At 33.8% G+C, this 61010-nt stretch overlaps 1 protein-coding gene and 1 long non-coding RNA gene across 2 annotated transcripts in view; one reads left to right on the top strand and one right to left on the bottom strand.

Annotated features, from left to right (window-relative positions):
• Positions 1–13834, top strand: part of LOC309622192 — a 15110-nt gene extending 1276 nt beyond the window's left edge. Inside the window, exons 1-3 of the long non-coding RNA XR_014240592.1 lie at positions 1–2864; positions 8688–8786; positions 12544–13834. The exon at positions 1–2864 is cut by the window's left edge and continues 1276 nt beyond it. This is a non-coding gene — a long non-coding RNA (uncharacterized lncRNA). The remainder of the gene's footprint in view (positions 2865–8687; positions 8787–12543) is intronic.
• A 13286-nt stretch (positions 13835–27120) lies between these two features.
• On the bottom strand, positions 27121–58328 carry LOC309622191 (cadherin-12-like; the record flags this gene model as incomplete). Its single annotated transcript, XM_082409318.1, has 6 exons — positions 27121–28431; positions 31336–31587; positions 35463–35580; positions 39180–39301; positions 54331–54513; positions 58269–58328. Coding segments are annotated over 6 exons (1235 nt in total), but the record flags the coding sequence as incomplete, so codon positions are not given.
• Between the last annotated feature and the right edge of the window lie 2682 nt (positions 58329–61010).

Consider the following 61010-nt stretch of genomic DNA (forward strand, 5'->3'; position numbering starts at 1 on the left):
TATGTTCTTTTTATGCTATAAAGATAATACTTATTTATATCACATTTTTTCCTGAAATGAAAAATGATGGTGATATTCAAAACAGACAAAATAATTATCTAAGTTATGATTAAATACAGAACAAGAGGCATCTTATACAAGAGTGAAACTGGGAAATTTAACTCTTGTTCTGTTACCTTCTCATAATATATTCCAATTATTATTAAATTAATTTCAAATGATGAACATGTCACTTTGGTACATTGTCTCTGAAAATTTCGCCTCAGTTAATCAATGTAAAAATTTTAGAGATTCAGAGTACTGCTATGAATAAAAAGAAATGGTTATGTTCAGAAATCACTTTATACTTTTCACTATTTTATATCATATTCAGGAAAAATATCTAGAAAGGTAATGTGTCTCTTCAGCCTACTAAGTACATTCAGGGAAATCATTTGAATATTATGGAGGAAAGTAACATTCTGCATGAGACACTGAGTGGTAGCGAGGTGAGACTGGTGAAATATAGATTCTATATTTGTACCTCTGTATAAAAATTGTAGTGTGCATGCTATTGAAAATTGTATTTGTGTATATTTTATGTGATGGATGTTTTTTAAGAACGTTGGGAATGCTGGGAATATCCAGAGATGAAATAAATTTGGGAGGATTTAACCCTAGGAATGCAAGGTTGATTTATGTTCTAAAATTAATGAATTTAATACCACATATTAAAAAATAAAATAAAATGTAATTCATGATGAAAAATCTCAACAGGTACTTTCAAAATCCCAAATAAGTTATTGTCATGACATTTTATAAGGAAAGATTTTAAAGAGTACTAATTATAAAGAAACTATTTGGAAAGATTTGCTATTAATGATGAAACATTATGTCACAATTTGTTCAAGAACAACCTCTGAAAGAATAGTTGACCTTCCCTAAAAAGTTGAAGAACCTGGTAACCATTATAAAATACGGGGAGTTCATAGTCACTAAGTGAGGTTAATGCCAAGGAACAAGGAAATATGTGTTTGTGATATTGTTCCCAATTTACACGAAATGAGAGTGAACTATTTATTACATCTGTATTTAAAATACATGATTTCTTTTGCAAATCTAATTGAGGTTAACAAATAGTTATCTTTTTTTAAAAAAAGAGTTATATAAATATATAATAGCTGAACCCAATAAAGGGGGGGTGATGATGGCAACATCCAAGGATGAATCATTCATCTGAGAAGTAAAGTTTTAAAGAAATGAGAGAAATGGAAATAACAAAGTGTACAAATGGTAAACAGACATCAAGGAGCCCATGCAGGAAAACGTTCATCTTCTTATCAAGTCAATTCTAACTGCTGCCACTATCTTCAGTTCCTTCTACTGATCTCTAATTACTCACTAAGAAACCATAACTCTTATGTGCTCTAGCCTCTTTAAATTGTGGATTCTAGTATTGGTATTGCAATGCTATGTGGCAAAGCTAGTATGAAAATTTTGCATAAAATGGCTACATTGAATCTTGAATAAAAGGAACAATTCTTATTCTATACTCATGGGACTCTTCCCCCAGTTGAGCATTACATTTTGTTGCATCCAAGATTCAAACAAAAATCCTCACAAAGACAGATATAATTTTATCATAAATATTTACACGTTTCAAATTGATGGACATTAGCCACTCCATTTATCTTGCAGTTTCCTTGTAAATGAAGTCCATCCAGTGTCTACATCTTATTGAGAAAAATCTGTGAAGCTAATGCAGAAAGAAGAATCCAAATAGACCAAAATAAATGTTCCCATCCTGAGCCAAGAAAAAAAAAAAAAAAGAAAGAAAGAAACCATAACTTCCTTTCTCAGCTGGATTCTAAGCTTCTTATGTGCCTTTTTCATGGTAGGTCCTCTGGATTGTAAAACAACAGTTTGTAAATAAAAACAAAACAAAACAAAGACCTCCACAAGAGTATCAAATTTTCTATTCATATTCAGTTTTAATTTTCAGAAAAGAAAGAATTATGTTTTACTAATATTTAGTATTTAACTTTAATTCAAGTTTATAATTTATAAATGAATGCATGCTATTCATTTATTTAAAATTTAATGTGTGCATCGTATACATAGCCTTTGAATACTTTCCAATTTGTATAATTATTTTGTCTATGTTACAGTACTAAAATTATTTTGAAGAATAACTTTCTGAATGTTTTTACAATATAATTTACTAATGACAAATTCTTCACCATGATATTCAATTGTGAACAATGAACAGAAAAATTTAACAGGAATCAGACTTAATATTCTTAGTGCTTAACTGAACTTTGGAGTACTATGTGCTAATTTTCTTATGTCGTAACTCCTGAAAGCCTGTTTGACACTGCTAATGTCAAATGCACATTATGTCTACTATCAAAATAATATCAATTCATTCATATTTCTCTTTAATTTAAACGTTTGGTTCTGGCATGTACGTAAGCAAATACCAAATTATCTTCGTGCAGAGTTTATAAAGGGAACAGAAATAAATTGACAAAATAGACTGACAAAAAATCAGTCATTAATTCACATATTGTAGTAAGTATCTTTCTTTTTTTAAAATTATTTATTTATGTATTTATTTTTTGGGCTTCTTTGGGTCTTCATTACTGTGCACGGGCTTTCTCTAGTTGCACCGAGCAGGGGCTACTCTTCCCTGCGGTATGCGGATTTCTTATTGTGGTGGCTCCTTTTGTTGCAGAGCACGGGCTCTAGGCACACCGGCTTCAGTAGTTGTGGTGCACGGGCTTAGCTGCTCCATGGCATATGGGATCTTCCCGGATCAAGGATCGAACCCGTGTCCCCTGCATTGGCAGGCAGATTCTTAACCACTGTGCCACCAGGGAAGTCCAGTAAGTATCTTTCATAGTCCTTCAATGTAAGTAATTTTCATACTCCTTTAATGTCTGAATGTCAACTATTTTCAGCTAAATGATATTCTACCTGTAAATGAACTAACAAATAACACTGATGTAAGGTAGAACCAGTTAACATTTTTAGTATATGAAACTTGAATCAAATATTTGAAACTTTTGACAAAATTGGAAACTAGGCAAAAATGGATCTGTTAGTATCAATGCTTCCATTATTAAAAGTATTTGTTTCCATTGTAAGTAAAAATGAGTGTTGTTGAGAGGATTACTAGCAGTACACCCAAGGTTGAGGCTTGTGCTTATTTATCTCAGATTCCCCAGGCCAACACTGCCAAGTTCATGCTTATTTGTGAACTTGGATGTATAGAATTATTAACAAAGTTTATTTCCTAAACTTCTTTGGAATTATTGCTGAAAAACCTTCAGAATGCACCTCACAACACTGATAGTATTTAATAGCATGATAACTTATCTCCATTTCTCCTGAAACTGTCTTTCAAATGATTATGAGTTCTACTGAATAAAAACTGTCTTATTTATTTACCTCATCAAATACAGCCACATAAGTGATCTCAACTTCATATTATACCATGCAATCTCAATATTTTTCTTATAGTTCCTCACTTGTATACCTGTCTTTCCCAGCTGGAATCTAAGCTTTGTATGTACTTTTCCATGGTAGGTCCTCTGGATTCTAGAGCAATGGTCTATGAATAAAAAACTTGAGTTCTTCTATTCATATGTCATTTTACTTGTAAGGAAAGAAAGAATTAAGTTTTACTAATATTTACTAATATTTCATATATAAATTAACTGCAAGTTTATAATTCATAAATTGATGTATACTATTTATTTTTATTTATAAAACAGAAAAATAAAATTTTACTATGTAATTCATGATTTTAAAACTTTGGAAAATACTGTTCTGGAACACAAGACACTTGAAAATATGTTGTATTTATCTTGAAACATGGATGTTTAGTTAAGTGTTTGACATAGTAGGTCTATAATAAATATCTGTTGAATAAATTCAATTTATTGTGATGTTACTTCAAAAATATAAAGATAGCTGTTCTCAAATAAATTACTTGCTTTCCTCTTTTATTTTGATTACTTTTATTATAAAATAAATATAGAAAACATTAAATGAAATTTTAAAACAAGAAATAAAATCATCCAAACAAAGCCAATCCTTTCATTTTTGTTTTTGCTGCAGTCCTAGTGTATGTACTTTAAACACAGTTGTAATCAAATTGTACATATAATTTAGTGTTCTGCTTAATATCCATTTTCTATACCACAGCAGGTCTCTTTTGTTGTTGTTATTTCCCTACAGTTTATATCAATATAATATAATATAATGCCACAATCTCCCCCTGTGAATTTTTCTGTTCACATCACTTATTGTCAAATATGTCTAATTTTCTAAACTGTACACAGCTTTGCACCAGTGCCATTTATTTCCATCACATAATTAGACCACTGCAGCCACAATGTATACTATTAAACACAGTTTTAATGTTGAAAGTTGATCAAACTCTAGCTCTTGGACTACAGTTTTGCAACCAAGTGCCTGACTCTTGTATTCATGAAGAACACTATTCATATTCATCAATGCATTTCTGAGAGATCACAAGTCCAAATGTCCCAGGGTCTGGGGAATAAAATAAATTAGTGAAATATTCAAGCTCGACAAAGACCACTATTCACACCCTATTAATAATCAGCATGTTCAAAAAATATGAGTCTGTGTAAACTGTGGCTCAGAGCGGGCCCTAACTAAATGGTGTATCTGCTCTGCAGCTTCAGTGACTCTTTCCCATATGGTCAGGCTGGCCAGTGCGGCCAGATCTTCCGCGTTTTTATATATTATTATTTGTTTTGTTATGCAGTACAGAATTCCAAATTCTATGTGAATTCTCCAAGTTGTTAAATGTTGGCAAAGACTTATTAAAGCCCTATATCATAGACCAAATAAAGTATGTTCAGTTTTTGAGAGCTCTGATATAGGCTAATAATTTGTTGCAAAGGTACACGTGTTGTTAAATAAGTTTAAAAAATAAAAATAATAAAATTACACATGTTAATAACATACTGGTTTTAATGCTAAACTTAGTAAAAGTGAAAATTCTATTATAGGTAATCTGATCAGTCTCTTTTTTTTTTAATAGACTTTTACTTTAAGTATTTATTTATTTATTTATGGCTGCGTTGGGTCTTCGTTTCTGTGCGAGGGTTTCTCTAGTTGTGGCGAGCGGGGGCCACTCTTCATCGCGGTGCGCGGGCCTCTTACTATCGCGGCCTCTCTTGTTGCGGAGCACAGGCTCCAGACGCGCAGGCTCAGTAATTGTGGCTCACGGGCCTAGCTGCTCCGCGGCACGTGGGATCTTCCCAGACCAGGGCTCGAACCCGTGTCCCCTGCATTGGCAGGCAGACTCTCAACCACTGCACCACCAGGGAAGCCCCTGATCAGTCTCTTTTATTTTACATATATACATGGAAATCCAAAAATTTTAGCTGATTTACCTCAAGGTGACAGGACTAGGTAACAACAACTATCATCAGTACCAAGAACACTTTCTCTCTCTCTCTCTTTCTCTAATTTGGTTAAAACGTTGAACAAGTTCAAAGGATTAAAAAAAATTTCACTTTGTATTATATTAGTAACTATAGTAGAATGAAATTTAGATTCCATGTAACTTTATTCCAAATCACATGAAATTTCAAATTAACCAATTAACAAGAGAAAATGAAACAAATAATACTAGATTTCACAAAACAACTTTATGACTGTATCAGTAGTTTACTGTAGAGTTGACAGAATCCCTTTCAACACTCACATATATATGCGTCTATTAATGCAGCTAAAACAAATATAATCATGAACTGAGAAAGCTCTAAAGAGGCACAGGAAGTTGGATTTAACCTCTGTATCTCCCTGTTTGACCAAGGACAAATCATTTACCTTGGCTAATCTAAAATTTCTTCATGCATAGGAAAGTCCTAAAAACCCAATTTATACTCTTTTTAGAGAAATCAGAAATTCATAGGCTCTTAAGAAAATAAATAATCCAAAGCTATTACTGGCTTCTGATAAATCTGGAAACTCAAAAAATGTCATCAAAATTCAACTGTGCTTCCCCATCTCTCTGCTTGGCTTTCTTTGTTGGTTCTGTGGGTAGATCCCATGCTTCATTATGACCACAGGACTGCTTCCAGGTTTACAATACATAAAACCCAAGAGTAAAATTTTTTTCAAAAATTCTAACAAAAGTCCTAGAATAGCTTTGTTCATGGCTTTAGTTTTGTTCCCACTCTACAACCAATCTCCATGGGAGTGTGATCTCCCCAGCTGGGTACAGCTGGAAGGTATGGCCATCAGTGAAATGGGATAATGTCAGCAACACCTGAACCAGTGAGCAAAGAGTGTGGACAGAGTAATTCATAATCAAAGCCCAGCAAATTCTTGAAAAGAGGAAATGGATATGAGACAAGAAAACCAACATACAAACTCTTCAACATTAAACATTGTTTTGAAAATATTACGTAAGTAAAGTTATATATAGTATGAAGAAAATAGTCATTCCTCTTTAAATAGTAAGTAATTCTGAATGTGAGATTACTTCTATATTATCAACAGCAAGAACAGATGTACATGTGTGCATCTATACATAAGTGAAGTAAAAAATGATACAAGGATATATATTCAGCATTTGCTTAATAGCAACTGAAAATGAAAATATTTTTGTCATTTTTTTAAACTAAACTTGATGCTTAAATTGATTTTGATGGGCAGAAAGACATTTATGACAAGAAGCAATTCTTTACAACCAAATTGATGTCAGTGGATAAAAAAGAGAAAAGATATAAATATGTAACATTTCTATCACACATAAAAAAGTGTCCTATCAAATAAATATCTACATGATACATTTCCTCTGTAATGTACCTACTCATTTTGGGTTTCAATTTTAATTTAGGCAATTATAATAGGTATTTATGTTTGACTATTTTGTTATGTAGTTGCTTAAACAAAATTTAGAACTTTAATGAAAACGTCAGTCTTTAATTATTACCTAATAAATCCCTACCATTTCTCCAGATGTACTGGTCTTTGATTAGATATTTTACTCCTGACTTGCTTTTAAATAAGTTGATTGTAAATAAAGAGAAAAATATAATCAGTTATCTGCAAATAATGATCAAAATTAAAAGCATGGTATATTAATGTAGTATTATTTGTTTGTAAGATGTTAAAATTTATACAATGCTCTAAGCTAAATAATTCATCAGTATTTTAAAGAGAATAAATGAAAGTTAAGTAATCAGATTATTTTGTGCAAAGATCACTTTTAATCAGCATCAATTGCATTCTTTAGCAGTTACATTATATATATATAAAATCATTGCATTATTATAATATATATATAATTATATATTATATGTAATTCAAATAATGCATGTATTTGGGGTCCAAACTCCTACTCAAGTAAAATCACATTATTACCATTTTTTGAAAATCAAATTATCTACTTATATAGTATGTGATTTTATAATGATCACAAATTATCTAAATGGAAATGTAATTTGAAAGATGCAAAATTACCTGTGAAATATATTACTTCTTTGATAAATTATTGTGATTAACTGTGATTATTTTCTTAACTCTTCAGCTGCTCTATGTTATCCTAATTCATTATACAGAAATTAACTTATATAAATTTCTTGAAAATTTTCAGTAAAAATCAATATTATTATTATCATCTCTGTACATTTTTCTAGTTTCATAGTTTCTTAAACTAATGGTTAGAATTTAATATACTCCATAAGATATTATTCTAAATTCCTTAATATTTTTCTTTCTCTATTTCATAACTATTTATTGGAAAATTGTTATATACCACATATAATTCTGCTTTAAAAAAACTTCCCTTTGTGAACTAAAATAAGACCTAGATAAGCACATGTCTAATTGCCATATCCCCTACATTTTCATCTGTCTTGTCCTTGAATTTTTAGGCAGTGATAAATTAGGTGTGTGACTCAGATGGAGTCCATCACATTCAGTTAGTAATAATCTATCACAGAGCTCAAGTAACAAGAAACATGTGGAAATAATTCTGATCATTAATGTCAATTTACAGGGCTTTACTTTGTAAACATGGAAAGATAATTTAATTTCTACCTCTCTCAATGTTATTTGAAAGTTATAGTCTAATCAGTTTGTTGGTCTCTAATGATATATAGACATAGATTTTACGTATTGCTACCATATATATATATATATATACACACACACAATTTCTAATATATTATGTGTCTTTATATCTTTGTGTATGTGTCTGTTTAATAGGTGGATTTGCAAAATAAAAGTAGACTATTTTATCCTAAATCTATAGGAAGAGATGATTTACTCCGCCACCAATCAATGAAGAAAAAAGTAAAGAAATATCATAGAACATATTGGAAGAAACTTTGCTTTTTGCTTTTCATGTGTACAGCCAAAATTGAAAGTTACTATTTAAGATTCACCTTTAAAGTGATATTTTTTAATGGTGTTACAAATTTAATTTTAGTGATAATGCAATATGGACTGATGTGTGTGTCCCCCTACAATTCATATATTGAAGCCTTAACCCCCAGAGTGGCTGTATTTGGAGATGGGACTCTAATGAAGTAATTAAGGTTAAATGAGATCTTAAGGGTGGGGTCCTCATCTGATGGATTAGTCTCCTTATAAGATGGCATGCCAGAGAGCTTGCCCTCCTCCCTCTCATTCTCTCTCTCTCTCTCTGAACACAGGCACTGAGGAAAGTATATGTGAGGACATAGCCAGAAGTACAAGCCAGGAAGAGAGCCCTCACAAAACACTAAATTGGCTGGATTCTATCTTCCAGAACTGTGAGTAAATAGATTTCTGTTGTTTAAGCCATCCAGTTTGTGATATTTTGTTATGGCATGCTGAGCAGACTAATATATAGTTTTAATGCCATTATGTTTTAGCAATATTTTCTGTTAGTGTAATATTAAGTCAATGATACATTGAGATTTTATTACATATAATCTAGCCAAGATGTAATGAGAGCCTGTGCTAAAACAGTTCAGTGGAAAGCAGATGAAGGGGCAGATATATTAAGAACATAGATATCTACAAAATCTGTTTCTGGATTTGGAATGGAAGGCAAAAGATTATAAAATGGTAGAAGATTAGGTTTGTTATTAGAATGCACGTTGTTATAAAATCATATACTACCCACCCCCAAAACGAAGAAAAGACAGAGAAGGATTATAAGAAAACATATGTTTATTGTGTAAATGTTCAAGTTTTCTGGATTAACCTTTGTGGATCCTCTTTAAGGCTAACCCCTTCACCATGCACAGGTTTCATTGAAAATTATAAACATAAAAAAGAGAATAATTAGAAAGAGAAAGGAAACAAGGAATAAATGAAATTCACAGTGAATAATGTGATTCACTGAATAATTTTAAAATTTACTGAAGTTTCTTGAGAGCAGAATTAGGCCTTGAAGAAAACTTCAGGCACAATAGATTATATGTTGAATAACTTTAAACACTAAAGATCAATAAACTTGAAATCAGAGTAAAAGTGACCATCCAAACTGATGTACAGATTGAAAAAACCTGAAACTGAAAAGGAACAGACCTCCTGTGACCTGTAGGACAAAAATGTTTTGCGTATTAAATTTGTAATTGAAGTCTCAGAAAAAGAAGGAAGGGAGAGTAAGAAGAGTATAAAATAATACTTAGGATATTTGTTTAGGAGTTTCTCCTATGCACTAACCTTATGACTCAGTATTACCATTTCTGGTTATTAACCCATGAGAAATGAAAAGAACACCAGTGGGTTCTTAAATAATGTTCATAACAGCTTTATTAATAGCCCTCAACTAGAAATCACCCAAATTTTCAACAACTGGAAATGAATACTAATTATGGTGTATCCATTAAATGTAACAGCATTCCTTACTTGGTCTACAGTAACAATCTTGTAATCATTTTCCCTTATTCCAATCTTTCCTTATATTTTCCTTAGGTGCCAATCAGAGTAAAGTGTCCACATGTAAATGAAATATGTCAATTCTCCAGTGAAAACTTTCCATTTTATTTTTGCTTCTCATCACACTGAAAATACCACTGAAAATCTATAGTCATAATGCAGTGGTTGTAATTGATTTGGCCCTGGGATCACCAATCTGAATGTGTCCCCTACTCATCATTTATTGTTGATCAGGCATTGAAATGGAACCTAAGACATCAAATACATTTTCCTTATAGGTGCTAAAACAATAGTGATTAATCCAAGTTATTACCTTTTTCGTGTTCACAAGCTATTATTTATTTACCTTATGATTCATTAGTTTTATTCATTTTGGAAATTTTTTAAAATGTAAATTTTAAAGATATTTTCAAATTCAATTTGCTATTTTAATAGAGCATAACTCTGTTGGTTTTCTATATCTGTTAAAACAAATTAACCAGATTTGGTGGGTTCAAACAACAGTAATTTATGCTTCAGAGTTCTTGAGGCCAGAAGCCCAAAATTAGTTTCCCTTGGCCAAAATTAAGGTGTAGGCACTCCCTCCAGAGACTTTAGCAGATAATTTGATTTTTTCCTCTTCCGAATTCTGGCTGCTCGTGGAATTCCTTTGCTTGTGGCTCTATCATCCCAATCTTCAAGGCTGGCACCTTCAACTCTCACTCTACTCTGTCTTCACACAGCCTTCTCCTCTGTGTTTTTCAGATCTTCAACTGTCTCTCTTTCATAAAGATATATATCATTGCATTTAGGGCCCACTCAGATAATCTAGAATAATCTTCCCACCTCAAGATCCTTAACTTAATCATATCTGCAAGACCTTTTTTTTTTCCAAATAAGGTGACATTCATGGGTTCCACAGATTAGTCTACGAATATCTTTGGGGGGGGATTTTTTTTAGTTTACCACAATAAATAATCATTAATTTATCAAATATCTTAGTATTGATATCTGTAAATATATGTGGTGTGTACATTAAAATACCCAGAAGATTGTTTTTTACTACCACAATAAACACAAACACTATTCTACAACTTTCAAATCATTGCCAAAAAGGAGAAATATATTTATTTTTATTGACGTTTAGCATATATTTTTTATTCTGCTGAGTGGTCCATTAAGTTATTTTTATATCTTTTTTATGCACTGTACTTAGTTACTTAGAACCACATTGTGGCAGGAAACGAACAAAAAAGTCCAATGAGAATTTAGAAGATCTTGGGACCAAATAAAACAATTACTGTGAAGACGTGTTATACATAAAGTACTATGCAGATGCTATTTATTATTACATTTACCCAATAATAGCCACCTTGGACTTGTGACTAGATCACTCTAAATATGAGTTTTTATATTACTTTGCTACATAACAAACCTCTGAAATGTAATGACGTATAACAACATTTTATCTTCTCACAATTTGTGGTTATCAGTTTGGCCTGGGCCTAGTTGGGTGGTTCTTCAGCGGGTCTCCTGTGGTCACTCACGAAACTACAATCACTAGGAGGCTCAACTTGGGCTGGATGGTAATGATGGCCTTACTTATAGTACTGGTGATTTTGCTACTGGCCAAATGTTTTCAGGAGACCAACCCAGGCATCTTCATATGGTGGCCAGATTCAAAAAGCAACAGGAAAAAAGGACATGTCCCACTGTGCAGGCACTTTTCAAGCCACAGCTCACATTATATATTTCAACTCCCAAATGGTGAAATCATATCACATGGTGTCGACCATAGTCAATGTCCAGGCATTGTATCTAGGGATGCAGACATCCTTGGGTATCATTACTGATACAGTTCTCCCAATTCATCCATTACAAAATTTTATGCAGAGTGAGTATAAGTACTTTTTTATTATATATCAGTGATCAAGGAGAATCATTTCTTGTTATTAAGGAAAAGATTTTAAGTCTTTCAAAATACCCAGCATACTAGTGTCTACAACTCCATAACTAAAACTTTATTACTTTGTCTTAAGCTAAACAGGTGCTTTATCGACCTCTTTAAAATTCAAACTGTCACTGAAGAAAATAATGTTTTCAATAAAAAATATTTCCACTATGAAAGAGTTTCTCAGACAATCTTCTTGACACACAAGTAAAGAAACACACAACATAGGTGTATAAGACTAAAGAGTTGCAATGCTATCAGCTATCATGCTCTCTTCATAGACTAACCAAGCAATTTCTTGTCTGAATATTCTTGTCGAAATGCACTGCTTTGTTTACTTTTCTTCCAACTTATTGAAACTTTGATTTAAGGACAAAGACAAAGGTCAGACAGTTGGCTATTTTATTTATTCTTCTAAAATTTGATTTATTTTTTTATTAGTAGATATAACGCTGAGATTGTAACAGAAAGAACAAACCTGACTCCATATTGGATCTATTCCTTTAGCTCCAACCTTTGTGCTCTGTTGCCTGTGCTTAGTCAAGCTGCCTCTGCACCTTTGTCTCGTCAATCAGTAAATAGCCTGAAATATACAAGATAGCCCTTTCTCAATGTTCTGCCTCTCGGGCTTGACATTTAAAGTATAATACTTTTCCTTAATATAGAGATAGAAAGTTGCAGCACAGAAAATAACTTTTGTCTTGTTGAAGGTTTACAGGAACATTGTGACCAGACATATGTGGACAATTGCAAGAACAAAGGATTATCACATCCTCTCCAGGATCTGGCTGGCATGGAAATGACTGAGACAACCAGTCACACACACACACCCCCCATTAGTATAAAAGAAGCCTGAATTTTAACTCTGGTAGGAGGGTTCTTTGGAACATCAGTCCACCATCTTCTCAGTCTGCTTGCTTTCCAAATAAAGTCACCATTCTGTGTCCCAACACCTCCTCTCTCAACTTATTGCCCTGTCCTGAGGTGAGCAGTACCAGCTTGGACTCAGTAACAAGACGCTACTATTCATATCATATTCTGAATGGAAGGCTCACAGAAACTATATGTAATAAGGTAAAAAAAAAAAAAAAAAAGGTGCAGAGCTAAAATTTAACTGAAAGTAGAAGCCCATTAATTGTACAACTATATAATTTATAAATAATAATTTTGTTGCAAGAGGCTTACAATTTACTTTCTACAGAGTCTAAGGAGATGTACTATGCACAGGGGAAGACATACAATTGATCAATTCATCCTAAGATAAAGCATTGATAGGCATTCTCCCTCTCTGAAGTCTCCAAACTTAGGGAGTACCAGTTTTATATATTTATTTGACATGTATATATATTTGATTATATATTTATAAATTTGATTTAATTTTCCAGAAATCAGGGAATGTGAATGCTTTGATAACCTTTATTTCTCCAGTGTGTAGCATGATGTCTAGCCAGAGTACATAATCCATAAATATTTGCTCTATGAATAAATGAATTCTGAATAATAAGAAAAATAAAGATGTCACCTAATTTGATAATATGTTGAAAAACTGTGAAAATTGAAAAAAATTATTAAATTGAAACATTATTGCACTGCTATAGATTATTTTTAAATGATTGCTATAGATTATTTTAAATTATAGATTATTTTGAAATGAACTTGGCATCTGGTTAGATAAGCAAGTTCCTCGTTTTATACAACTACTATGAAAAGCCAATTTGCTGATGCAGACTGTAACAATTTACTATGAATCCCAGAATAAAGTTGTTTTTAAATGTTCTAGTGACATGTATTAAGTAATCAAAAGACCAGACCCTGATAGTGGGGAAAAGGAAGAGGATTATATTAAAACATGCTTTAATGCCACATTTTCCCCTTTGTGGTAAGTTAAAGGAAAAGCACTTGGGCCTATATTAATTATGATGTTTTTGGTGGAGGTGTGAGTACTTCTAAAACTATAGGCAATATTTTTTCAAAATTCCTTATAATCTATCTGTTCTGTTCATATAAACCCGTATGAAAACAAATATAAGCATAAATTTCTCCCACATAGGTTTTTTACTGAATGGTGCAAATTAGATACCCAATTAATAATATTTCTTGAAAGGATAAATGAATGACAGCTAAAGCACCCTATAGAATATAATCAAGTATTATTATTGCTCAGAGTTACTAGAAAATCTTGGCAACTTGATAATAAGCAAAAGAAAACAAAAGATAAATAAATCAGTTTGTATGAAGTAAAAGTATTATAAAAAGTATAGTAACCTGGCACTGTACAATTGACACTACTGAAAATTGCGTAAATACTTCCTAAAAGATAAGAGACAAGGGAAGAAAAGTGGGTGAGAGTCTGTAAAACAAAGATCATTAATAGTTACTTTATAAATAAATAAGCAACAAAGATATATTGTACAGCACAGGGAAATATAGCCATTATTTTGTAATAACTTTAAATGGACTATAATCTGTAAAAATATTGAATCACTATGTTGTAAACCTGAAACCAATGTAATATTGTAAATCAAGTATACTTCAATAAAACAAAATAGTTACACTATAAAATTGGAAACTTGATTTTCTTCTGAGATATGTAGGGGAAAGTGTGGTGTGTGGCAGTGATTGGAAACGAACCTGGCAGATAACTTTAAAACAACTTCCATACGGAATGGAAAACGAAATAGTCTAGAGATAAGCCAAAGATTATCGAGCTTAGGTATGTCAAGGGGAGACAAAGAAATGATATGGAAAGAGCTTAACCATTGAAGTCAGTCTAACAAAATGTCCATATCAGGGTTCTGAAATTATTAGCTTTGAGACAATGGGAAATTATATAACTTCTCAGTGCCTCAGTTTTCACATTTGAAAAAAATTAAAGGTTCAAGTGTTATTACTAGGAAATTGATGAAAATGCATTTTCCTTTTGAGTGAGCTTCAAGGTGAATCATGATGTGTGTGTTGCAATAAGAAAAAGGTTTACTTTTCCAATATTCTGATCTTCTTTAAAATCTTTTACTTTTCTAATATTCTGATTTTCTTTAATATTAGAATTCTTTTGAGAGAATGGTCCATTCAGAAGTCAGGCATCTTTGATATTGAAATGAACAGATATAAGAGCATATACATTTCTTTACACTTTTGTAGAAATACTTCTTTGCAAGGTATAAAATTGGATGGTTTTGTAATTATCATTGTTTTTTGTTGCTGCTATTTTTACTTGTTTTTACTTCTCTCCTCAGAACTGTCACTTAAGAGCAAAGTGACTGTAGGTGTGTTATTTAATCAGGTTGAGAATTTGTATTTGCATTGTGAAATGAGGGGTAATAATTTCACAGGGATTCTGCAGATGAAATGAAAGCTAGGAAAGCATATAGCTGTGACTGAAACACATTATATTATCACTAAATGTTTATTCAAAGCTTCTTCTAGTATTAAAAATTATAAGCCTATATATCTGAAAATAAGAATAGGACTAATCTCTAAATATATTTTCTTAATTTAAAAGCTGTACTATTGTTTCTATATAAGGTTTCCCTAACCTTGGTAAATTACTCATATTATTTGAATGTATGCAAGCTATCATTTCTAAGAGAGCAAATGCTCTGCACCAAAATGTAACATCCTTATAATAACAAAAGATTTAAGTATATCTGTAATATGCCTTCTGAACATAGTTTTATTTTACCTAGCTAGTTTACAGATGCCACAATAAACCTAGATTTTAAGGGTAATTATTGCACATTTCCCTCCATTTCTGTGTCTACAGTGGGAACATTCATATGCTCAGCACCTGAAGTATTTTTATCATCTTATTTTGCATATGACCTTTTCACTGTTTCAAGAATTTAAGAGATGTTATAATAAATGCTTACTATAAACTATAATGAGGAAAGGCTGGAATTTTGCTCTGCTCATTCCTTGTGTCCATCTGTTTAATGATTTGGAAAAAAATTAGTTTTCTCACATGACCTTCCTAAATAGGAACTTGGCACACCATATTGTAGTTGTAGTTGAACAAATGTGTATATAGCAGTTGTAAAACATCAAATTCTACCTTCATTTAATAATGTTGTTGGATTTAAGAAATGATAGATCCAGCATATATAATGTTTTGAGCGATATACATGTATGTAAGTATGCATACACACACGCAAGCAATCATGTTTAAAAATTAATGTGGAAATAACACTAGAATGGAATGTTTAGCGTATTTCATTTTTTTTTTAGAGACTCTTCAATTAAATTTTATTCTAGTTTATTTCTATTCAGTGAAAATTTGGCTCTCTATATTAACTACATTTTTATATGAAGAAAATTATGGCATTAATATATAAGTGCATATATTAGCATGGAATGAGGATTTTCTCATGCAGCACATTTTTAAAAACTTTAAAAAATAGATTGGAAAACACTGAAGAGAGCAGAGATAAGGTGATTTTTTTTTTTTTTAAAACACTGTAACTCTGGACAAATACTTCTGAAAGTCACAGACTTGAGACACAGTCTTACTAAAACATTGAGATTTAATCAGAAGATTATAGAGCTTTCCCCCTTTTCAAACCTTCCCACTACACAGAAGGACTCCAGTATAATGTTCTAAAAACACCAATTAAAAGTCAGAAATTATCAGAGAAGATTAAGAACACACACAATGATATTTTGTATATACATGGAAAGAACTTTAAATCATAAAGATGCCGTAAGTCAAAAAGTAAAGGGATAGATAAAAGTATCCATGCTAATAATAATCAAAAGAAAGCAAGAGTACCTATACTAATTTCAGACAAAGCAGACTTCAGAACAGAGCAGAAGCAAGATTATTAGAGATAAAAAAGGGAATTTACCAGGCATAAAGAAGAAATCAACTCTCCAAGAAGACCTATAACCTTAAATAGGTATATAAGGCAAAAACTGATAGAAATTAAAGGAGAGATAGAAAAAGCCATTCTTTTTATAGGATACTTCAACATCTCTTGTCAGTAGCTGGTAGATAAAGGAGGAGAAATATCTGTAAAATATACATCCTCTGAATGGCGCTATCAATCAACATTATCTAATTAACATTTATAGAATACTCCATCAAAAGACAGTAGAATAAACATTCTTGAACAATTACCAAGATGGACCTTATTCTGTGCTATAAAACGCACCTTAATAAAGTTTTAAAAATCACACAGACTGTTCTCAACTCACAATAGAATTAGAGTAGGAATCAGAAAGAGAAATATAACCAAAAAAATCCTTAAATGTTTAGAAATTAAGCAACACTTTTCTAAATAACACATGGATTTAAGGAGTTTCCAAATAAATTAAAAATATATTTTGGACTAAATGGAAATGAAAATACAGCTCTTTAAATTTTGAGAGATGAAGGGAAACTAGTGTGTACAGGGAAATATAATATATGGCCTTAAGTGGATATATAATATTAGAAAAAACAAAGATCTAAAATAAATAACCTAAGGCTCTATCTTGGAGAACTATGGAAAGAAGAAAAATTTAAGGTTAAAATAATTAAAATAAAATAATTAAAATTAGAACAGAAATCAATAAAATTTGAAATGAGAATTAGAAAAGTCAATAAAAACAAAGCCCGGTTCTTTGAAAAAAAATCAGTGAAATTGACAAAATTCCAACCAGCCTAACCAGGAAAAAATCAGGTGAGAAGACACAAGTGAATAATATAAGAAATGAAAGAAGGGGGGCCATCACTATAGATCTACAGATCTCAAAATGATAATAATATTAACACTGTGAACAAATCTATGCCCACAAAGTTGATAACTTAGTTATAATGGATCAACTCCTTGAAGAAGCAAACTCCCAAAACTCACACAAGGAGAAATAAATAACTTGGATAACCCTGTATCCATTAAATAAATTCATAATTAATAAGCTTTCAATAAGAAATGTACCAGGCCCAAATTATATCACTGGGTGATTCTACCAAACAGTTAAGGAAGAAATAATACCAATTGCACATAATATTTTCCAGAATATACAATGAGAAGTAATAATACCACATTCATTTTATGAGGTCAACATTACCTCAATATCAAAACCAGAAATCACTTTAAAATAAGGGAAAATAAAGACTACTATATTTTAAATGTAATTGCATTTGGTATGCTACCATTTATAGAGGATTTTTATGTTTTTCATTTCTTTCAATGACATTTCTGGTTTTGATATTAAGGTGATGTATGTATACCACAAACAAGTATGATTCATTCAAAGTCAAGGCCATTTTACCATTCAAAAATTAATCACTGTAATCCACCATTTCAATAGGCTAACAAAGAAAAATCATTTGATTGTAATATTTAACACAGAAAATAATTGACAAAATTTAACAGCCATTCATAATTTTTAAAATCTCAGCAAATTAGAAATAAGAAGCATTCACACTTGATTTTTAAATATCTAAATATATATATATATATATTTTTTGGCTGTGCCATGTGGCTTGTGGGATCTTAGCTCCCTGACCAAGGATTAAACTCATGCCCATGGCACTGAAAGCACAGAGTCCTAATCACTGGACCGCCAGGGAATTTCCTAAAACTATATATATCATATACTGATTAGGAACTCTATAACACCTCTAAATTTGGAAGCATGACAAAGATGTCTGCTATAACCATTGCTGTTTGACATTACAGTGAAATTCTTAGCTGGTACAATAAGAAAAGAAAAAGAAATAAAAGGAATATATTGACTGGAATGGAAAAAAAATTTTTAATTCTTTATTTGAATATGATATGAATGTTTATGTATAAAAGTCATATCATCTCCAAAAAACTATCCTGAAATAGTAAGCAAATATAGCAAGATGGCAGAATACAAATTCAATTTAAACAAAAGTCAGTGCTTTCCTATATATCAGCAATAATGATGAGAATTTAAAATTTTAAAAATACTATTTATAATACACACCAAAAAATATCTAGGTATAAATCTAATAAACCAAGTGTAAGAGCCATATGCAGAAAACTGCAAAATATTAAGCAAGAAATCAAAGAACATATAAATTAGAGATAGTCTGTATTTATGGATTAGAAGACTCAATATCGTTAGGATATTAATGCTTCCAATTTTATCTATAGATTCTATGCAATTACTATAAAAATCCCAACAAGCTACCTTATAGGTATAAACAAATAGGTTCTAAATTTCATATAGAAAAACAAAAACCTAGAATAGTCAACAAAACATTGAAGAACAAAGATGGAGTACTCACATTCCCAGATTTCAAGACTTACATAAAGTAACAGTAATTAAAACAGCTTGATTTTGAAAAGAGAATAGTCACAAAGATCAATGGAACTGAATAGCAAGTCCATAATAAACCCCAAAAAATATGTTCATCTAATTTATGACAAAGGTCCAAAGACAATTCAACAGAGAATGGATAGTTCTTTTAACAAAGTATGCTGGAAAAACTGAATGTCCATATGCAAAAATAAAATGTGCTCAACACACACAATATAGTTTTCATAAAGTAACTCAAAATGGATTATGGATCTAAAATTAAAATGCAGAATTATTAAATTTCTTTGGAAGAAATTGGAGACAATCTAACTGACTTTGGGTTTGGTGATGACTTTGAGATACAATCAAAAAAACATGATCCATGAAATAAATAATATATTAATTAGACTTTATTAAAATTAAAAATGTCTGCTCTGTAAAAGATACTTAAGAGAATTAAAAGACAAGCTGCAGACTTGGAGAAAATATTAGCAAAGCGTATATCTCATAAAAAATTAGCTCCAAAATATAAAAAATCTCTTAAAACCAAACAATAGGAAGATAAAAACAATGAAAAATATAGACATAGAGCTGAACGACACCTTAACAAAGAAGATATACAGATGGCATGACACATAAAGATATAAAAAGATGCTAAACATAATTTGTCACTAGGAAATGTAAATTTAAAAAAAATCGGTGAGATACCACTTCACACCTATCAAAATAGCTAAAATCTATACTAACAATACCAGAATTGGTGAGAATGAATAACAGTGAAGCTCTCATTCATTGCTGGTGGAAATGCCAAATAGCACAGCCACTTTGGAAGACACTGGTAGTTTCATTCAAAAGAAAACATAGTCTTACCATACAATCCAATAACTGGGCTCTTAAGTATTTACCCAAATGATTTGAAAACTTCTGTTCATATAAAAACCTGTACACAAATATTTATAGCAGCTTTACTCATAATTGCAAAAAAAACTCGAAGCAACCAAAATGTCCCTCAGTATGTGAATAGATAAACAAACGGTGGTACATCCATACAATGGAATGATAGGGATAAAAAGAAATGGGCTATTCCACCACAGAAAGACATAGATGTGTCTTAAATTTGTACTGCTAGCGTGAAAAGACTATGTACTGGATGATTTCATTTCTATGATAATCTGGAAAAGACACAACTATAAATAGAGTACACATATGAGTGGTTACCAGGAATCAGGGAGTATTTGAAACACAAAGAATTTTTTTTAAAGCAGTGAAACTATTTTATATGGGACTGTAATGGTGGATACACAACACCATGAATTTGTCAAAATCTATAGTAATTTACAACACATATAAAAATTTTAAACATATATTTTAAAGAGGTTAGAGGGTCCAAGAATTCAATGAAGAATGTGACAAAATAATCTGATTGTTAAACAAATGAATGAAACAATTTCACTGAGGTAAAAAGGTTGTGACCTAAGTCTTTGGAAGTGAGTGGGGTCCGTACAACTAAAGGTGATACAACTCAAAGTTGTTTTGAGTGAGAGTATGGATTAACAATTCTGATATACTATGCATATGTCCCAGAATTGAACAATTAAGTAAATAAATAGCAAATGCTGAGACGTAGGATTTTCAGTGTTGTACTGTGAGGTTGCATATAAGTGAGACAGAAGGCGATATATTATGATCCATGTGGTAATGGATTAGACTCTGAGATATCAGTATGAACTCACTTTTAGTTTAATAAAGGTACAGATGGCTACATATAGAGGCATATATATGTACTTATATATATGAGTGTGTGTATGCATGTACTCTAGTTGTTATACACATACATATTCTCTCGTTCTGTCATTTGAGAGGACCCAGAAATACAAACACCTCAGTAGCAAGGAGCACACTTAATATCCAGATCTTTGTAATATTATTTTGCCAATAAAAGAAAGCAAGGCTTTTTGGAGGAATGCCTGATTCGAGAGAACCAGGGCAGGAAATATACAAAAGGAGCATGGAGCTTATAGTGGCAGAATGTAAGAAAGTGCTCAAGACATACAAACCAACCAACCAACAAACCAAAACACAAACTAGGCAGTAATGAGGATTTGTTAAGTAGCACAGGCACCAACTGAAATAGCTTTATAAATATAGTAGCGTTAGGTTATGAACAAAAGTATTAAATCTCTATGCATCCCTACTCAAATAAATAAATGATTGAATAAGTAAATGGAGAACAAACTCCTAATATTTTATGAGAACTCCAAATATTTTATGTTGATACTTTGCCCTCAAGAGGTGAGGTATAATGCTGCACTCCTTAATTGTATGCTATACATAGTGACATTCTTCCAAGGAGTACAGTTTGGAATTAGGGAAAAATAAATAATTTACAGTGAAGAAACTGCACAAATGACAGCCAGATGATCGACAGTAATAAGTTATTTCCTTAGGATGTTCCTTTGATATAATATGATGAGCTTGACACTTTACCTCTGTGATCTTCCTCCCAAAACCCAATGTAACCAGTCTAATCATGAGACCAAAAAATCAGACAAATATCAGTTAAGGAATATTCTACAAATTACTTGACAAGTAATTCTCAAGATTGTAAAAGTTTTTTAAAACAAGGAAAGTCTGAGAAACTATCATAACCATGAAAAACCTAAGAAGACTTGATGACTAAATGTAATGTTCTATCAAGTATGGAATCCTGGAACAGAAAAAGTACATTAGGGAAAAATAAAGAAATCTGAACAAAATGTGGACTTCAGTTAATAAAAAGATGTAAATATTGGTTCATTAATTGTAACAAATGCACCAAACTAATATGATTTTGTATGGTTGGGTGTGGAAAATACAAAAATTTTTTGTAGTGCCTTAGACACTTTAAAAAATTAGGTTTATTTCAATAGTAAAATAGCAATGTATTTTGAAAGAGTATATGTATATATATAGAGAGAGAAAGAGAGAGAGACAGACAGACAGACAGACAGAAGAATAGAAGGAAAGTTCAGAGCCCAAGTAACAACACAAATACTGAACTCTGAAAGAGAAAGGTATAGACTTGGATCTAATGAATTTGAAGCTAATAGATTGGCCAGGTATATGTGTTCAGAAAGTATAAATATACGCAAGTAAAACTTCCTCATCTTGCTTAGAGAGAAAATGTATAAATAGCGATTTAACAATTCATTGAATATTATGAAAAATCACGATTATAGCAAGAGATCTCCAAATCTCAATGGTATAAAAAAGAAATGAAAACAGATGGGAAGACTCCGTGGGATTATTTATGTAGACTGTCTGAGGGGTATACGAAGCATTAACAGAAGAAAGAAAAAATCAGTGAACCAAGAGGTGGAAGTAGAAATTGAAGGTGAGTTATGAAGGTATGCTTAACTCTATAGAAATTGCAGAAAGGTAAAAGGAAGAATCATTGGGGCTTTTCAACTATAAAGTTACTAGTGAACTTCAAAGGAACACAGTAGGAACAGAGACCAGAATTCAGGTTTTTAAATGGTTGGTTATAAGTGAGAGAGGTGAAAGTGCAGTATATTGTATCTCATGGGGTAAGGGCTGGATCGGGCATATGATAATTGTGTTAGGGCCCTGGTTTTGTCACTTGCTAAATATGTCTAAGTAAACAGGTTACTTCAAATGTCTAAGCCTAGTTTACTCATGTATGAAATACAGATAATAATAATAATGTAACTCATCAAATTATTGTTAGCATTAAATGTTTGCAGCATATTTTTTGCAAAGTATATGCTCAGTGATGAGTAGCTCTTTTATTACTGTTGTCACATTTTTAAAAATGTTGACAGAGCAGAAGAGGAGAACGGGAGAATTGTTTGTCTCAGGTAATTTTTGGTGGCAACATATTGGAAATTTCAATCATGGCAAATACCATATTCAGTGGATGATGGATTGAGAGAGACATAAGATAAGTAAATTGAACTTAGAAATTGGAGATTTAAGTGATAATAAGGGCTAAAGTATATTTGTACCCATGGGAAGTTAAAAAGAAGGGGAAATAGACATAATTGGATGGAAAATTCAGGAGAGTTAAGGTCAGGATAATATATATACATCATTAATGTGAATGTTTAAAAGAATGTGCAACTGATATAGTTTCAAATTCATTGATTCTTGGTAATATGGAGATCAGTATTTTCAGTTGTATAATCAAGTTTTTATTTGTCTTGTAGGCAACTGCTGTGTCTTAAAATCTTGCTTACTGGGTAAGATATCAGAATCAATGATGTTTAGGTTATTTTCTCTTTTAAGGAAGTACCATATTGTGTTGTAGTATGACCCGGAATTCCCAGGAGTTTGCATTAATTACACTCGTTGTTGCAATGTAATATATAACAGTGTAGAAGTTGGAAAAATTATGGGAAGAACCCAGAAAGGAAGTTGAAAAATAAATGTACTCAAACTCTTCACAATTGAAGGGCTTTGCCATCTATTAGTTTATTATTTATTGGTTCTGCACAAGTTGTTTGGACACTCTACCTTCTATTTATTCATCTTAAAGTGGGGGCAATTAAAAAAAATTCCTAATAAAGTTTAACTCCTTTTTGAAAAATTTAGTGACTGACTGATAGTTATGAAAATCCATTACACTAAGAAATATAAAGGACTTGAATAAAAGAATTAAGTGACAATCCAAAACTTGCTGCAAATTGGAATTATCAAACATTTAATTGCATATGTATGTGTGTATATGTGTGTATACTGTTTTGTAACAATGGATGTAAGAGAAGAAATGATCAGATTCTTGGAAAAATAATTCTAAGTGGTAATTGTGTACTTAGCTAAACTATACATCAGATGAGGAGGCAAGAGAAATTTTCAAACATGGAGACATTTACAAAATTATCTCCCTCCCACTCTTCTCTTAGGAAGTAAACTGATGTTTTTACTGACATTTTATTAATTCTTTTCAGACCTTGCCATATTTTGGGACTCACTTCAAATATAGTAACTGCATATTTACATCTGCTTTTAGGAATTCCTGTTTTAATACAACAGTTACTGAAACTTTTCCAAGGACTTCTAAAATGTCCTCCTCCTAAAGATAAGGGATAACACATCCCTTCTAACGTTTTCTTCATATCACTTGCTTTTCCTCTTTGGCTCAAGATTAGGGCTCTATTTTTAACATTTCTTTCTCTCTCTTCCTATGCACTTCTCTACCATTCCATCTTGATGAAGAATTTTGACAGTTTTTACTTAAGAAGTATTTGTCTGGCTCTCCTGATGTGGAACGTGGTGTGTCAATGTGTAATCAATCACATCCGTACTTCAAAGAATTTTGTGATTCATATTTTGTTTTAAAGATCTCTATGATTCTCATAATTTTATGTAATCAATATGTAAATGAATTAATGGGCTTCATGTAAATGTAACTAGAACTTAAGAGTCAATAAATTTCAGAGGAAACTTAGATAACAACAAGAGCAACAGATTCATTTTACCAAAGAGAATAGATGACAGGAAGCATATTGACGTTTCCAGTTAGTGATAGAATTTGGCTCCATATGACGTTTCCAGTTAGTGATAGAATTTGGTATAAAAGCAATTTTAGATTATTTCTAGTGTATCACACCACTAGTTCACTCTTTTGTGTTGATCTAATACTTCTTTGAACACAAAAGTTACATTTTTAAAAAACATATAACATGTTACATAGAATATGTCCACATATATTTCTGTAAAGGTAAACATGCAACGTAATTAAAAAGTTATGCATGATTATTATTAATAGTCAAAATCCCCCATGTAAATTCTAAGGAATTTTTATATTGCTTAACTCTTGAATGAAGGCCAGTTACTGTGATGTTATAAATAAAAAAGAATCTCAAGTTATTTATAAGTATTGAAATATTAGGCCTACTGCTTTCAGTAGTGTGAAAGATATCCCATAATATTTCCAATATATGAGCACCAAAAGACCTCTTTTCACCTTGTCACTTTTGTGGTTTCCCGTTGTACATGAAATTATTTCCATTCATGGTTTTTGTTTTGCTTTGTTTTGTTTTTTTCACATTGTTTGTTTGTTTGATGTAAATCAAACACTTTTTTGTTTTTTTTTTCTGTTAACATCTGTGTGGTTGTTATGGGCTGAATTGTGTCCCCTAAAATTCATATTTTGAAGTCTTGACCATCAGTACCTCAGAATATGACTATATTTGGAGATAAGGCCTTTAAATAGTTAATTAAGATAAAAAGAGGTCATATGAGTGGACTCAGTATGATTGGTGTCCTTAGAAGAAGAGGAATTAGCCCAGGGGAAAGACCACATGAAGACATGGAGAAATGAGAGCCATGGACAAGCCAAGGACAGAGGCCCTTGGAAGAAACCAACTCTGCAGACTCTTATCTTAGACTTCTAGATTCCAGAACTGCAAGGAAATAAATTTCTGTTTTTTTAAGCCACCCACTCTGGTGGTGCTTTGTTATGGCAGCCATAACAAACTAATGCAGTGGTGTAACAAACATAAAAGATAGAGGTACTAAAAAAAGATGATTAGTGTGGAGAAAGTAAGATCCACCAATTTCATGTACTTGCTTAGTATCTCAGCTGTGTGGTTTGAAATGACCTGCCCCTCCCAAGTTTTCTTTGTGCTGTCATTGCTTCTGATATGTGAATGCATGCAGAGGCACTCAGATTCTCTAGCAAGGTGCAACATGCAGTAATTCCTGACAAGAATCATTTGGTCAGCTGGAAGTGATTTGCATATTAACCTTCTTCAAAGGGCCTCACATCATGGCATACCCAGTCATATTGCTGGGGAAAACCTAGATGTTGACTTAATTTTTGCTCCAGAGTGGTTATGACATCGTCAGCTTTTTAAAAATTACATAAATATTTCCCAAAGCAAATTATACTGCAAATTATCACACTACATCAAGATTCTATTGAAGTTCCCAGGGATGAGACAAAGGTGAAGTCGAAGTCCTGAGAGGAGGAAAAGGAATTCAACAGTTGTTCTTGGTAAGGATGACAAGGAGAATCTGCAATTATGAGACATAAAAAGAGCGATGGGAAATGCAGATTCAAATGGCCTAATTGCCACAACATAATTATCAGTTATATATTTTGAAGTAAGCATTTAATAATAAATAGGACTGAATATAATTTGCCTATATTATTTATATTTCTAACTGTTTTCCCCATGTGTGAATTTTTGCTTTCACACTTTGCAATACAAATATAATTATAAATATTTCATAAACACAGGTATTGATGATGTCTGCAGAATGGATCTATAAATAACTTTTATTTTGTTTTAATATTTCAGTAGTCACTTGTATATTTATAATATTAAGAAAATATATTATTACCTTATAGTTAGTTACCTGTTTTGTTAAGTGTATTTCTGGATAGTGTAAAGTTCATTTAAAAGTAATGTAATGAGTGTAGCTTACCTGTCTGCTTATAAAATCTAGTATTTCTAGTATTAGAAATCTCATCAAATTAAAAAGTAAAAGTTTTTACAGAGGAGGTTTATGGTATTGTTTATATTAGAATTATTGTAGATGATGCGTAAAGAAGCCTCTCTGAGCTCCAATATAATAACGATATTCACAAAGTTGAAATCCATGTTAATAAAATAAATCAACTACCAGATTTTGCATTTGTGTTCACTTTAAGAGTTAGTATTTGGTTTGAATTTTCTGAAGTCCCTGATCTTTCATTTGTTTGGTACTGCTTAATAAATATTTTTAGACATGCTATAAATCCATTCTGTATTATTTGATAAATATTTTATTTTCTTTGTTCATGAAAGAATCACTAGACTGTAAGAAACTCTGAGAAGCTGTATATCAATTTCTCTTCCCCTGTTTAAATCAATGACATTTTTTTTTCCCAAAAAAATGTTTCATGAAAACACAACTTAAATTTTATCTATGACTGAAGACTGCAATGATCTGGTGATTTGCTAAAACCAACCTTCCACCCTTCCACACCCTGGCACAATATTAAAACAAAACTAATATTTATTTTAATTTGGAGCTTCAGCCCTGAGGCCTCTCTTTATAAAGAGGATTTTTTAAAATTTTCTTTTTAAAAATTTTATTTCTTTGGAAAACAATGAATATTTTCATGAACACCTTTAATAGGAACCAATATTAAGATCAAACATTGCTTTTAAAATTTGGGACTTACATATTGAATTTGATATTATCGCATTTATTTCACTTTTCTCAGAGGGTAGGAAAAACAAATGTGTTTTGGCATACAGTTTAAAAAAGAAAAAAAAGAGCATTTTCATTATAAGAAGATGGAGTTCAGAAAGTATTCTTCTTTTTTCCTTAAAAGGAATGAGAAGTCTGCGTGTTGCTATTGCTCCTTGACATAAAGCCAGTGTCTTTGTTTTATGTCCTCTGTGTCTGAATCCCGCAAAGCCATCACAGCAGAGTGTACTCTACACGACTTTAAATAATAAGAGTTTCAATAGGCACTTTAGTGGAATTAAGAAAAATCTAACACTCTTCCACCGTGATGCCACATAGCTATCTTCGTTCTAGGTTGTCACGTCAGTAAATTGTATTTAATAGGCCTGAGCTTGTCTCAAGTGTGTTTCCAAAATAACAGAACAAAACCAAGCAAGTACACATTTTAGGAATTACCTTGTGTTGGCAGAGTAAACCAAAACTGACAATATGATAAATATAGCAACTTGCTAGAAACCAAATAATCAAAGGAATCTTGTCCTAGAAAGCCTGGTATGTGTGTTTGTGTGTGTGGTGTGTGTGTGGTGTGTGTGTAGAAGTGTGATTTCTATTTATGTTCCTTTCTCTTAAATTTCTTTTGTTGGTTGTGTTTTAGCCTTTGCTTCTCCCCTAAGTGACTTTATCAGTGTTATAACTCTCTTCTTCACCAAACATGTCTGCCAAGACTTTAAAGTGCGGTCCCCAGTCTGTTAGATAGGTGTAGTCCTGGTCCGCTTCCATGGTCAGAGACTCTATGGAACTAAGAGAGTCGGCTACTGATCCATCGCCTTCATAGGCATATGTCGCCAATGAATCGTATGGTGGGGCGGTGGGGTCCACATCATTTTCCTGTAGCCTTTGATTAATGAAATCCCTTATGTCTGCGTTATCTTCCACTGGTGGTCTCTGACGAGGCAAACAGAGAGAGTCTGATTTTATATCCCTGCGAATTTTGTTATCTTCAATCACTTTTGGGTTTCTCAGAGCACCAATGTCGAAAGCCTGGGTGTCCTCCTCCCCACCTCCTTCATCATCATAATGGATAACATTGTCTCTGATGTCTTCTTTAGAGGTCATCAGGGTGTCTTTCTTCTTCTGCCTTCGCAGAGCTACATACAGCACAACTATGGCTAGAACAAGACAAAAATTGCGATATGAGAATATGTCAGCCCATCTCTCCATAAAAAATAAAATTGATCAGGGCTGGCTGAGTGTTTTTAATGGTACCCCATTATTTTCAAAGTAAACATACTGTAATCTATAAGGGTCATATCTATGTTGACTTTTTTTCATTGTTTAAATTCAACTTCATTTTGAAATTGTAGCTAATATGAAACCATAGCAAAATTATTCACAAAAATCAAACAATTGTAGCCTTATATTTAACATGCATTGTATTTAAATATCTCAGTGTCATGTAAAAAGTGTGCGTTACAAAATTTAAAAAGAAAGAAAAGAATGGTTGTTCCAATCATACAGAGAACTGTATAGTATTGAAGTAATAAAACTTGAATATTGTTTGCCCATAGCTAACACTTAGATATTATTCATACCTATATTTCTCAGTTGTTAACATTACTGTATTTATAATGAAATAAACACAAATTACGTGACACTTTTAAATACAATAAACAAGAAAGAGAGAGAGAGAATATACAATATAAGGGCCTTAGCTTTTCAAATTATGTCAGCTAAGACCACAAATTATTTAAATTTCTGTGTCCTACCATATTGAGATATTTTCCAAACCAAAAGTCTAGTATTCAGGTTACCTTCTTGAAGCAAGATAATATTTTGAAATAGTTAATTTATAGACCCTCATTATTGAATATCTCTTTGTTCCCCATTAACTCACAGCCGTCATTACATCAACAGTGTTTATTTTTTTTCTGGGAGTAAATAAGCACAGGTTCACACCATGAAGTCAGTGCTCAACTTTGCCCGGCATAATACTCCCCCCCTCTCCTCCATAGTGGTGGCAATAGATTGAAAGCCAAAGTGTTTGATTTACCATAACAGAGTCTGGAAGAAAGACTCTTGTCATAGGATTAGAAAGTAGGAGACTGCATGATGATAAAAGCCCATTTATTCCCTCTTCTTCCAAAATTAAGGAGGAAGACAGAGGAGATATAGGTAGAGCTTCTGTACAATGGGCCTTGCAGAGATGTTTAGCACTCTGCACCCCTTCCAGGCTTTAGGCAAATCTCAGAACTAAAAGCACTATTGTTTGTTCACCCAGAGAGTGTGTGAGAGACTGTAAACCTCACAGAGAAACCCTGCATACGTATAAAATGGCTTTAGAGTATCTATGGCTGAGAAAGAGACTAGTTAGATGTGCTTGAGGGTCAAATAGAAGTTCCCAAGCACCACAAGATTCTCATGCTACCTCTCACCCTAAAAAAGACATTAAAATGGCTAAGAATCTACTGGAATATCTAAAGGAGTATGAGATTGGCTAAGGAGATCAAAGAATAGATGGATTTGTAAGCAGACCCCATGGCAAGACTAAGAGTGTCAACATTCGCAGCTGTGTACTAGCAATCCACAACTAGGAGCAGGGTGGACACTTGGTAAATGTTTGGATGAATGAGTGGCAGATGACAGTATGTGATAATGCTAACCTAAGCAACATGAATTGTTACACTGTAAGAGGGCCAAAGAGGACAAAGACCAGCATCCACAATATGCCAAATCATGCTAGGTGGATACGGAAATACTCTGGGACTCAGACAGCCCCCAAGAGTATGAAAAAGAAGCGCTTGTTTTGAAGTTAAACACCTAATTGATCTTGCTCAACTTCAGGTGTGAGAACACTATTTTGCATCTTCCCTTTTAAAGGGGTTTATATCATCAGCACAAACAGATGTCAGATATAATTTATAATTCTAAATTTTAAGGACATAAAGAATACTTTGTTCTACACATCAAGGTTATTTGCGTGGAATTAATATCTGCATCATGCAAATTGGACCAGAACTCTACCCTCCAAACCAAAATGAGCTTCTGACTCAGAGAATGTTCTTCACAAATTAGTATATAATGCCTTGTACCATGCTTTACACCCTAGTAAGTTTTTAAAATTCTATTTTCTATCCTAGAGATAAAGGTAGGTATGTGCATTTGTCAGGATATTTTGGTTAAATAATAAACATGAATATATAAGCTGATCCCACAGTGCCCAACTGTACTTCTGTTGCAATTTTAATTTAAAGGAATGCTTAGAAAAATAGAAAATCTGTCTTTGCTTTTGTGAATCTGGCAGCGAATGAATAAATGAAATACAGTCAGCTGAACAGAGCTGATGGAAGAGGGAAGCCCCTAAAGTAGGTTTTCATTCTCACAGAGATGTTACAGAATACATTTACTTCAATCCTTTCCCTTTGCTGCACTTCTTGATATTTCACTGTGTTCTGTTCTGTTCTAGTGGGAATGGTTAGAGTTTTTGATGTGAGGAGATCTGAGAAAAGTGGAATAAGAATTGTGTCTGGCCAGCACTTTAGACAGGAAAAAAAATTTGGAGGTGCTTTTACCTTCTACTTCTTTCCTGTTCTTTCTCTTTTCTTTATTTCTTTATCAAACTGGTACTTGACAACTACTGTTCATCTAGTATAATTTTAAAGGTTATACAACACTTTATTAGGCAGCAATAATTACTAGGATGTAAAAAATGAATTTAAAACCGTTGCTGCAAATGAGATATTTGTCATAAAAAAGTTCATCGCAGCAAGTGCCACAAACTGTTATTACTTGAAAATTCCCTAGGGCTTGAACATACTTTTATATTTTTGATGATGTTATTGATTTATTTCTATTGGTATATTTCCATGTGGAATAAAATAGAAAATTAACACTCATAATATAATTAACTTTAATAATAATTATATAATTCAGTATAGATAGATAGTCTTCCTTCTATCCAAATGTAGCATCTCAATGAAGAAAAACTGATTTACATGCTAAAATGAGGAGTGAGATACACAAAGAAGGGAGGGGGAGAGAGAGAGGGAGAATATGTGATTAATATTGAAACCAACCTAAGAGTATAACAATGCACAGTAGGATTGCAATCAAAGCCCCGGTGCTAAGTCCTACAGGAAGAAAAATTGCTTCCACGTTACAAGACAGGATGGTACCATCAGAGTCACATCTACAAACTCGAATAGTCATTGTGTTTGTGCTGCTCTGGACAGGATAACTGCTGTCTTCTATTACAACAGGGAGGAAATACAACTCTTGCTGCCTGCGGCTGTATCCATTTCTTCGGGTTTCAATGCCAGCTGTGTTGTCTACAAAACATGACATTTATGGTAAGATGGTTACCATGAGCATCACTTCAGATCTTCAAGTTGGTATCTGTTAAACAGTAGGAAGCTCTTCTTGAGTCAGCAAAATACATCCATATTTTAATTCTTTCTTTTATCATTATGAAAGCTGCCAAAATGTAATCAAATGTATTCAAAACAATCCTTAGGAAAAGAAGAGACATTAATCTTGTCTGGTGTACGAATTAAATTTTCTATTCAGAAAGAATAGAAAATTGTTTACAAGACAAGAGTATGTTGTGTTGACAGACTATTTTTTATGACATCAAAATCTCACAGAGAAAAAATACTTCAGCGGATGTTTTCTTACATGATTAGAAGAGCCAAGATTACAAAGGATGAGTCAGTATAACATCTTACCTAAGAACCTGTTCTTTAAAATTGACAAATATCAATATAATATTTCAGATAAAGCTTGATTTTTGATTTTTCCCTAATCCATATCTATAATACATATATATGTATATGTGTGAATATATATATATGTTTTTTTCACTTTTGCAAAACATCATAAGAAACATGGAAAGGAAAATAAAATGTGTGAAAAACATCGATTCATTAAAATATTTAAATATCATGAATTATAATAATCATCACTTTAATATAATCACAAAAGTACTTCATTTTAATTTTGATACAATGAATGATACAACATTTACTTGGAATAATCCAAGGCAATAAGAATTTAAGATTTTATATTAGTACAACTAATATTTCTATTGAAAGTGTTATTTTGCATGCACTTGTTCTTTACTTCTTTTATTTCTGTACAGAAAAGTGGAATTTTTGTTTTATTCATAACACTATTTCATTTTTTGAGTCTATTGAAGTCACTCCCAGAAACATTTTGCTGTTTTTTAGAAATGTACTAATATTTAGTCCACTGTAGCCATACATGATACCCACTTTGGAATCAGGTAAAATAATTTTAGAAAGATATAGTACTCATTAAAATACAAGTATGTCAGAAAAATGTTACTATATCAGTAATATTCCATTCATTCTATTTGTAGATTCTAATTTCAACAATGAAAAATTAAGCACCTTCTCTATACCCATTTCAGTAGGAAGCACAAAACTGAGAAAAGTTTATGTGATAAGATAGAATTTGGCAGGGGAATATCAATTTGTCATTACACAGAGGATATTTTTAAATTGAGAAACAAAATATAAACCTGCCAAATGTCTATTATAATATTCCCACTAAGAGTCAGTGGTGTTAGGCACTTGTGTTGACGGTAGGAATAGAAAAATGGGGACTAGTTGAATCAATATTGAAATCTTCAGCCATTGATGGTTGTATACTTGAGTCTGGGGAAAGGAACAGTCAAGGATTAAAGCCTGAAACCTGGGTGAAAGTGATTAATAGAAATAGGAAGTCAGAGACTCCGGTGTATTTGCACTTAGGGAGCTAAGGGTTTGATATTCTTGAACATGTTATGTCAAAAGGCAGTCTCCCCTTTTTTAAAGATTTATTTTCAACCCAGTATTATTATTGATATGTGACCATATAGAATTCATTATGCTGTCCATGGTGGGAAGAAAAAAGACATATTAAAGCTCATTATCACCCGTAAAATGGTTTCCATCGATTGACAGATAAAGAAAATGCGATATATATTGTATATACACACAATGGAATATTATCCAGCCATAAGAAAGAAGGAAACCCTGCCATTTGTGACTACATGGATGAAGCTGGAGGGTATTATGCTAGTGAAATAGACCAGACAAAGACAAATACTGCATGGTAACACTTATATGCGGAATGTAAGAAAAAAAAAAAAAAGCAGAACTCATAGAAATAGAAAGTAGAAAAATGGTTGCCAGGGCCTGGGGGTGGGAGAAATAGGGAGAGGTTGATAAAAGGGTACAAACTATCAGCTATAAGATGAATAAAGTCTGAGGATCTGACATATAGCATGGTGACTGTAATTGATAACACTGCACAGTATAATTGAAATTTGCTAAAAGAATAGAACTTAAATGTTCTCACAAGAAAAAAAAAAAGGTGAAAAAAAGTGTCTATCCATTTAAACAAAAAAACTTAAAATTACACTTAAAATATATCAAGATAAAACAGGGGCTATGGTAAATGGCATGAGTGGCAAATACATGTTCAGATCATGACAAAATACTATACTTTGAGGCAAGATGATCTGATTCATATTATTATGATTAATCATATATAGATTCTCCAGCAAAGATAAAATGGTGGAAAATAGTCAATACTTTCATTCCTGAATGATGTGACCATCTACTTAGTTACCCAAGCCAATGATCTAGAAGTCGTATTAGTCTTCTTCTTCATCATATTTACATAAGGAATCTAGGAGATCTAGAATGAAGCTCTATGTATTCTATCTCCAACCACTCACCTCTATCCTCACAGCCATTACCTTAATCCATTGGATTATCCTAATCCAAGATTCTCTCATCCATTTTCTACAATAGTATCAGAAGTAGTCTTGTATCCTTCTATTGTCTTTTCCAAACTGCATCCAGACTGATTTGCTAAAGTGCCAATCTGAATATGTTAAACTCTTGTGTAAACCTTTCAAAGACTTCTCAGGTCATTGGATTTAAGTTATACACTCTTTAAATGACTTGTAGACAGGTTGACCGTATGGTCCAGTTTGACTTGGACAGCCCTATTCTAGGTGTGCTGCTCTAATTAAAATTACAAACACTGTCCACTGCTATTCTCAAACATACTCCAGTTTTCATGATAAAACATGTGGTATCCCTACCTATTAGGCCTTTCATAATTGGGACCTTGTTTCATTCCCAGCCATTCCTCACATTACGTTATTAGATGGCGTAAATCTTATTGAATTTCCTTCTGTGACTCTAATTTCCTTCCCCCAAGTATTTGAAGAAAACTAACTTTAACTTTCTCAGAGCATCCTTTGATTCCTATCAATCATCACCATCATTATATCATCCATCTTATCACTTGTTCATTTGTTCCATAAGCATAGAATCTAGCAAGAATTAGCTTTTTTCTACCCAATAGTATGAACTCAGGAGTTTTTATTCCCTATATTATGTCTACAGAAACTTAGAAGAGATAAAATATCCAAAGTCACAGAACAAATAAAGTCAGAGCAACTGATCAGTACTTAGCCTTATTATATCTAATCCAGGGTCCTTTATATTTTTGTAGATTGTAGTAGCAGCAGATGTGATAATATTAGTATTAGTGATAGTAATGGTAGTAGCAGTGGTGGTAGAAATTTAAGTGTAGTTATGATGGCAGAGGTGGTAGCTAAAATTACCTTAAAGGTAATAGGTTTTAGGCATTGTGTTAAAGGATTTGCATACACTATTTTATTTAATAAATAAACCCTGAGGTTAATTTATTTTAACTATGAGGTTGAAATTCTTTAGTATAATTTAATATATCGATAATCTGCCATTAGGTAGTAATGCAGTGGGAGTGAAAACCTATATCATTCTCATTACAAAGCCTGTATTCTTGACCTGCGCCATACCATGTGTTATTCAAAAAAACAGTTACTTGTATGTACAAGCAGTGCATGTAGAACAAATGATATATTTAAAACATGAAAAGTATTCAATTTCCCAGATAACCTATTGTTTGTTTGACTCATTAAGGGAATGTCCACATTATAAATGGAAGTAATTTGCCTCATTAGATATAGTCTATATAGGTTAACATTTAGCTTACTGCTAGCCATAAAATTTTGTATTTCTTATATATGGATTTCTATATTTTTATGAGCTTGAGTGCTTTTAGGAAGAGCATGGATTTCTACATTTGTGTCCTTTTACAAAGTTGCATGATAAAAGGTAAATTTTTATGTGGTTAAACTTACTTCTGAAGTCCCGAACTGTAAAATTTGGTTTGATGGCAGCTTCAGGTGATAATTTAAAGGAGAATTGCTGCCCAGCAGGTGAAAGATCTCGGTCTGCAGCGCTGACTATCTGAATTATCTGAAACAAAGTTGGGATGAGACTTGAAATCAGTCATCAGTTTCAAAGGGAACTCTACACACCAGGCTAATAAGTTTTTTTAATGAAACATGCAAGTAAACAGAAATGACATTTTTCGAATTCATATCAGTAGGCCAATTATTTACAAATATTTTTATAAACAAATAGCTAAATATTTACAGTTAATAATGGCAGGTACAAGCATAGGGTATGGGCTACTTCCAAATCGATATCTACATAACTAAAAAGGTTAATGACATTGAAAATTCTCACTAATAAGCAAAATAAAATTAAAATGTACTTGCTTGCATTTTAAGTTACATGAAATAAATGCTTTCTAACCTGATTATTTAAAAGTCCTTGCAAAGCAAAATTTTAGTATCTTCATGTTTGTGAGAATGAGTTTTATTTTCATAACTAAGTAAAATGATGAGAAAGAGATACACAGGATGTAGATCTGTTTTTGTTGTTATGTTTCCTTTCCCCCAGTGGATAAGATACAAATTGTGTTTTCATAGAATATTTTTTCTTAAGAAGTAAGTATGACCAATCTTGTTTCAAAATTTTTCCTAAATTGTTCCCATAAGTGTGTAATCTAAGTAGTTAAAATTCTGATACTTCAATGAGATGCCCTGAAGAATTTGGAGGTTAACTTCCAAGAGCCAAACTATGAAACTGATAATTCACTATATACGTAAGCAAATCAGAATGGCTTTGAGGTATTTATTAACATATCCAATGGTTTTGCATCAGGAAGAATTTCAGGAAGTGTGTGCCAAAGAGGATAAAAGCAGTGTGCTGCTCAGGTGACCACACTCTTAGACTAAGTTTGAATGTGCCAGGGGAAGACCTTAGATTTCAAGTATGACATCCTGCTCCCAGTGGGCAAAGCCTGCATCCTGTGCTCTTAGATTGATGCCATTAAACATGTCAGTTATTTATCCCTTTTTGTTTTTATTCCATGGTTGAAACCCAGTCTTATGACTATGATCTACCTTCCCATATAGCTCTGTGTGCTCGTAGGCACACACAGAAACACACAGGAACTCACAAATGTATACACTGGGGCTTCTAGTGTCTAGTGCAGTACTAGTACTTTGTATTTTGACAATGGGTCCTCTAATGAGAAATTCAGTTCCCTATTTTAGTGTAAATCAGTCACACAGGATCTATTTAGCCTTTAGAATTGTCATGGATTCAACACCGAAGGCTAAATATGGCAATTTAGTCAAATAATTACCATACAGACCCTGTAAAACTTCAACTTTCCTTCACATGTGCTCAGATTACTATATCTCACCCATAAAATTTCTTTAAATTATGTGGGGATTAATTTGTGAAGTTCTGTTTTGTTTTGCCTTTGCTATCAACTAGCACAATTATTTACTAAATTAACATCAAAACTTATCAAGAACATAACTTTACCATGGAGAAACATCCTTTAAAACAGCATACGGAGATGAAATTTTTGGTATAAACTGGTACTTATCTGTAATTGACACTTGAGAGTTATTGCCCTAAGTAAAACAACTCCCTTATTTCATTGGTTCATCATGTAAATCACTATGGATTTATATAGCATCATCTTTCTTTTCTCTTACTTCTTTTGAATATAGATAGACACATAGATACATAGCTAATAAGGCATACGTACATATATACATGCATGCATATTCAATTATAGTCCAGAAGAGATAGATAGTTCCTATGCATAGTTTCTAGACAAGGGTCAGGATGGCTGGGGTCAAAAGCAGAAAATGCTCATATACTACATTTCAGACATTTCAGGGTTATGTTTTGTATGGAAATGTGGCCCAAGAGGACACAGAATACCCCACAGGTATTTATTAGAAAAAAAGAGCTTCCAATGTCCACACAGATTCCTTACCACTTTGTCTAAATATAAGAAAATCAAGTTATCTCTAATAACTTCTACTATTCCCAACTTTTTAAACTCTTTAATTTACTGGAAAAACATAGAAGCATTAAATAGAGTTCTATTTCCAAAAGGCTTTCACTTAGTGCATTACAAAATTCTGATTGCTGTGAAATAATTAATGTTCCTAAATTACCTAAAAATAAAGGATTGGATTTTTGGGGTGGCAGTAGAAGGCTCTGAAAAGTGGAGAATAGCTAAGTTGTAGAATTTTGGTAAACCTCTTATAACTCTGCAAACAACCAATTCAGGTTATTTATTTATGTAGACATTTATGCAGCATCTACTATTTCAGACAATAAATCAGGCACTAGGTTCACCCCATGTAAATTTTGGATGCATTTAAAGTGATAAAGTGTTAAAACTTTAAAAAAATTTATTTCTGTGTCTATTCAAAATTAACGATCCAAATTTATCACTTGGGAAAATATGACTAAGTCATACTGTAATAAAGTTAATACTTTCCCCAAATTATCAAAAGCAGTAATAAAGCAGCACGGTCCACTAGAAGTTCCTGTACTGATGGAAATACTGTAGATCTAAGCTAATAAAAATGGTAGCCACTCGTCTCATACAGCTACTGAGCACTTGAAATGGGGCATGTGTGAATGAGAACATTTACTTTAACTTGTATTTAATATTAACTTAATACCTATAAGGCTAGTGAACATCACAGGATTAGAACTATGGGACAAATATTCTATGAAGCAGTAGAAAACATTCAAATTGAAACAAATACTAGATATTAAAAAAGGACCTTTTTCAATAAAGATACCGTTCTAAATATTGAGATATTTCTTCAAGTAAGAATTAAAACTTCAAATTTACTTAAATGAGTAGTTATGCTATTTAAAGGTAATTGAAATAGACAGCAAAGCAAAGCATACTGATGTATTTTTCTTTTGGAACCTAGGTATACAATTTTGGATTAATTATATTCTTGTTTCATATCACACTCTTACCATTTGCTCATGACTGGTTCCTATCATATTATATTATGTTATATTACATTATATTATATCATATCATATTATATATTCACTCATTCATTTATAATAGTGTAGAAAAAAGCTAGCTTCCCACCATGGTCCACATAAACTCTAGGATTTTGACGACAACTTTCATCAACTATATGGTTCTTCCTCATATCCTCTCCCCACCAGAACCTCCCTCCAGAGCAATACGTAATAAGAAAATGTAATTCAGATATCTTGAATAACCCAGATGCTCTACTCAAGGCCACCAGAGAAAGCTTTCCATTTTTCAAGGGCTTAAGAATTGTTATGCACCCTTTCATAAAAGCATGTGAGCAAAGCAAGAAATACTATAGAAGAATGTAGTCTAAAGTTGCTTGCTTCCTGGATTTAGAGTCACAAGTTCTTTAGAAATTCCACAGTATACAAATGGAAAACAGCAGAATCTGCAATCCTAGAACTTTTAGTTATACAAAGAATATTCACTAGGCCATCATCACTTTATCCCCTGTGGTATTAACTCCACATCCAAAACATACCATTAATTCAAAAGAATTTACTATCTTTTATGGTTTCTTTTATGAAGACATAAGATCCATGTGTGTATATTCATGCAAGGTCATATAACCTAAAACACATGCATATAGTGGGTGTTTATACACTCTTAATTAACAATATTGATAAGATACCTGTCCTGGTTTGGCATTTTCACACACAGCTGTCTCATATGGCACAGATATTTCTGGAGGAAATTCATTGACATCTAGGACATTAATTAATATGTTGACTCTGCTGGTTAATAATGGGTTACCTGTTAAAAATATAAAAGGAGAAAAGATGATTACAAAATCTGATCAGTTATTGCTCTTATAGTAAATAGCATTAACATTTAAAAAAATCAGCATTCATATGGAATCCAAAGGACCTTTCCTTTATGGGAAGCTGAGGCATTGTGCCAAATATAAATGATAAAAAGATGGATTTATATGCAGACACTGCTATATTTAAAACAGATAACCAACAAGGACCTACTGTATAGCACAGGGACCTCTGCTCAATATTCTGTAATAATCTAAATGGTAAAAAAATTTGAAAAAGAATAGATACATGTATATGTATAACTGAATCACTTTGCTGTACACCTGAAACTAACACAACATTGTTAATCAAATATACTCCAGTAAAAACATTTTTTAAAAAATTATAATAAAAAGAGATGAATACTGGCGCTATCAATGTCACGCTGTCAGAGCACCAGCAGTGCACTATACCAGTATTTATCCCTGAAAATCAACACCAAAGTTAAGGTCAAACATTTAGCTGGTATTTCATCACAAGTGTAGCCATCATACCAGGGTTAGTTCACAGGATCAATCTTCACTAATAGTGATATTTTTCACTGGATAAAACATATGCTTTTCTATGTTGTGTCTATAACTTTATTGGGTAGTATCATCTACATATTTAAATAACTCTCTCAAAATGATTCCTCCAAAAAAGGATGATAAACTCCAAGAATGGAGAGACTGCTTTGCATAGACGAAAATTAAAATAAATTTAAGGAAGTAGAAATAAGAGAGAGATTGTGGAAAACTATGACGCACCCTGAAATTACTTGCTGGTGATAAGAAAGGAAAGAATAAACAGCCTTTCCTTCTTGAAGTACCAAAAAAATTAGTTTGAAAAATTATCTCTGCCAAAATTCCATCACAATTTTTAGCCCCAGCTTGTGATATATTACCGGCCTCTCTGTCATTTGCTGAAGAAAACCAGAAATAATTAAACTAATAAGGCATAACATAATGCACATCTTTCAACTTATTTATTTTACCTAATGAAGTTTTACAGATGGATAAAGTGCCCCCAATTGTCGAAGGATCTTGTCCAAAGTCACACATCTAGAGGGATGGGGAGTTAATATTCAAACCCAGGACTATGGAAATCCAAATATTATGTTCATTCCACCAGACCTTTTTAAATGATTGGTTATTGTGTTAGATTCTTCATCTGCAGTGCCACTGAAGATTCATAATGTTAGTATTCTTATAGATCTCTATCTGGATGCTTTTAAAGAATGCATACAAATCTCACCACATGACTGATTCTGACAAGCCTACAATATTCTGCTGTGCTAAAATTTATCTAAAAAAAAAAAAAGCACCATCAGCCGTAGCTTAAGAAATGTTCACATATTCATATATGACACAGTGAAATCCAACATTGTGTACCAGTGCAGGCACAGATAACATAAAGGGAAGAGAAATGGTATATTTTGTAATATGGGTTGTGTTTATAGAAGGTGTATTGGTAATCTTGGAGAAGGATGCAAAAAATATCTATTTATTCAAAAATTAATATTGGTTACATGGCATTATCTTATCTGGTAGAAAAGGTCTGGTTCAGTTTTTACAAGTTATTTAATCTTTCTTCAGCTCGTGGTATTAATAGGTGCTAATTCATAAGTTTTTAAGTTTGTTGTATTAAATGAGTGTTCTACAGAATGTTAGATTAGTTTTGGTAAATTATCATTACTCTTATCACCAACTGTCATTTGTGGAGATGATCTAGCTCATCTTCTGTTATTGTTATTAAGTATTCACATATCATAAAATACAGATAAAATCAACAGTTTGGTTAAATTAGGTTCACTTTCCTAAACAAACTGTAAATTATCAAAAACTACAGCAAAATCAATGCCTAATACTTCATAATACTTACAATGTACCCATATTCTAAGACACATTTCACAAGTAAGCTCATTTAGGTTTCACAGGCAACTCTAATATAGAGACCATTATTATCCCTTATTGTAGGGGCTTCCCTGGTGGCGCAGTGGTTGAGAATCTGCCTGCCAATGCAGGGGACACGGGTTCGAGCCCTGGTCTGGGAGGATCCCACATGCCGCGGAGCAACTGGGTCCGTGAGCCACAACCACTGAGCCTGCGCGTCTGGAGCCTGTGCTCCGCAACAAGAGAGGCCGCGATAGTGAGAGGCCCGCGCACCGCGATGAAGAGTGGCCCCCGCTTGCCACAACTAGAGAAAGCCCTCGCACAGAAACGAAGACCCAACACAGCCAAAAATAAATAAATAAATTTATATTATCCCTTATTGTATATGGAACTCTGAAGAACGGAGGGGGAATGTAACTCTTCCAAAAATTCCAAGTTAAAAGTGGTAAGATGGGTTTTGAATCCAAGTGTCCTAGTTTCAAGTCCATGCTCTTAAACTCTATTATATATTAACCTATTCAACTTCTGTACAATGTACAAATCAGCCACTACTTCCTATTTTACTTGGTACATAATTTACAAGTCCCAAGGACATATGAAGAAGAAAGTGTTTTTTTTTCCCTCAGGATTATAGTTTTATTTTAAGTTAGTGTGAGGATGGGGCAAGACTTCTCTCACAATTATGTTTATAGTACAGATTTAATTTTATAATGTATAAATAAGTTATTAATTCAAGCTTATTTTTACCCATGAAAAATTCCCTTTTGGTAGTTTTAAATATAAATCTGCAATATAGATTTGAACATCTGTCCCAATGAGTACTATGGCTCAAAATATGATCAGTATTGTAACATCTTATTATTAAAAGTGTTTCTCAAAGGTGTGCTTTTGGTATTTTAGCTAAGACAAATATTTTGTTGTGTGAGATTTTCCTGTGCACTGTAGGATTTGTAGAAATACTGAATTTTAAATGTCACTAGTCATCACTGTGGAAATTACAAAATAAATGCCCAAACAAGAATAGAGGAAAAACTATAATAACAACAAAGACAAGCTATTCATACTGTCAAAAATGAGTGATGGGTTTATGGGTTTCATTATATAATTCTCTCTTCTACTGCATATTTGTAAAACTTTTTATAGTTAAATGTTTAAAAATGTCACCTTATATTTGTAAATCTGTCTGGGTACATAGTAACATTTCTGTTTGAGAACTACTATACTCAAGTAAGAATTGATCTTTTCCCAAAGTAATATATTTATTAAAGTAATATATATATATATATAAATGTTTTCATTTATAATTCATTAAATGATGTGAAAAAGTAATGACTTATTTCCTTTCTGACTCATCTAATCTTTGAAACAGCAATGATGAAATTTGTTTAAACTTGATTTGGCATGAGCATTATTATCCGAATCTTTGCCAAATTAGAAACTAGTTATCATTGAATACTTAGAAAGTAAATTCAATTATGAACTTTGTAAATATTAAATAACTAAAATCTTACACAATTAATTGCTGTGTTCTTAGTAGTCAAGCCATTTAAACTCCAATTATCACTGACCCATGTTGCTTATATTGCATAACTAGCTTATTAATAGTTTTGGGCTCAGATAAAATTATCGATAATTAATTCTATTTTTGTCCCTCATGGCTTCAAGAATGTTTTGTTAGATCTTCTTTCTTTATCCTTGGTGATATCTCAATCAAATCCCATAACTTTTTGAGTCAATTTGAGTTAGAACTGCCTTATTAGTAGTATTTTAAAGTATGGCTTAAACTAAGAAAATAAAAAAGATTAAGGCGAAATTATGAAAATCAATAACAAAGGAGCAGTGAAATACCATAAGTGAAATACATATTATAAAATAATATTATAAATTTATGTCAAAATTTTAGTTAACATAGATGAACTGGACAGATTCCTAGGAAGACATAAATTGTCATAACTGACTGCAAAATTAAAGAGAAAATCTTAATAGACCTAAAACAAGTGGAAAAAATTAAGCTGTAATTAAAAATCTCCCCACCAAGAAAAAGTCATGCCCTCATGGCTTCACTGAGAAAGTCTATCAACTACTTATAGACCACATAATATCAATTCTTTGCAAACCCTCTCAGAAAATAGAGAAAATAGAGGAGAAAACACCAGCTTATTTGTTGTTTCTTAATACCAAAAGTCAATTTAAAACATCAGAAAAAAACCAAAGCATGGACTAATATCACTCATGAAAATAGGTACAAAAATTCCTTAACAAAATATTAGCAAGTTGATGCCAGAAGCTTATTAGAAAACTAATGTATAATGACCAAATAGCATTTATCCTATGGATGAAAGGTTAGTTTAACATCTAATAATAGTCAATGTGATATATCATATTAACAGAAGAAAGAACAAAAAAATCACATAGCCATCTCAATAGACTCAGCATTAGCATTTGACAAAATTTATCCATTCATGATTTTACTAAAAATTCTCAACAAATAATGAATAGAAGGCAACATCTTCAACCTGACATAGTCCATCTATAAGAAAACCATAGCCAGTATCATACTCAATGGTGAAAGACTAAATATTTTCTCTTTAATATTGAGCACATGGCAAGAATGTCTGCTCTGACCACATATTGACCATTGCACTTAAGGGTTTATCCAGTGCAAACAAATAAAAATAAAAATTTAAAAAGTATTCAGATGGAAAAGAAAACGTATTTTTATCAAAAAATGACCAGACCCTGTAGGTAGGAAACCCTAAAGAATCCACAAAACACTTATAGATCAAATCAAGTATATTAAGGCTGTGGGATAAGAGAGCAATATAAAAAATGGCCATTTTATACCTAATATACTAGCAAAGAAGAAACTGACACAGAACTGAGAAAAATTCAATTCACAATAGAATCAAAGATAATAAAATATTTAGGAATAAATTTAGCAAAATAAAGGTAGGACTTATACACTGAAATTCACAAATCATAGGTGAGAGAAATAAAATGGATTGCTGATGGAAAGGATCACTGTCAGAAATACAAAGTTGTATAGTCATTTTGGAATATACATTGGAATTTTCTTTAAACCTTAAACGTGAACTTATAAGCCAACAACTCCACTCCTAGGTCTCTCCGCAAGAGAATGAAATGAATGGCCACAAAAAGCCTGTCTGCATATGTGCATGGAAATATTATGCATATAGTCCCAAACTGGGAACAATTCAAATGTCTATCTTTTGGTGAATAGATAAACCGTGGCATATCCATACAATAAAATTCTTCAACAGTAAAAAGGAACAAAACAGTGATACGTGCTACAACAACATGACTGAACCTCAATTATATTATGCTTCATTGATAAGAAAAGAAGACTGACATCACTCCTTACCTGGAGTTTAATTAGCTGCAGAAAGCAAAAAGTTTCAGTGCCTTTGGGTTTCTGAAGTACAAGAGCTATCCGAAGATTCCAGCCCCCAGCTGTCAAGTCTTCCAGACTTCCTGGGGCAGATATTAAGATGAATCCTTTCAGGATTCCTGACCCAGGGCTTCCCTGGTGGCGCAGTAGTTAAGAATCCGCCTGCCAACGCAGGGGACATGGGTTCCAGACTGGGTCTGGGAAGATCTCACATGCTGCGGAGCAACTAAGCCCGTGAGCCGCAACTACTGAGCCTGCGCTCTATAGCCCGCAAGCCACAACTACTGAGCCTGTGTGCCACAACTACTGAAGCCCACGTGCCCTAGAGCCCGTGCTCCGCAACAAGAGAAGCCACTACAATGAGAAGCCTGTGCACCGCAACGAAGAGTAGCCCCCACTCGCCACAACTAGAGAAAGCCCGCAGGCGGCAACAAAGACCCAACGCAGCCAGAAATAAATAAAAATAAAATAAATAAATTTATTAAAAAAGAAAAAAAAGAATTCCTGACCCAAAGAAACTCCATTGTAATTTGTTATGCAGCAATAGATAACTAATCCCTGGTGATAAGAAATATTAAAATATATATTAAAAGGAAAGAAGGATTCCAACCATGGGGCTGCAGCTGCGGTGGGCTCCGCGGGGCACATCGCCGTTGTGCCAGGAACAGCAGTCATTGCCAGGGGCCACGCAGGAACTTTGCCCCAGGGGCCTGTTGCTGGGGGTGCAGCTCCCACTTGCCTCCAGGTCTGCACTTCCAGCAAGGCTTCTACTTCCAAGGAGACTGATGCAGCTATCAGCTCCCACAGTCCCCAGGCCTCCTGGAATGGCGTCACCGCCCTTTGGAACCACATGTCACCCTGTCCTGACTCACAGGGCCTCTGAGCCCGCCTACCTGCCCTCTGTGGCTGTGGGTTGGGACTGGGTTGGGGTCTTCTGGGACAGGGAGCCTGGCCTGGGGGGACTGACTAGCAAGTCCAAGGAGGTTGCTGGCACTTTCTGGAAGTCCCTTTCCCCATCATCGGCAGATGGAGATCACAGCTACTCCCAGGAGTCTCAGCCCAAGTCAGCCCCTGCCTGGGAGCTCCTGACCCCACTTCAAAGCCTGGACCTTGAGAGGGAGCAGGACAGCCGGGGCGTTGCCGGTGGCATCTGCATGGACAAGGTGCGGTCAAGACAGAGGCCGCGTGGGTCTTCGACATCCTGCTCCCCTGCACACAGGCCCACTGCCTGGGGTGCTGGTGCCTTAGCAGAAGGGCTGACAGGTCTTCCCTCTGGACTTCATTAAGCCTGTTCCAGCGTCCAGTCCATTCCAGCTACATCATACCCCACATATACCGGGTGAGCACAGCGGCTGAGAAGAGGCAACTTACCAGGAACTCCAAGACCCAAATCAGCAGGATGGGATGCTTATCAAGCTACTCACAATTTATTCATTAACTATGTACATATCTATGTGTTCCAGAGAGTATAATAAACCATAGGCATCAAAGAGGTGTAAGATAAAGTCCCTGATACTAAGAAGTTCACACCTGAGAGGATCCCTATACAAATAGATGAAATACAATATAGTCCATGATGTCAGTAAAATAACATTTTCAATGTAAAAATATTTCTTCTTTTTGAATTCCAATTTTGATATGTGATACTAAAATTTTCTGTACATATCTAAAATATAATTTTTATCCAAATTTCAACCATTAGGTGAAAAGCTCATCAAGTGGTTTTAATTTCTGGAGAAAAATCAGATACTAATTAAGTAGAAAAAAAAAAAGCCTGACATCGTTTTGTATGTGATTTTGATAGAGCAATTTTACTGGTTTAAACTACTCCTAAATAGTTTGATTATGATAGTGTACCCATAAGCAGTTGAAAGTTTAAAATAAAATATAAACTATAACAACAAACTTGGATTCTATTATATTTACACATCATATAATACTGAGAAAAATGGTATCATTTCTAAATTAAGTCCATGAGTATAGTGGTGTTAATGATTATTATTTCCATGTATACAACACATTGAAGGCTTTATGAAATGGTTGAATATTTATAAGTGATTCTTCAAAGTATGTATTACTTTTCTGTATTACAAGTACTAGTAAAATGTTGCCAATACTAGTATAAATCAAAGTTACCTTTCTTTGAGAATACAAAATATTGATAGTTTCATATAGTTATTCAGGGAAAAAAAAAAAGGGAAATATTAAATGGTAGATAAACTACCTAGTCTCATACATGCAAAGTAATGTATTCATGAAGTGTTAAGAGAAAGGCAATTATTTGAGAAAAAATAGGAAAAAATAATGGCTTCAATCCAGAATTGAAACCAATGGTTTTATTTAGTCCTCAGAAGTCAACTACACTCTCTGAGTATGTACATGTCTTCATAGCAACATTAAGCTGTTTTATTTCCACAAATCCATGCTAATATTTAGAGAATTTAGCACACTGGTTCCAACATCAGTATCCATTAGATGGCCTGTATCTTGTTTAAAATGGAGATTTCTTGGCAATAATCCCAGAAATTCTGATTCAGTTATGTCTTGAATGGGGTCCAGGAATACTGTCCCAGGTGATTCTGATTCAGGTAACGATAAAGAAGTTGAAGAACAGTAGTAAAAAAGAAAGGGCCAACCGGCATGCCTATTCTCAGTACATGTGCAGATGACTTACAGTGCCCTTTTGAAAAAAGACTGGCCAAATTAGAAAGAAATGTCTACGGCTCAAACACTGCAGAAAATCCAGACTCACCCTTGTCTCTTGATCCTGATGAGGTTAACCTCGGTCACCCAGATGGATACAATGTAACCCAGCCAGTGCAGGTTTACAGGAATGCAGGTCCCTTGCATAACTACCTTCCAGACTCACCAGATGGGGAAAGTTGGAGAAGTGATATATGTCTCTTTGGACATATGTTGAGCTAGGGACATATAGTAGAAACAGCAGAAATGAGGATGGGCTCAAAAACCCACTTAAAAAACTTTGTAATTTCTCCATGTGGTATTTAAGGTTCTGTTTGATAAGGCCTCAGGCTTCCTTTCTTTTCTTTCTTTCTTAAAAATGGAGATATAATTGACATACAACATTATATTAATTTAGGTGTACAACACAATGATCTGATATTTGTGTCGATCTTGAAATGGTTGCCTGAAGCAGGGGTGCGAGGTGTGCAAAAAGTAAATGTGATCAAAGTGTACAGACTTCCAATTATAAAATAAATAAGTCCTAGGGATGTACTGTACAGTATGGTGACTGTACCTAACAATACTGTATTCTAGATGAGAATAGAGAGGAGATCTCATGCTCCCTTTCTGAATGCATTTTCTTTACCCTTCCCTACACATTCTGGGCACCAATTGTACCACCTTACTTGTAATTTCTCATCTTGACATGAGCTTTAATACCTCTCTGCCTTTGCTTAAGATGTTTCCTCAACCTAGAATACCCTCCTTTCCTCCTTTTCAATATCTTCTTCATCTTTTAAAGACTCAGCTCAAATGATAATTCCTGTGTGACATACTATGCTTATGCCTTCAAAAATAATTATTTTAATTATTTTCTCTCTTACAGCACTTTGTATTTTGGTTGCATACTTATGAATTCAACCAGATTGTTGTCTTTCTCACAAAATTTTCAGGCTTAGTGGTTAAGTAATATGGTCTCTAGACTTTCTTCACTTTTAGAGAGACTCGTCTAGTTGCCAAGAAACACATCAGGTAGGCAACTTTCTAAAATGGCTCCCAAGAATCCCCACTCCCTGATACCCACATGAGTTACCTCCATGTAATTCTTTGCCCTTAAGTGTGGTCTGGATCTAGTGACTTGCTTCTACTAAACAGAATGGGGGATCGGTGATACCACTGATGTCAGAAATGACATCTTATCACTTTTGCAGGGGAGCAGAACTCTTCTTCAACACGATAAACCCAGGGAGTCATCTGACTCCTCCAACGCCTTCTTCTTCCTGTCTTTTTTCTCTGCTGATGCCAAGGCTGAAGCAGCAGCAGGAGCTGCAGACCTGCCCTCCGGAGGTGGGCGCGCTGGCCAGATCGCTGATACCCTGAGCAGTGACTGATGTCTTCAGGGATTTTTCCTTTCAGCTCACTGGTGACCTTGTTGAGCCAGGTTGTCACCCACCTCCTTGATGCCCACACGGTCCAGGATCTTCTTTATGTCCTTGGCACTGGCAAAGGCATTGCCACTAAGGGCAGCCAGCAGGGAGGAGGCCATGCAGTGTAGGTAGGCAAGAATCTTTCCATATACAGGGAAGTTATCAGAAAGGATCCTTCACAATAAAATCATTAGGAACTCTTGTAGCTTGAGTCTTATCTAGTAATTAACACTTATTGGATAGAGATAGCAATCTACCTACCTACAACCCTGGCACACACATAATATTGCACACATATTTCCTTATTCTCATACTTTGAGTCTGTATTTTATTTCTAAAATGCAAATCCACTATAGATTTCTAATAGCTAAGCAGTCCAACGAGCTTAAATGTAGGTGGATAGATAGATAGATAGATAGATAGGTGATAGATAGATGCCAAGGCTAACAATAATTTCAGCTTAATTATATGTACAATGCAAATGTACATAAAATTTTTTACTATAGTTTACTTTAACTATTTATGTATGTAAAAACCACCTTGACTAATTTTACTATTAACTTATTTAAAAATGAAGCATAAGGAGGTGAATATGTGTCCCTGTGAAATTGTGTTTTGGAGTGTGAGTCCTGGGCTCCTGTCTTAGCTTGGTCATCATTTGCTGTGTGACAAATGGAAATAAATCTTAGCCTCTATTTCTTCACTTACAATGTGGACAGTAATAAATTGAGTGAATGTATATAAAGCTACTATAATAGTTTGGTTTACTAATTTATAATATTATCACTTACAATTATTATAGAAACATTAGGTACTTTCTTCTCATTTGGTCTGAGAACACCATTTCATGGCTAACTATTTGGCACACAGGCGGAAGAAACCCTTTAAAAACTTCTACCAAAAAACCTATTTATTTTTGTTTAAATCCTTCATTACTTAATGACCACAGTTTGGTCAGTATAAACCTTTGGCAACTTTCCCTTGGAGGCTATATGAGAGCGCACTTAAGTCTGAAGTCCCTGGAATTCAGCATAATTTGCATAGTTATAACTAACTAAAATAATTTTGGGGGTCAGTTTCTATTCCTAAACTGTCCTTAAGAACAGACTTCAGTCTTAGTTTTAACCCACAACCATTAATACTTTGCATGTATATAATGTTCTATACAATTTATAAAAAATTAGATGAAGTTATGTTGAGCCTAAATTATAGACAATAATCTCAGTTTGATTTTCTGTATATATGAAGATGATACTACTTACATTATGTTGAAGCAAAAAAAGTTAAAGCAAAGTAGCTCTAATGCTACATAACCTTAAAAATTACTCAACAATTTAATCCCAACTCATAATGGTATACTTAAACATAACATTTTCCCCAAATATAGCACGCAGTAAGTCTATCACTGATTTTTGAACTCTTCCACAATAGAAACAATCTATTGCCATCTGGATAATTAACATGACCAAGAAAAGAAGAATTGTCTTTGGTATTATCCATTTATTTTATAATTATATAGAAGTTCTAAGGCTTTAATGTAGTTATCTTTGCCTAATGATATGTGTTATAATAACACCAAAACAAAAAACAAAAAAAAATTAGAAACATTTGCCCATTGGAAGTTTCTGATAATTTGAATGAAGTGATTTTTGGAGGCTTGCGTTTTTTTAATTCTCAAGATTAGTATAAAAACATCAAAGCAATAATGCATAAAATAATTATTAGTAGTCTAATAAAACTATTTGGACCTTGGACTATAGCAACTCTGATTAATGACTGCTTTTTAATTAATTGGAAGTTGTTCAATCATTGTACCATTTCATTGCATCTGAGAGTTTTTATAGAAGGGTCAGGGCCAAAACATATGCTAATTCAATCTGCAGTAAGGTACACTTACACAATTTTGTTCCACTTGGCAGGGCAAGTGTGGGCTATTTATTTCTCAGTCATTCACCATAATGAGAGTTTCCTGCTGAGGCTGGCTAATTTGATCATTGAAAGCAGCCTTATGTATTAAAATATAAATAAAGTTTACTTTCAAACTCTGTGAACTCAAACAAAATATGGCCCACAACAATCTATTCTTATTGCAGAATCTTTAATGACCATGTGATATATACTTAGCCTCTTTCTTTTTCATGCAGGTGTATAGTGTTCATCTCACCAGACTTCCCTGAGGGTTCTAAATTCCACACAGTAGTCTTTGAATAGACAGTGGAATGGACGAGGGGTAGATATTTTAGAAATATTAGCTTGGCAGCCCTTTCACATTGTGTGTATGTATGGATTATGAGTCTAAGTCTCAGTTCTGCATATGTCCAAGTGAGAGCCAACATAACTTATGGGAATCCACACAATGGGGTTTCCTAATTTGGATTTAGGTAAAAACTACATCCAGCAGGTCAGAGAGGAGCCAGCATGTGCCCTAATTCTATTAATAATTAACAAAATACAGTTTTCTAAGTTTGAAAAATCTAAGCTTTTAAGGAACAATGACACTCGTTTGCCCAGTATGGATGCATACTCCTCTTCCATTTTCCAAGTGGTTGGAGCTCAGGCTCTGACTGCAGGTACCAGACCTGCTATGATGGGTGCCCTCACACCATGATGATGGTTTTGTAGCTATAGTAGCCGCTGGGGAGAAAGAGACCTTTTAGAGTTATAGTACAGGTGAGTGAAGAACTAGCTGCAGACTTTCATCTTGAGTTAAGATACTGGACCTAATACTCCTCCTTCTAAAAATATGCACATGTTTTGCATGTGCATTAATAGAAAGGGTAGGTCGCACAAGATAGTTTTCGAATGAAAAATATTCTATTGTGGACAATATATTTTTGATAAATAGACGTTTTTTGAATAGGCTACCTCTGGTCAGTTATCACTTACTATATCCAAGCCATTGAGAGTGACTATAATATAGTCGATAGAGGTCTTATAACCCATAACTTAGACATCTCATTTTTACTCTATTTGTCAAAGATCTTAGAATACTAAAGTTTATTTTCTAACTATATTATAGTTAAGCTTTCCTCAGTGTTATGGATGAAGGAAATCATTCAAAGTTGAAATAACTGAAAGCATGAAAAGAATGATGAATAACATATGTAACTGTAAGAGGATGTGATATGGGAGAGAAGAAAGGTGTCTAGCATGAAAGGAAACTTCAGGAAAACAAGTTAAAGAGAACTGCGAGACTGGCATTTGGTTCTGTTCTCCTGATAGAATGTCTTCTCAGGCAGCTGACTGGATGATCAGCTCTCAGAGCCTAACAGAGCAAGGAGGGCAGATTTGAAAGGAGACAGCATGACAGAGAAAGCATATGGTAGAGGGGCAGGCTGTAATGTACCTGTTCAGCATGACCAGGATGTGTGAATTTCCTCAGGGTCAAGTGGACAAAACAGAAAGCTGGAGTTGAGCAATCATGCTATTAATTCACCCAAGAAATCCGTCTGCTACACAAGGGGACCTGGAATTAAGAAGCTGTAAGGTCTACCACTGGGTACCCATATCAAGTTCATGGGCAAATGGGATGCTCAGAGACCCCAATACCAAATAACTCAAAAATCACATGAAGAGAGTATTTGGGCAGTCCATTTAGCCAGTCAATTTTAATCCTAGAAGCAGTGGCAACCAGGGGAGCACTCTCTGGGGGGCAGATAAGAGAGATTTATGTGAAATAATGCCACTTGCAGCAACATGGATGGATCTAGAGATTATCAAATTAAGTAAACTAAGTCAGAGAGAGAAAGACAAATATGAGCTATCACTTATATGTGGGATCTAAAAAAACTATACAAATGAACTTATTTACAAGACAGAAATAGACTCACAGACATAGAAAATAAACTTATGGTTACCAAAGGGGAAAGAGGGTGAAGGGATAAATTAGGAGTTTAGGATTAAAATATACACGCTACTATATATAAAACAGATAACCAACAAGGACCTACTGTATAGCACAGGGAATTATACTCAACATCTTGTAATAACCTACAATGGAAGAGAATGTAAAAAAACGAATATATATTTATACATATACATGTATAATTGAATCATTTTGCTGTACATGTTAAATGATCACAACATTGCAAATCAACTATATCTCAAAAAAAAATCTTTAAAAGAGAGATTTATGCATTTTTACTTCTCTCTCTCCTTTCTAGTCCAGCTGGAGAATCTTTACCCCCACTACCAAGGAATCAAAGCTCCAACTTACGGTGTCATTGAGTTCTTCAGTTATCTATTGTTGTACAACAACAAATGACCACAAAAATATAGTTGCTTGAAATAATTACAATTTCAGTATTTCTCCCAATTTTGTGCATCAGAATCTGGGCAAGATTTGGCTGAGTATATATTCCATTTCACATGGTAATGACGGAGGTTACATTGTGGTATTCAGCTAGCAAGCAGCCTGGCTAGAGGTTGCAAGATGGTTTTACTTACATATCCAGCGCTCTGGCAGGTATGGTTAGAAGGCTGAGCTGAGCTGGGATTGTCAACCTGACCACCAACATGTGACCTCTCTAGTATGGCAGCCTCAGAGCAGTCGTCTTCTAACATAACAGAGAAGTAGTCCAACAAACAAGACAGAAGCTGCATGTTCTTTTATGCTAAATTTACCTTTAATAATCAGAATAACGTAAAAGTAACGAAATCAGCTAAAGGCATCATTAAGGCCCGGGAATAGGTGTCTGATTATGCATGTTTGGAAGCAGTTGTTGAAGATTAACAAAACTGTTTCCCATGTACACCCACTGAGTTGAGACTGACCCAAAACCCCTCAACAGAAATGTTCATGGTTAGCTTCTCCCTGCACTGAAAGGTGACATTAGCTGTCAGAGTACTTGTACCAGATGCACGAAAGAAAATAGGAGGAAAACAGAATGAAAGATACTCAGAAGGGATTTCCTCAAATCTTTCAAGAGAACCCAAGCAGAAGGACTTGTACGATGCACTTCTGTTACAGACAAGTATGTTGCTAGCCAAGGTCTCCACTCCCACCCTCATCTGTTACCTTTGGAAGTTGTGATAATATCCTGAATTGTCCAGCCAAACACATAAGACCTATAATCACTCTCAGTCTAAAGGATTCTCTTCTGGACCAAGCAGAAACCAACACAAGGAGTAATTGCTAACGATCCTATAGATTCTGAGTGAAGAATTGCACTTGAAGAATTGCACTTAAAACTCCTGTATATTTCACAATGATGTTCATAACAAAATACATTTTAATGAAAGGAGAAAGAAGAGGGGTGAATTTAAAAATGCTGTCTTCAATTTCAGAAAATATTTCAGAAAAGATGATTTCATGTGATGGTTATTTCCTCCTGCAGGGTGGAAAAGGATGAGATCTCACCATGAAATGCACTGCTAGATATTCATGCAGTCCTGCAAACAGGGCTCATTGGCAGCTGTCACAGTTTTTCTGGACTTAATGCTATGAGCAAAAGGAGCAGGTTTCTGAGTTTCCCCAAGAGACCACTTGGCTGTCAGTCCAAAAATGAAAACACCTCAGCAGGGACTCATTTAAGAGTGTGAAATCCAAAGAATTGCAGTATAACATTGATTCCGTCCACGCCATACTTACTAACTTTACTCGCAATTATGGAGAAATTATACTGCGCGGTGCTTTCTCTGTCTAGTAATTCACTAGTAGCGATGGTTCCTTCAGTTGCATCTATTGTAAAGTAGCTGTCTCCATCACTCTTCCAATCTATGAAGTACCTGTATATAAAAAAGAGTAGATGCAAATGTGCAATGATTACACATTAATCATGATGGCAGTCAGGCTAACTTGACACAGTTCCTTATTTTTCTTCCTGTAGCTATTATCTACCTTGCAATAAAGAAGAGTATAAATGACAGCTTCTTTATTGCAAAGTCAGTATGCTCAAGGGAAAACTGGAAATAATGAAAGATTTAGTACTCCTGCTGTTCGTATTATTTTAGGGCCTTGACACCTTGAAAGCTCAGCAGAGACTAAAATTCTAAAGCTGACCATGCATTTCCTTAACCTGCTGAATATTAAAACTTTTTCAAGCAGTAAAAGATTCCTTAATGGTGACTGTGGGAAGAGCTGGGGGTGGGAGAGGCATCTGGAAATAGCTACAAAGAACTGAGGTCAGAACACAGGTAGAGTCTTCGTTTCCATGGACAGAAAAAAAAAACAAAACAAAAACATGTTAGGGAAACTAAGGGGAAAATTTTTAACTGACAATGGGATAATTGTACAGAAATATTTCCCTCAAACACATAAAAAAGGGCCATGGTTGTTTTATTACTCTAAATGTCAGGACAACTTTCTTAAAAAATAAACCAAAAAACAGTGATCTTGGCTAATAATGTCTCTTTATCTTCTGTATTAGCCAACCTTCTTGATAGTAACAGACGTTGCCTTCTTTATGTGAAGCAGCTGGACTATGAAATGCAAGAAAATGAATAAAAGACATATTGCGTTTGTATAAACCTTTATGTAACAGTGGACATATAGAGTGATATATGTAAAATTATTTTCAAACATATTTTCAATCATCATATTAATGGACATTTTGAAATCTTTCCACATGCCAGGTATTGTTCTAAATATTTATATATGTTAACAAATTCCCAGAACAACCTTAAAAAATGAGTATTATTAATCTCCCCATTTTACATATGAGTAACAAAACATATGCTGAAGTTCACAAAGTTAGAAAGTTTTAGAGCTGATATTTGAACCAGGTCATCAATGTTTTCCATATAATTATCATAAGATAGTCTTACCAATTTTAAATGGATCATTTTTAAGTGGAAAAGGGCTCTGCTAATCAAAAGACTGAATGCACAATATGTTTATCACCATTTTTCTGGCCAGGGAATCAAGGTGAAGTCCTTACAAACAGTGGCTGAAACAGATGACATCATAGTAGTCAGCACATCTAAATCCCCAGGCCGTCATGAAAAGTTAGTTAAGACATGTGTTTCAAACTTGCAAGTTATAATTTTGACAAACTGGTTACCTAAAACTGGAGCAGTTTGCATATCATTTTGGCGCTAGATCAAAACTAGTTTGCCTTTATAGGTGAGATTTATAACTTGTCAATATTTGTTAGTAACTGATAAGATCAGAGTATGAACCAAGGTTTTTATCTGCCTCTGATATTTCTGTTGTTGATTTATGATAATGCATGCCTTATGAGTTCGATGTAACATGTTATCTCATAGAAATGCTCTCAAAAATTATAAATGAACTTAAGGCACATTTAAAACTCAAGGAGTACAAGATATAATGAGCTTAATTCGCTCTATTGCCTGATGTCCTTTTCTGAACAAAAAAGCATCTTCTCACAATACCCCTTTTCAGCACCTTTATTCAACTTGAGCACATGCCTAATTTAAGAAGCAAATTGTTACTGAACCTTCTTCGTGACTATAGCATTTCTAAAGAATTGTTGGTGTAGACTAACAATGGTTGGTGTTTAATTGTAGCATTCACTAAATATTTGCGGAGTGCCCACTATGCACTAGACATTGTACTAGGGTTGAAACACATAAAAAGTAGTAAAGTAAGATGCCCACTGATAAAGAGTCTAGTTGGGGGAACACAGATAAACAGATGATTTTTATGCCTGGTAGAAAGACAGAAAAAACACTACAGGAGTGCAAAGAAAAGATGTCTATGCCTGGTTCAACACCTATTGATTCAGGCAAACCTTCCTGCACACGGTGTTTGGCTGACATTAGAAGGCTATAAAGGAATTATTCACGAGAAGAGAGAGGCAGACAAAGTGAGGAGAGGAGGAAAGGTATTTCAGGAAGCTGCAACAGCAGTAGCAAAACCGTAGAGTTTGTGTGGGAAACTATAAGCTGTTGGGAAATATGGGAAAATATCTGAAAGGCACAATAACATGAAAAAAGATAAGTGATTTAGGTCAAGGAGGGTCTCGTAAATTCTATTAAGGAGGTGGGACATGATCTTGTGGGTAATGAACACTTCGAAAGGTGTAATTAGGGTATATGTTAAGAGTTCATCACTTTTAAGGCACAGGGTAGATGTATTTGAAGGGGACAAGGCTGTAAGCATTTCCTGTAGACCAGAATCTTGCCAAGAGACAAAGATAAGAGGCTGGGAAGATATTTGATTCAATGGGTTGTGAGTAGTTGAAATAATTAGGGCTATGCAGGCTGAAGGAAAGAAGACATAAAACATGCTAGCCGCCTTTAATTTGATCAGGACACTCATGTGAAGCAGGTGTTAGATTTACTTGTTATGTTTCAGTGGGATACAGATAGGACAGGAAAATGGAATCCATAGAAATTAAGATTTTGGATAAGTATATCAAAGACTTTTTGATGTCAGAGCTGCACAGGGTCATAACGGGTTTCCTCAGAAAACCATAAGCACCAGGAGTAGTCAAATATTGACGTCGAAATATTTGGTGCAGATGTGGTAGAACAAATTTATGCGTGATTGGAGAGTCTGAATGTACCTTGCAAGGCTGAGATTCTATTACTATTTTCCATATAGAATGAAATCTATTTCTCTTACTTTGCATGGAACATAATACTTTTTTTTTTTTAATCAGTCATCAATTTTATACTCATCACTGTATACATGTCAATCCCAATCGCCCAATTCAGCACACCACCATCCCTACCCCACCGCAGTTTTCCCCCCTTGGTGTCCATACGTTTGTTCTCTACATCTGTGTCTCAACTTCTGCCCTGCAAACCGGCTCATCTGTACCATTTTTCTAGGTTCCACATACATGCATTAATATACGATATTTGTATAATACAAATATGTATAATACATAATACTTTCTAATTTTTGTTTCCTACTAGTACTCTGTTCTAATCTTAACATATCCTACTCTGAGCTCTGCAATAAAGCCTCACTTTTCAAACATACGCTTACTTTTTTCCTAAGCCTTATTTTTAATAATAGCTTCATTCACATACTATACAATTTCCCAATTTAAAATGAACAATTCAATCATTTTCATATATTCAAGTTGTGCAGTAGGTGGTAGGTTTTAAAACATTTTAAACTTATTAGTTCAAAACTTTTTCCTGTAATTCATTAATTGGGATAAGCTCCAATTATCTGGAAATTTCACTTCTATAGGATAAAAATTGTGAGGGTGCAAGGTTTCTGGATTTCTCCTCTGCTACTTTCTTTCCCATGAAGTGTATATTTTCTAGTGGAATGTTAATTCTTTTAATAATGTTATACCACATTTTTGAGTTATTTTCTTATTATCTGCTCTAGATGTTACCATATGCAGCTTAACTTAGATTCAAATTTATATTAACGTAATTCTAATAAAATATAGAAATGTTACTCCTAGGTAGCCATGTGCTATTATATATCTATACATATATGTAATACATATATTGTTATCTATAGTACACTGATACAGTAAAACATACAATAAAACATTGTTAATTAGTACTTTTATTATTTTATGTCTCTTAAAACTGAAAAAAATAAAGGAACATATTTTGGGAAGAGCTAAAGTTCTCCAATCCTACGGGCTCTCTTACCCTGGGAAATTCTCTGCATCCCTGCTGCCGGCGGCGTGATGGTCTTCTCATTTTGACTCTCTGGGAGTGGAACAAGCAACATGAGACAAGTGATTGGGCCGCATATTATCAGCCTGCCTGCGGTAGGGCCTCTGCCCTGTGAGAGGAGTGGAGCGAGTGGAGGAAACAAACTGCCAATCTCAACCACACTCACCAGGCCGCTTCTGAAAACTCAAGAGTTGGAGAAGATGAGAAACGCTGGCATCCTGCCCCTCCTGGTAAGATACTATATCCCATGATTGAGAGCTGAGGAGAGAGGAGCCCTGTTTCCTCAGCCATTCCATGCAGAGTCCAGAGAGAATTCTCTATCAGGCTGAGCTGGGAGATGGGAGTGGAAGGGAAGAAACAGGTCTGGGGTCAAGTGCCACAGTCTCTGGATGTTCTTATCGTGTTTTAATAGATCTTCTTGAATAAATGTTTCTTCATTTGCTATATGCTCTTAGGAAATTTTCCAGAGACCATATATGATTGTAATTTTTAAAAAATAATTTTCACCGTTTATGCTGTTTCACTGGGAGCATGTCTGCAGAGCTTCTCACGCTGCCATTCCTTAAGTAGAACCTCCATCAGTTTTTGGAATTCCTTTCTTCTTTTCTCATTTACTCCAATTAAACTGCATGATATTATTTAAAGCTCTTCTGCACGTATTTGCATTGTTGCAAATCTCTGCAATGAATAGGTCCTTTTCTGATGCTCCTAGCACTCAATTGTTTTGCAGATTTTGGCAAACATAAGACAGATTATATACATTTTGTGCCTGTGATTGTCTTCCTTACTCAAGGCCCTTTAAATTATTTGAGGCCACTTTATTCATCTCTGTGTTGCCAGGGACCTGGGATGTTATTTGCACATAGCATCTGCAACTTAAACACTATATTGAATCAATGCACAGATCCTATTCTTACTACCTATATAATAGTTAAATATTTCTACTTCAAACCCTATTTAGGGTTTTAGGAATGTCTTATTTAGGACAACACAATCTTTCTGGTTTGCTGAGGACTTTCTCAGTACTAGTGCTGAATATCCTGGGATCCTAAAAACTCCTTGGTCCCAGAAAAAACTGGGACAATTGATCACTTTACTTCTAGTTAATTCTTACAGCATATTTTACAGTTTAGAAAGCTGAGTCAAACAGAATCTATGTACAATGAACCATTACACACCCACAGTTCATTTTAAATTTAGGTCTATCTGGTAATGTGTTTAAAAATTCAAGAACTTACTTATTGCATACATAAAATAATGTGCCTATCTCTGTTTTACCTTTCTATCTATCTATCAACCAAAATCCAATATCTTAGAAGGTGAGTAAGCAAATTTCATTTATTTAGTCATTTCAGTCTAACACTGACATATAGAGTTTGCATTCCATAAATCAACCACCCCTGAGAGGCAAAGAAATAGGTATAGAATTAAGAACATGAACTTTTTGGAGAAACAACTAGGGTGATATACTGGTTCCTTCACTTACCTTGTGCAGTTAGGTTAGGAATCTTTCTCCCTAATGCCTGTTCTCCTTGTCTTCTGTAAAATTTGGGAAAATAATACCTACCTAGCAATATAAAAGTAAATGTGGTATAGACAAAATGAGATAAGATATATGTACCTAGGTATGGAATCATTCATGTGGGGTGTGTACATGTATGTACGTGTGTGTACATATCCTTACCTCCCTCTCTCTTTCCACATTATTATTTTGTGTTATTTTTCAATTTAAAAAAAACCTCTTCCTATCACACAAATGTATGCTTTGTTCTAGAACAAAGTTGTCACATATGTAGCCTTCAAATTTAAAACACCTGAACTACGAAGCCCCCCAACCCCAAACACCTGAAGTACAAACCATGGGCACAATAGCCAGGCCTTATTTCTTACAATGGTGCTTTGGTTCTCATTCACTATTTTCTGGCATCTAGTTTTTATCTCCATCACCTTGTGATGTTTGATACCCCTTCCTCTGGATGTTATCCTCTTAGAAAGCTTACTGCCTTCTTAGCTGAACATTTTCTACTCAGTAAAACATCTTCAGCATCTTCCCATAGCCGGTTAGACTCTTAACACTAGGTCCTGGCATTTTCCTAAGGTCCTACCTTTGTGTTACTGGCCGATCCCTGTGCCTGACTGAATGATAAACATTGGACAATAGCCATTTTCTACTGTGGTATTTTGCCCGCTATAGCAATTAGGAGACATAGATAAGATGTGGCCATCAATGAACTGGCAATGAAAACACTCCTACATTTCCTGGATATTTTCAGAGAAGACATGACCCGGTTATAAAGTGTCTAGATCAGTTTCAGGAGAATCACCGTCCCAGAGTTAGCCATGACTGGTTTACTTTGGGTTTACTACAGTCCACATTCAATCTAAGGGTAGACTGATATCTTAATTGCAACTAATCACATAACGAAGCACGACCCTATGAGGATTTCCCATGATAGACTCCCACCCATGTCCTCCAGCTGCCTTTTGTCTGTAGAAACACTTTACTCAAAGAATAAATTTAATTAGAGAAGTGAGAAAATATAGAAAGAAAGGAAAACAGTCAAGCAAGACAAAGTAATAATAATACTTTGGTTATTAAACAAAGTCAAGGATATTCTGAGCCATGTCCTTTAAGCTGTTTTGCAGAGACTGAAACCCCCAGCAGGTGGAAGAAATTAACTGCATGCTGCCCACGAGCACGTAGACCCCAGACTG

The sequence above is a fragment of the Balaenoptera borealis genome (genome assembly GCF_965194805.1).
Source record: "Balaenoptera borealis genome assembly, contig: HAP1_SCAFFOLD_1776, whole genome shotgun sequence".
Lineage (NCBI taxonomy): Eukaryota > Metazoa > Chordata > Mammalia > Artiodactyla > Balaenopteridae > Balaenoptera > Balaenoptera borealis.